General features: G+C 35.9%; 5 protein-coding genes across 7 annotated transcripts in view; 3 read left to right on the top strand and 2 right to left on the bottom strand.

Moving 5' to 3' along the window:
- Positions 1-811, top strand: part of LOC115960470 (transcription factor SPEECHLESS) — a 4203-nt gene extending 3392 nt beyond the window's left edge. Inside the window, exon 3 of the mRNA XM_031079399.1 lies at positions 413-811. Within this exon, the coding sequence (XP_030935259.1) occupies positions 413-487 (75 nt within the window). The 3' untranslated portion in view covers positions 488-811. The remainder of the gene's footprint in view (positions 1-412) is intronic.
- Positions 812-7472: 6661 nt separating this feature from the next.
- Positions 7473-11900, bottom strand: LOC115960625 (probable WRKY transcription factor 30). Its single transcript, XM_031079561.1, has 3 exons — positions 10950-11900; positions 10736-10864; positions 7473-8279 (listed from the first exon to the last, which is right to left on the bottom strand). The coding sequence occupies exons 1-3, from the start codon at positions 11270-11272 to the stop codon at positions 7634-7636; spliced, it is 1098 nt and encodes a 365-aa protein (XP_030935421.1). The 5' UTR covers positions 11273-11900; the 3' UTR covers positions 7473-7633.
- Positions 11901-40529: 28629 nt separating this feature from the next.
- LOC115959960 (RNA polymerase sigma factor sigE, chloroplastic/mitochondrial) lies at positions 40530-46116 on the top strand. 3 transcript variants are annotated; one of them, XM_031078644.1, is made up of 6 exons: positions 40530-40637; positions 41574-42329; positions 42477-42623; positions 43283-43519; positions 44118-44381; positions 45627-46116. In XM_031078644.1, the coding sequence occupies exons 2-6, from the start codon at positions 41628-41630 to the stop codon at positions 45828-45830; spliced, it is 1554 nt and encodes a 517-aa protein (XP_030934504.1). In that variant the 5' UTR covers positions 40530-40637; positions 41574-41627; the 3' UTR covers positions 45831-46116. The 3 variants fall into 3 exon arrangements, with proteins under 3 accessions (XP_030934504.1, XP_030934506.1, XP_030934505.1); XM_031078646.1 differs by lacking the exon at positions 40530-40637 and adding an exon at positions 41219-41481; XM_031078645.1 differs by lacking the exon at positions 40530-40637 and adding an exon at positions 41219-41485.
- Positions 46117-50305: 4189 nt separating this feature from the next.
- LOC115961213 (transcription factor TRY) lies at positions 50306-52814 on the bottom strand. The gene is made up of 3 exons (XM_031080230.1): positions 52763-52814; positions 52522-52609; positions 50306-50453 (listed from the first exon to the last, which is right to left on the bottom strand). Exons 1-3 carry the CDS (start codon positions 52809-52811, stop codon positions 50306-50308), a joined length of 285 nt encoding a protein of 94 aa, XP_030936090.1. The 5' UTR covers positions 52812-52814.
- A 7474-nt stretch (positions 52815-60288) lies between these two features.
- Positions 60289-61455, top strand: LOC115961212. Its single transcript, XM_031080229.1, has 2 exons — positions 60289-60791; positions 60888-61455. The coding sequence occupies exons 1-2, from the start codon at positions 60289-60291 to the stop codon at positions 61453-61455; spliced, it is 1071 nt and encodes a 356-aa protein (XP_030936089.1).
- Positions 61456-72089: the final 10634 nt, after the last annotated feature.

Genomic DNA, 72089 nt, shown 5'->3' with positions numbered 1-72089 from the left:
CAGTATACAAAAGTATTAGATCTGTTTAGATGTTGACATATACCAAATATTTGTTACGTCTCAATATCCAACGCATGTGCACTTCCGGAGTAAAAGAGCCACTGAAACACTGAACGAGGAAATTTGTGCAAGGCAATATATTCAGAGGAAATTGTGTGCATGGTTGATTTGCAGTTATTTCGAAGTCCATATCTGTTAAAACTGGCGTTTTCGTTGTACTGCACTGACCATTAAAGTTTAATGCACGTCTTGGAAACCACGAGATGTTGCAGAAAACTATGGTACCTTCAAGTTATTGTCCTCATATATTAATTTATTGAAGAATTGTTTTATGTACACACATTGCTTTGATTAGATTAAATTCATTAACAAAAACTGAAAGCTAATGATTGGGTATGTCTTTGATTAATAGATTGGAATTGAATGTCAACTCAGCGCCGAGGAACTCGCTCACCAAATTCAGCAAACATTCTGCCAAGTCCACTAAGATAATTTGATGAGTCTCAACCCTAACAAGACCATTGTCTCTCACTATCAGCTGAAGAAGTGCACTAATAAAGGGGAATGTGGGAAAGGCATTTACCGACATTCCTATTAACTACATTTGTAATTTTTAATCAGTCATGACCCTGTATTTTTTTTTTTTTTTTTTTTTTTTCTAAACGAGGCTGAACTTTATTAGTAATACTGGTCATTTTCTATGATAGAAAATGACCTGTATTACTATATTAGGTAGTGTAACCCTCTTGTAACTGAGTTCTCAATATTTTAGTCAATCTATGAATTTCAATTTTCATTTCCAAAGTTCTAATTAAATGTCCACAATGAGAGAGAGAGAGAGAGAGTTCAATTAAATGTCTTCATCTACCATCCGTGAAGCAACATCTAATACGTGCATGCATGTAATGTATACACAGCTTTGGAGATGAAAACTTCAAGGTGCATGAACATGTTTATATCTCATTATTGAAGAAACATTACTTTATAAAAAGAAAGAAAGAAAAACTTTGTGGTGTAATTGCTTTAAAAAGGGTGACTATTTTTATTGTTGCGTATTTTAACCATAGACAAATGTTCAATAATATGTTTTTCCCTATCCATAAAAGAAAAGGTTGATACTGACAAAATGTTTTCTATCAAAATCTTAAGGATAATGTTAAACTTATTTCTAGTTTTACTACAAAATGATTATAAATTAACATGAAATTGAATTTGATTGATATCACTTTAGTAACATTCATGATAAAAATATATGAATTTCTTTTTAATGGTTGGTGATAACATCAGTTTATTAGACTTATATAATAAGAGTCTTGTTAACGAGTACTCTTAGGACAATTGTTAATACTATTTTAGGAAAACTTTGTACACCATTTTCATGGAAAATATAAGAAGCCATAAAAAATTAATTATTTTTTCTTTTTTCGTAAAAAATTTTTAAAAAATATTTTTTAAACCAATGCCTTTAAGATATTCGTTAAACATTGAAGTATTAGACAATACATTTGGTAATTTATTTTGGCCATGATCAGCAAGACATTGTTACTATTGCTGAAAAATGTTGATCCAAGCTTTACCCTATTATTTGTAATATTCTAGAACTTGGTAAATCTTATTCCAGGTGTAAGTTTATAAATTAGCTGAATTAGGAGAAATTTCAATCGATTCTCCAAAAAAAAAAAAAGGAGAAATTTCAATTCTACAACTCAGATTACTGCTACACTTACTCTTAGACTCAAAAGTGATATTAGAAAATTTATTACATAGCCTTTATACTCTGATATTTCACCAATCATGAAAAAGTAATGTTAACATTCATTTATTATATTTTGAAATATATTAATCACATTCATTATTAAGTTAGTTTGTAAAGATTATACGGTAAGTTTCATAGTATCTTTAACATTTTCCTTTTATTTTTGAGAGAATTTTTCCTTGTGAGTTGTGACTTGGAATAATCTATATATCCCTAAATACTTGAACCATACAATTCCCTACAAGACATGCATGGCAAAAGTGGCAGCCGACCATTGGTTCCTCACCTCATTTATTATCTGCAATATTAGTTAATATCATGAAGAAGCCTACCCAATCAGATCTAGCACTAGATGTAACATAGGTTTTAAAAATTCTGAATGTTCCCCTAGTCTAATGTTAGATACGAGCCTAAAAAATAAAAATGTAAGTTTGCTAAGTATTTGAGTTATTAATTCCTTCCAACTTCAAAGAACCCTATCCTTTTGGCAGCATAGAGTTTGTTGGAACCGATCTTATCTTAGCTTTAAACATTGATATTAATAATACAAAGAATCGACCAGGGTTTATATATTTCCACAACTATAAATACTTTTTTCTTAAATTAAGACCTGATATTCCATAAAATATTATAAAATTATTCAATTGATTTTTTTAGTAATTTAATTGTTTTAGTGGGGAAGAAAGGATTTAAACCCTAATTATTCTATAAAGGAAACAATCAATGTCACAAACACATAATTGCTTCTTGAAATTAATTGAAATATCTTTTGTGTGCAAATGGTAAAATCAAAAGACACCTATGTCCAAGATTCAACTAAACTCAGATTTCATTATTATTTTTAGGGAAATGCGAGTGGATGCCCTTAGAACACTGGTTAACAATCCACTTAAAAAAATTTTTTATGGGAAAAAAAAAAAACAATTAATGTTTTGATAGTTTTTTTCATTTCCCATAAAAATTATGTCAAAATTTTTCTAAAATAGATTATTAACCATTACTCTAAGAGCACTCATTAGCATGACCCTTATTTTTATATGTTTACAAGAGTTGCACTCTTTTATATGCTAATGATTAGGTTTCGAAATTAATGCTAACACTAAGTCACACCCGTTAATGAAGTAACTACTTCAATAAAACTTGTGTAATAATATTGTGTTAATATCTGTACTCACATGAGGAGAAATACTTGATATTCAAATTGTCTTAATTAATGCTGTATTTAAACATACTCCAACAGGTTTTGACATTCTTATTGTCTGTCTGACCTATTTAATTTAGAGTAGGGTAACACTATCTCGTCAATAATTGTATGCCTTTTATTATGGCCTATTGTAATAGGTTTGGACATTCTTATTGTCTCTCTAACCTAAATTCATAGTGGGGATAGTCTACCCCAACTTTGTGTAATCTTGAGTTATGACATTCATGTATGTGTGTGGATTTTAATGCTTAACCTTTTTTTAGCTGCTGCCTTAACTAATTTTGTCTAGCTAGTACTAGTAGTAGTATTGTGATGAATCTAGGTATCTACAATATCGTAAGTTTTAGTTCCACAATGAAAACCCTAACTTTTGAAATAATGCAAGCAAAAATAGGATGGACCCGTGTTCTGGATCTTTAAGAGGTAATTAAAGCACAGTGGAATGAAAATGTATTTTGATTTTCACGAAGATTGATTGATTAAGAATCATAAAACCAATGGAGGATTACACAAGAAGAATATTCATCCACAAATTATGAAGTTATCATTGCTTAAATCGCTTTGTACGTAATGGTTGCAAACTAATAATGATAATATGATCCACTTTTAAATACCACTCTATTGACAAGGATGGGGCTACGACCTACGGTGAAATTGACATATTTGGGGAGTTGAAATTGAATGCCATGAAGATTATAATACCTTCACTTTTATGTATCCATATATGGGCTATGCTATTAACTTCCTTTTTCATGCCCTTCACCAACTCCTAGGTAAATAGGATTGTAGCTTATGGACATCTCGAAATTTAGCAAAAATAGACATAACTTCAATGGTGAAGTGGGCCAAGAGACTCAAATTTCCTACTACATCGAACATTGATGTGACGACCCTTCCCCCCCCTTGGAAGACAACCATCCTATTAGAAAAGAAGTTGCGTGTTTGAAAAAGTAAAAATGAAGGAACCAGTTTAAAACTAGATAAATTCAATTCGTTTCATACTTTCTCCATTTGGATGGACTAAGTCTGTACAAAATTAGAACTTTTGACATAAACCAACCCTCCTTGTAATCAACTAACACTTCATGGTGTTTTTAAAGGAGAGATCACATTATATTTAGTGCTATTTCGGTAAAACTTATATTTATGAACTTATTAAACTTAAACGATAAATTATATAAAAGTATCAAGAGATTTGTAACTCAATAACATAATTTTCCCTCATTTATTAGTTAGGAGAATCAGGATTCAAATTTTCATCTACTGTAATATAAAAAATAAAAATAAAACTTTAAACAATTAATAATTTAATTTTTTTTTTACATGTATAAACTAAAGGGAAAAATTTAGATACAATACTTAAGTTTTTTTCCCTAAGTCCTCTTAAAATTCAGTTATATGGCTATAATTAACTAAAAATACACTTTTATCTCATGAGAAAAAAACCACATGATTGAATATTACGAGAGGAACCTAAGATACAATACAAGTACCATACCTAAGTTTTGTCTTAAACTAAATAACCTAAATAAGGTGATAAAAAGTTATGGTGAATCATGAGAAAATTTCACTTACCTTTATGAAGTTTTCTATTTATTACACACTCCTTTCCTAAAATATAAATTATTTACATTGACCTCCCCTAAATGGTAGGAAAAATGTTTTAAAACATTCCACACAAAAAAATTTGAAAACCTTAAATTTCCTAATAGAGGGTTTGTGGATGAAAATTTAAGAGTAAAATAAAATAGGGAATTCAAGATTTCTAAAATCATTTTTTCAATTATCTAGAGAATATCAGTATAAATAGTTTGTATTTTTGAAGAGATGATGAGTTTTTTTTTTTTTTTTTTCCAAACTAGAGGGGAGGTGAGCGTAATAACCAAAAAAAAAAAAAATCCTTTAAGAAAGGGCAATGTAATTCTCCGAGTGAATAACAATATGATGTTTAGGTTCAATTGGGTTGTCTCTTCTCAAGTTAAATTTAAGGGTAAATTTGTCACCCCAGTTATAATAGATTTTGGTAATTCCCTTTTTTCTTTCTTTGTGCGAGTCTAGTCAGCACCAAATTAGGGTTATGTTCCCTTATAAATGCATACCTTGAAAAGGCCCACTAACTAATTTCAGAAGAGAATTTATTAACTCAATTCAAGTTTTGATTGAACTAGAATATTCTGATATGGGTAGGCATTCAATTCTATAAATAAATTTGGTGATGACTAGAGATTTTCCTACCATAACAAAAAGAACCAAAAAAAAAGTTGGTGGGGTTCTTAATGAGCAAGGTGGTAGGCCCAGTACTTAGCAAAAAATAATAATAATAATAAAGATGTGGTAGGCCCAGCTCGATATGGTGTCCTAGTTTAAGGTGGCATGGGTCCTAGCTTAGATGAGACTCGTGCTAGGTCCATTACTGAGTTTTCAATCATATAGTAGCAAAAGCCCAATCAATTTCTTTTGGGTCAACGGGTGGAGCCCCAATTAATCTTAAACGATGTTAAAAATGGATTGTATACATTCAATAAGTTTTTACAAAAACCTGGGCCTGGATCTACAAGCATTTGAAGTTCAAAACTTTGTCCCTTCGTTGGTAATGATTGCTGGATCTTTAATGGTTCAGAGCCCAGATTTGTACTTTAAAGAATCAATGAGACTTGAATCGAAGAAACTCCCACGTCCACGTGATTTTTTTGAAACTTTACCTAAAATAAATGTTTAGTATTAAAGAAAAATGTTAATGAATGCCTAAGGTTATTAGTTTAGGAATTATTTTTAGAAATATTTTTATGGGAAAATAATAAAGCAATTAATTTTATTGACAATTTTTTATATTTCTCATAATAGTAATGTAAAAACCTTTTTAATATAATTTATCAACAATTGTTCTAAAAATACCATTAACATGATCCTTAGTTAAATCTATCATGGATTGTTAAGAGCATGATAAGTAAGCAGTGCAGTAAGGAGCATACGGTTGTAAAAGAATTAATGGAGCAATCCCTGCGATAGTTTTCAAAGGCAAAAACAACACCTGCAATGAAGATAAATGACAATGTTGCAAAAAGATTCAAGCAGTTACAGGAAGTTACAAACACCTCTAGGAGATCTTTCCGTTGGTCGTAGGGCAGTGAAAAATTTATGCTCGTAAGTGTTTCCTTGTAACTTTTCTGAATCAATTTAATCATATTTACTAAAGTTTGATTCCATTTTGTATTAATGTGATAGTAGGCTTTGATCGGTTTAATGCGAACCTTTGCATTAGTTTACTTCAAATTAATTTGTTTGCAATCTAATTCACGGTCCATTTGGACAGAACTTATTTTGCTAAAATTAAAAACTGAAAACACTGTAACAAAATATTTTTTTAAATATGTGAATAGTACTGTGAGACCCATTTTTAATGAAAAAATTGCTAAAAAGTGTAATTTGTGGGATCTGTGAACAGTGCATGGGAGCACTGTTCACAGTTGACTTGTCAACAATTGCGGGCTTGAAAAGAAAAAAAAAAACGCTACAGTACAAACGTGGACATGGGATAATCTCTATCCAAACATATACTTAGAGTGTGTTTGGGAAGCGGGTTTTGCACTTCCCAAACACACATTTGCATTTTAGATTTTTTTTTTTTTTCCCAGCCGTAACTTTTTGACTTTTCTTCTATGAATAGTGCTCTCGTGCACTGTTCATGGGTCCCACAAACTACACTTTTCAGTAACTTTTTCATTAAAAATAAGTCCCACGATATTATTTACACATTTAAAAATTATTTTGTTACAGTATTTTTCAGTTTTCAATTTTCAGCTGTATCCAAACGAACCCTTACTCTTTTGAGATTCAATGGCACTGGAAACAACTGAGTACCCATTTGGTTACCGCTTTTTGGGCAACCAAAAAAATACACATTTGTGGTTTCAAACTAAATTTAGTATGTTTAGTAAAGTTATTGTTATCGTGCTTTTTTGGGCCCTATAATATGGTTTTTCTATGTTTGTGCATTGGATCAGGTGAGCAGCAATAACAAAACGCAATTTTAAAAAACTAAAAATTAGAAATGTTGAACCAAATGCACTCTTTTTAATTCAGATAATTAGTCTGATATAGATTATCAGTCTGATAGCAAAAGGCCATAAATTCAGATCATAAAGATGAATACCCTGAGTGCTATGTTGTATTTGTTAAAAAAAAAATGTAACCATTCAACAAGATCTTATTGAACCATTTAATCAGACTAATTATCTGAATTTAAATTGGGAAAAAATTACACATTAGACTATCAAAAGGATGTTACACGCTTTCCTATACTTTTATCCCCCATTATCTAAAGAATCAAAATTGCTACTAAGCAGAACATACAATCATTATCAGGTCAACATCTTTAAAGTACTTATTAAGCTTTTTGGAGCAAATATATCAATGTGTATTTTGCATTTTAAAACCAAAAAAAAAGTACTTGCAAACTGCAACCTATCTATGTTCACAACCCAAAATTCTTTAACCAACACCCCTAAAAAAAAAAAAAAAAAAAAAAAAAAAAAAAAAAAAAAACTTTTGCCCCACAACCCGCTTATTATGACAAATACGACACATATGTAAGATGCAAAAGTTCCTTCTCTTTCTAGGAGACCTCACCACTTGTATGTAGACAAGCTTCGCTCTTTTAGTGAAGCATGCAGTCAAGGAAAGAATCCGGAGCTCCCAAATGTGAAGTTGGGGTCAAAATCCTGATCAAATGGAAAATCCAAAGCAGCGGTTGGAGAGTTTTTAGTTGAAGTTGCAGCAGACTCAGAAGTCTGCAAATTCTGGTGCACTGATCCAAAGCTATTCACCCCAGTTGGAGACACAGTGAAATAGTTAGTTCCAGATGTTGCAGGAGACATGAATGAAGGAGAAAAACTTCCCTCAAAATTGTTATCGATCAGGGAGTTCGGGAACACTTGGTTTTCAACCTTGACGTTCGATGTAGAAGCAGCAGCAGGGAAACCAAACGAAGGAAATAATGGTTGCTGGTATTGGTGAGCATTGTCTAAGTTTTCAGTTTGGACTTTGAGGGCTTCCCTGAAGTTCAAGAGCATTTCTTGGGATAGTTGCTGAGCTTGCTGTGGTTGGAGGCTTTGAAGCTGAGGAGGGTTCACGCTGTTGATTGGTTCATGCTTCTCAGGTGATGCTGGAGCAGGAACTGTGTGGGTGGCTGAGGCTTGAGCACATGTGTGCCTTCCTCGGTATGTGACTTCAAACACATTTGGGTCTTCATCGGATCTTTGAACTTGCTTTGTAGCCAAACAACCTTGGACATTTCGATGTGTGCATCTATAGTAGCCTCTGCAAGTTGGAGCAATTTATTGTTCAGGTAAAACAAAAAAAAGTTGTATAAGGACAGAATAAGATTCACATCATTGCAAAATTTTATTGGTTTTTATTTTAAAATTGTAATGTCCCATGCGCTAAATCCTGAACCCACCACTAATGAGGACCCCATGAAGGAAGAGTTCCCTGAACACCACTCATCAGGACCACATGAAAGAATAGTTTCTTTACCACTTGGCCATATAATTAAGTGTAAAGGTTATAGTTTGTTTGCTTCCATGGCCACTTGGGGCACAGGTGTAAAGGTTGTAGTTGTTTGTTTGCTTCCCCGGCCACTTGGGCCACAGGTGTAAACGTTGCAGTTGTTTGTTTGCTTCCATAGCCACTTGGGCCACAAGTCTAATAGTAATAGGTTATAATTCTCCTACCTCTCTCATGTTGGTATTTCTTTAAGAAAATTCAACTTAAAAAAAAAAAAAAGTAATAGTACAATAGGGAAAAAGACAATTGAACATTAAATATCTCTATTAGAAATATAAAGAAATTCTAATTAATAGAGCTATAAGACTCTTAACAAAAAAAAAAAAAATCAACTTTTTAAAGGGGTTATGCTTCTTGTTTCCATATTGTTGATGGATTTAATAAATCTTTTTTTTTTTTTTTAAATGATGTTATCTAATATACGGTATTTTAAATAAAAACGTCTAGTTTAATTTAAATTCAAATAGAATAATGAAAAAAAAAAAAGTGTAGGCTTTCCAAATAATGGCAAATAAAAACTATTATCAATAACCTATTTATTAACTTTTCAAATAGGATCATATTTGGTAGATTTTAGTTAGTTCAATAGCTAATATTTCTTATCTTTAAATAAAAGATTTAATCGCAAATCTTGCAAATACAAACAAGAAATTCATTGATATTTACACATAATAGTAAAGAGTAATAATAATAGAGATGATGTTATAGGTTCAAGTCTTATCATATCTAAAAAAATAAAAATAAAAATAGTAATAATAAACAACATATATTCCAAAATGAAATAGAGAATGACCGGCCGCCAACTTTTTGAGAAGGGTATTAGTTATATGTTGCTTGACATCAAAGGGCAGCTATTTAATTTGGAGGGATGTGCCTTAATTATTAGGTGGTGTCACTAGATTAGAAACCTAAAACGAAGAGTAAGAGCTTAACAAATGAGCATGATATAATTCTTTAATTTATTGATGCAGCATGCCATATATATATTGATCGATGCATCCGATATAATATGCTAATAACAAGGAAACATGACATATAACTATATAATTAAGCATCAGTGCAATTACCATAAATGCTTTTAACATTTAACAATCTTGAATTGTCGGCAAGGGCTCAATGAGGATTTTTTAGGGGGCTAACTATAGTATCAAAACATATATATAAAAAGGAAGAGGTATCACAATATTTGGTCAAACTATTTTACTCTCACCGATGAGGCAACACAAAAATCTAAGGACCAATAATATAGTGGATTGAACTTGAAACCTTCAAATTTATATTACGTCTCAGACCAATGAATTCATTCTCTAAGTAATCTTGTGAGGGTAATACATAACTAAATTTAATATACACATACGGATACCTTTACATTTTATATCCATGCATGCGTGCATGCATATATGTGAGTGCATGCATGTTTAGAAAATTATAAGTGAAACGCTTCATACTTTCCATGACAAAAGATAAAAGTAACACCTCTAAAAAAAAAGTTCCTGATTCAATTTTTCTTCTTAAATTTTAATATTATCAGTTTTAATTAGAAATCATCCTTTCAACATTAAGCACTTTAAATATTTAAAAAAAAAATCAGGAATATGAATGGATATATTCTCTATGTAATATTCTTATGATTTTATGAAATAATTTATGCTTCCTTGAAAATTCCAACCACTTGAATATTTGAATTTAAGGGAGGAGCATATTTGGGGGTGCATGGAACACAAAACTTTTATTGATAATTATATTTTAAAAATAGATGAATAAATTTTTCAAAAACTTGTGGGGAACCATGCTCTTTTAGGCCTCTATCTTCCCCTTCTGCCTTGACAAATGTTGGCTAATAATAAGTCCAAGTACGCAATTCAGTTAAATCTTAACTGAGGCATGCAAACAACCATATGTTTAAGTGTATATCTATGACCTAAATTATTCAAAGCAATCATGAAATACTTGGCCAGAGAAAAAGTCAGGTTTACAGCCTTTGTTTTTTCTGCTTCTGGTAAGTCAGATAATACAGCACAAGGACAAGAAAAAGTGGTTTCTGTGCTTTTAGTTCCGTCTAAAGTTATATACTAATAATCTTGTTATAGTTCACATGGATATGAACTATGGACAATCTTGTTATTGTTCAAAAACCACACAAAGCTTGTTATCAACTTATTCAAAGTACTATATATTAACCAAAATAGAATTAAGGAAAAATGTTGTACCTGGGATATTTGGCTCCAAGAATGTCTTTCTGCCCATATTTCCTCCAACTAAAGCCATCATCAAGAGGTCCTTCAAGTCCCACCCCAGGGTTAACTCTTACTTGTCGTGTCCATCTTGGCAAGGTCTTTCTGAAACATTAAAGTCCAAATATTTATACCCCAAAATTTACACAAGACTAAAGTCAACTCCTCGTTATATAGCTTTTTTACTTACCTCTTTCTGGAGGCATCTCTTTGCTCCTGATCCTTGAGTTCTCGATCTGAATCCTCACTTCGTGGACTCCCCGTTAGAGAAGGTGGAGATTCGGACATTCGAATTGCACCTCCTATGGCTTGTGGCTCACTAACCGAGCTGCTCAAATTGAGCATTGAAAGTGCCTTTTCATAAGAAGATAAGATCTGTTCGACTAAGAATTCACGAGCCTCATGTGATGAAGATGGCACATTGAGATGGATTTGGAGCTGCCTAGCTAGCTCCAAGCCTTGTGCTAGCTCACTTATGAGATTCTTTTGCTCCCAGTCTCCCATGTTATCCATTTATAAACCACACAAAAATATAAGGATATAGACAATGTTTGAGCAAATACAGCCTATAGTGCTAATAAGCTGCTTTTGTTCAAATTGCTAGAAGTACTGGTTGCTTATATATGTTAGGAAGAAGAAGCATGAGAAACTGGAATAAATCAATCTTACGCCAAAAACGTGCTACTAGACAAAGAGCCAATATAATGAGGAAGCTAGAATATTGAGCATATGGAAGGTAAGCCAAAATATGAGTTTGTTTTTTGAGAATTTATGGTAAAAAAAGAGGCTGCTTTTGCTTAGCTGCAAAACTTGGGCACTGATTAAAAAAAGGTTTTTTTGTTTTTGTATACGGGTTTCTTGAAGAGATCCAAAATAATAGTTTAAGACAAACAGACAAAACAGAAACTGAAAGTGATAAAAGAATGCAATAAAGGCTGAAACTTTGAAGATGAACAAAGAAAGATGAAAGGCTGAGGAAGGAGGGAGTCTGGTATTTAAGGAATGTGCAAAATTTGAATGTATAAAAAGAGAGAGGAAGTTTGACCAAAGAAATGCCGAGTGGATTTTCCTCATTGAGACCGGTCTTTGGTCATAGGAATAGGAACAGTAATAGAAGTTCAAAGACGAGAGCTAAGTCCAATTGCTGACCATTTCTTCTCCTTCCTTCAAGTTCTTAAACTATATGCCAACTCTCTCTCTCTCTCTCTCTCTCTTACTTTTTGAATTGATGAAGGTCATAGAGGTCCAACCAAAGCCACAAAAAGACTAAAAAAATAGGAAAAGAAAGTCAGAGATGGAGCATGGGAAGAATCTTCAAACCTAGTTCCGCGTTACTACTACTAATAATAAATAGTAAAGGGAAATAAATACTCATTTTTTTTTTTTTTAAACTATTACGGCTTCTAAAAAGTGAGAAAAATATAAGACAAAAGTGGTGATGACATGAACGTGACGTTCACTTCAAACCTTTGCTTACGTTATAAAACACTTGTGACAAAAACAAAAGCGTATTTTGTGCCACACGTGTAAGCACTTCGAAGTGAGCAGCGATCACACGCAGTCTCCACTGAGTTATTACTCATAATTTGTCATATTAGAATCGTGCAGCCTCCATTGGGCGTGATTTCCGAGGACTGGAATATACAACAGAGTTCTTCCACAGTTTTTGTCAATAATTCTAATGTTGCATATCAAGTAATTATTTGTTTTATTTATTATTCATAATTTGTCATATTAGAATTGAGATATAATTAAAAGTGGTATTCATCGCAAGCAAATGTTAGTTGTCATATATTGAAATTTTTTATAAAAAAAAATTTTAAGTATCATTTACAAATTTTCTCGTATAGAATATCTTTAGAAGTCCATATTATTAGAATCATACGACACCTTACTCACATTAGACAAATATATTTAGGTTTATTATTTATTATGTAATGGTCTAAGAGGGCTAATTTAGTGTACAACTCATCTAAAGCTAACCCTAAACTCTACTACTCTATATAAACTTTTAGAATTATTTGTACATCATTACACATAATACAACTAAACCATTTAACTCTCATGTGTTTAATCTCTCTCTCTCTCTCTCTCCCTCTTTCATTTTATGCTTCTGCGTCACTACAATATTTCTCTCCTTCGATTTATATTAACATGGTATTAGAGTTAGTGATTCTTAGCCTTGAGGGGGAAAATTTTACATAAGGTTCTATCGTAGCTATAAAAAAATCCCACTTAGTTTTGTCCTTTTGCTCTGTTCTCTTTCCATTTAATTCTCTCATTTTTCTGTTTCTTTTTATTTTTTTATTTAATAAAAAAACCATTTAATTCTTTCTTTTACTTAAAAAATAATAAATTGAAACTTGGACTTAGATTCCATTGGTCTTCCCGTCATGGGTGAATAGAACATGTCTGTTGGCAAATCCATCTCTTCACAATTATAATATAACGTTAATGTATGGTATTGACATCAATCACACGGTTTTTAGCTTTATTTTACTCCATGTGCTTGTCCATTATCCATCTTAATTTTGACTTTACGGCTGTACATTGATAAGTTATATCTTAAGATTTTGTTATCTGTCTTAAGATCTTAACATTTTTTAATGGGTAGAAAACATGTTTTCTACCCATTAAAAAATGTTAAGATCTGCCCAGGTGAGCCGAACAAAAAATAATATACAACTATCCCTCATTTGTATATATTATAATCGAACAGTAACATAACATTAATACTACACAGTATGTTTTTGAAGATTGGTAATAATAATGTTTATGTTATAAGTGTTCTAATTGAAGTCTTTTGGTGTTATAAGTTGCATGTAACAAAAATGTGAAATGAATCCATTCTTAGTTGAAAATATCTATAGATAATGAGCGAGTTATCCTCAAACCCAACTTTTAGAAAGAAAAAAAAGAAAATATTTATATTATTTTTGGATTTATCACAAGCATCCTATTTCATGCTTATTTATTTATTTTTTTTATGAACAAAAAATTGGGTTGGGGCCTTATTTCATGCTTCTTATACCGTACTTTTGGGAATGTGTTATGTGTCATTTCAATTCAATATATATATTGGCAGCTTTGATGAGTGGGCTAGATTCCTTATTTAATTTAATGCTTCTTGTTTCTCAAAAAAAATGTAATGCTTCTTATGTTGTACTACTGTGAATGTGTATGTAATTCAAGTGATGAGTGGCCAGTCAATTATTTCGTGATTGAAACTCGCAACTTGTCCTAGTCATAAGTGAGTCACCAGAACTCCCTGTTTTGTAAAAAAATGATTTTTCAAATTCCTTATATACCCTACTATAAATAACTTTATACTTACAAAATGTAAAGAGTTTCCAGAGAGAACCCCAAAGAATAACAAAATTGATTCATCCACAACTTTATACATTTAACTCTTCAAATTCCTCTACTCTCACCCTCTCTATTGTTATACCCTCAAGAGGATTATTAACCAAATCCTTACCTCACCATACACATATCAATGAGAAGGATATTTGTACTTGGGAAGCAGTTCAAATAGGACCAATTCATTTGGTTAATGCAATGGGCTTATTGCAAGATCCAGAAAACTAGAGAAAACACGGTTAGATTAAGCTTGGAGGGTCTATTACTATTCATGTATCCCAACTGATTTTCTAGTGAATCATTTTACCGCTTGGAGGGCGGCAGATAAATTTTTCGCCAAATTCTTTGATTTCCTTTTCGTTAACACGTGCCGATATTATCTTTATGTTTGTATCTCTCTAATCCTTACTCTTGCCTTTTAATTGCTGCTGTAGATATGATTAATTATGATTTAGAGTAGTTTGTTTATTTTGGTATAGCTTGTACTTATCATTCCACACATATATTGTTTGGATATAAGTTTACGTTGGTTATTTTGAAATTGGGGGTCTAAACATTCACTAGTGTTTTATACACCAAGTGAACTTTCATAACAAAACTTTCAAAAAGACGTGTGAAACCTATCGGATTCAATTCAAGACTTTTAGTATGAAAATCAAGCAACTCAGGCTTTACTAAGACCATGAGGCATGAGCTAATGATTAAGGTGGATTTTTAGATTACGTACTGTTTTTCAAAAGGAAAATCAAACCAAAAGGGAGTACTATAGATCCGCCAACAAATCTTAAAGATTGTTTGTAGCATTCATACAAGAGCAAAAGCATGGAACTCATGCATGAACTAAAATACAAAGAACTTCAAGCAAGACTGGCGTATATAGGATCTTGTTCTTATCCTAACAACGTATGCAATACAGATGAATGTATTTTATATATGATGTAATTGTCTTCCTTAAAAATGCCATAGGCCTTCCCAACGAAATTGGACCTTTCTTCGATTTGGTCACCTTCCATGGAGGCAGGGGCTGTGGAAAAATTCAAATAATATTTCAAATAAATTGGACCTTTCTTCGATTTTATTTATTTTTGTCTTTTACCTTACTTTGTGGTTTATAAAAAATATGTTACTCAAACGTGTTTCCTGATTTTGGGATTGTAAACTAGTTTAGTTTGCAACATGGGTGAGGAGTAAAGAAATTAGTTTTCCTCCTTTTAAAAATACAAAGCAGCTGGCTTTTGTTAGAATTTTTTTTTCTTTCTAAATAAATACAAAGCAGATAGCTAGGCAGCTGGCTTAGTGTGAACCTGATAGTTAAATAGGCTTAAACATTTTTGAGAGATAGTTTCAATCTGTGATGTTTACTGCTGATGATTGCTCTTTATCTTTAGATTGAGACACAAATTGGTTTTTGTGTGTGTGTGTGTGTGTAAATTGGTGTAAGTGGCAATCTAAGCCCAAATTTCTTATTCTAGAACAATAAACTTTACTAGTTGAGTTAACTAAAACCTACTTCAATAACTTTAAACTAAAAACAAAAGGCTAATCTACACTCACATTTATATTATTGTTTACTATTATGTGAACTTTATAATTTGGTGATTTGGTCTGATATCTGCACAGACTTATTCTATCCTTACATATACAAAAGTTTATGTTGATTGCTCAAAGTTTGAAACTTTGGGGGCTTCAACAGATGGATGCACAAAATAAAATATTCCCTATCAGTATATAAAGAACTTTCTTTGTAAGTTACTCAAAAGAAATTTACATGCATACATCCACCACGAATATGCAATTGTTTCTTTTTTGCACGTGCGTGCATGTAGTTTATTTTAGGCAAAAACACATTCCTTCTTTTTGTTTTTGTTTTTGTCCCTATATTTTGGTCATTTTTCAATTTCATTCTCAAGTTTTACAACTTTTATTTTAGTTTTTATATTTTAAAACTTATTGGCATTTTGGTCCAAACTGTCATCTCACTAACAAAAAATACCCAAATGACTGATGATAATTAAGTTTTTAATATGAGATATTTTTTGTAAGTGAGATGATAGTAGAAACTAAAATGATAAGAAATTTAAAAATATAATTAAGGACCAGCTTTGAAAACTTGAGTGCTAAATTGAAAATTTGGTAAAAATTAATATAAAGACAAAAAGAAGAAGGTGTTTTTGCCTTTATTTTATAGTATTAATATGAGTTATAATTATATATGATTTGTTATTTTATATTTTATTTATTTTTTAATTCAAAAAATATTATATTAAATTAAAATAAACCATTAATTAACCAAATTTATATAATATTTGAAACTTTTGTATAAATAAATTATATTGTTACATATATTCCTATATATAAATATAATGATATTAATAATAATATGTTATAAAATATTAATAAACGAACAAATCTGGATATCCGCATTCCCAAATAGTTTTTTGACGAAACATATGCTTTCATTCAACGCAAAAGAGAACAAGAGTTCCTCTTCTAGGCATCGTAGGCAATATCATGAGGAAGAGTCTCATCATTACAACACAAGAAAATTAACAAAGCTAACACATATAGCAAGGGCACGTGCATGTTCATTTTTGGCAACCACGGCTAAGGATGTGAACACTTTGGCCCCAGTTGCATCTATGTTAAGTTTAATAGTACTTAGGGAGGGACATTGCCATTGAGAAGAATTAGTTTGCTTTTGGACCTCAACTAAATCCTCCAAAACTGTATGTTGCTTGAATATTCTAAATCATGACCTCAAATTTATTGTTATGGGCTATATATTATTCTGTTGAATTCTAAGGTTAAGGCAAATTGAAGACCCACTTGATGGTATTGATGATATCTGCTTTGTTGGAAATGTGGAGTCAATCATGTCTCAGCCCCAACAACTTCCAAACTATATATATATAGCTGTAGTCATTGAGTGCTGGAAGAAGATACGAATAAAAGTCATACTTGCTAGCTTCCCTAAAAAACTTTAAAAAAGTGCAACGTTTACCACCAAATTCTAGCCTCCTGAACTAGATTATCTCTTGTAGGAAGCAAACCTAACTCAACTCTCCATAAAAACATTCTTAATCTGTCCCGGATCTTCAATTGCCATAATTTCTGCTAGTCAATTAATGTCACTATTACTGCCATCTAGGGGCACCTAATTTAGTCTGAAAGCATACTTGACTAAGAATTGACCTCTTGACTACTCCTTGGTCCATATAAGTTTCTCATCTCTTAATTAGGCCAAGGGTTTGAGGTTCTTTTATGGCATGAATGGATTCAATAATTTCAATGTCAAATCATTCCAGCAACAGAGTTTCCTTCTAGTTATTTCTTCTTTGCCAAACGCATATAATTACACTAATTACCACAAAACGAAAAGTATAGTAGGCCTAGATTTTATTTTAACTAGACGTAAGCTCTTTATTTCATTAAGGACTCCTTTGAATTCATAATGATAAAACTCTAATGTACTTGAAATGTTGTAATATTTACAAGTGAGTTGTGTGATTACTGATTAGTTGATTATTGGATTCTATATTGAATAATAATAATAGGAGTGAGTGATTAATATAAAATAATAATTGGATCAAAACCCATTGAATTAAACTTTTGGGTTAACTAACATCTTTATATGTTATATTAAGACCTAGCTTCATTGAAGCCTTACTCCCCCAACAAGTGATATCAGAGTTGATGATTTGAATGAGCAATTATTTGTTAGTTAGTCTTACCAAATAGAACAAGGAAGACTTTCATGTCAGCTCCATTAATGATTAAGTAAAGATTCTATTAGTGATGATTCAAGGCAATTGTGCATCGTGGCAAATCCCACAATGACAAGAAAGACTCCCATGTTTACTCATTAGAAAAAATATTCTCCTAACTCGTGTTCAAGAGAGAGACTAATTAAAGTGCAAATATGTGAAATAAGAGATTTGTTGTAATATTCACATATGAGTCGTGTGGTTAATTAAGTAATGAAATTTACATTGGATTATAATGACAATAACAAGTGGATAATATAATATAATTACTAATTAATTTAAAACTAATTTACTTAAACTTTTGAGTTAAATAATGTCATTATTTGTTATTAATACATCAATTGAAGTATTATCTCCCCAAAGCAAACCGTAAGACATACAATTAGTCAATTACACTACAAAATTGATTACATTGTCTCAAATCTCAATTTCCATCCGGAGATATTTCCCTATGGTTTATAATTTTCTAATCCAGCACTAGAATAACTTTACTCTTTAAAAAACACTTGTAGTTGTATGTCTTTAATTATTTAAAAAAAAAAAAAAAATTCTGTCCTTTTTCGAACCCTTGTCTGAAACATTCAAAACTAGATTTTGGACCAATTCAATGTCCGTGATAAGCATTCGGGGAACATGTTTTATGAGGAAAAAGGTATCTAGTCTAATAAATGGTTTGAAAAGTGAAGCAATCCGTAATCACTTCGAAACGGGGAATTGCTGAGTAAGTCATCGAGTAGAAAGTTTTCGTTTGCCAGTAGCCGCAATATATATAGGGTTTTTTTTTTTTTTTTTTTTTTTTTTTTTTTTTTTTGAGAAATGGGTTTCTAGACTTTGCCTTTACGACCAAGATGCATGTGGACCAGAGGTTTCCAAAAAATAAAAACAAAAAATGTGGACCAGACTTTCTATGGAGAAAATGGGCAAATGACCCTTTCAAAAAAAAAAATTCTAGCATTTTACCCCCTTTTCTCAAACTAATTAGGGAAATATCCCTCTTTTGGAACTCAATTCTCTCAAAATCAAGTTATATAAAAAAAATAAAAAAAATAAAAAAAAATCCAAAGCCCTATAGTGGCGTTTTAAGGATATATAGTAGCGTTTTGTAACCCGATCTCCATAAAGTCGAGTTACATGCAATTTTTTTTTTCTTTTTTTTTACCTATAACTTGACTTCATGGAGATTAGATTACAAAACGCCACTATAAGTCCTTAAAACATTATAATAGGCTCCTTAAAAATGTCACTATAGGGCTTAACTCGATTTTGAGAAAATAGAGTTTCAAAAGATGGGCATTTCTCTAATTAATTTAGGAAATATGACAAAATGCTGAATTTTTTTTTTGAAAGGAGAAAAAGCCAATTTTTTCCGACTTTCTATTAATGTGACCTTTTCAATCTTTCCCTCAAATTGGATTTAGAGGGGAAATAACAGTTAATTTGATTAAATAGAAAATTCTTACTTAAAAATAATTTGTTTTTTGAAAAATGGCTTTTACAAAAGTGATTATGTTTTTCTCTGATTGATTGCAATTCTGAAAACAAGAAAAGAAACTATTTTCAATTATTTGGCTTGCATGGAGAATCATTCATATTTTTTCTCTAATTATGTTGTACTACTGTGGATGTGTAATTCAATTCAAGATTTTGTTTTATTCTTTTTGGCTAATTAAGTGATGAGTGGACTAAATTCCAATTAAGCATGACAAATAGAGGGTCAACAATCACAATAAAATCACTTGTATCAAAGTAACAAAACTTTCAGAGAGACGTGTGAAACCTATCGGATTCAATTCAAGACTTTTAGTATGAAAATCAAGCAACTCAAGCTTTACTAAGCCCATGTGGCATGAGGCGCTGATGATTAAGGTGGATTTTTAAGATTACGTACTGTTTTTGAATAGGAAAATTAAACCAAAAACGGAGTATAGATCCGCCTACAAAAGTTTGAAGCATTCATACAAGAGCAAAAGCATGGAACTCATGCATGAACTAAAATACAAAGAACCTCATGCAAGACTGGCATATATTGGATCTTGTCCTAACAACATATGCAATACAAATGAATGTATTTTATATACGATGTAATTGTCTTCCTTAAATGCCATGGGCCTTCCCAACGAAATTGGACCTTTCTTCGATTTGGTCACCTTCCATGGAGGCAGGGGCTGTGGAAAAATTCAAATAAATTGGACCTTTCTTCGATTTATTTATTTTTGTCTTTTACGTACGTTACTTTGTGTTTTATAAAAAATATGTTACTCAAACGTGTTTTCTGATTTTGGGATTGTAAACTAGTTTAGTTTGCAACATGGGTGAGGAGCAAAGAAATTAGTTTTCCTCCTTTTAAAAATACAAAGCTGCTGGCTTTTGTTGGTATTTTTTTCTCTCTAAATAAATACAAAGCAGATAGCTAGGCAGCTGGCTTAGTGTGAACCTGATAGTGATAGTTAAACAAGCTTAAACTTTTTTGAGAGATAGTTTCCGTCTGTGATGTTTGTTGCTGATGATTGTACTTTATCTTTAGATTAAGATACAAATTGGGTTAGTTTTTTTTTTTTTTTTTTTTTTTTGTAAATTGGTGTAGGCGGGGATCAAAGCCCAAATTTCTTATTCTAGGACAATAAATTTTACAAGTTGAGTTAACTGAAACCCACTTAAATAAGTTTAATCTAAAAATATAAGGCTAATCTACACTCACATTTATATTATTGTTTACTATTATGTGAACTTTATAATTTGGTCTGATATCTGCACGGACTTATTCTATCCTTACATATACAAAAGTTTATGTTGATTGCTCAAAGTTTGAAACTTTGGAGGCTTCAACAGATGGATGCACAAAATAAAATATTCCCTATCAGTATATAAAGAATTTTCCTTGTAAGTTACTCAAAAGAAATTTACATGCGTGCATCCACCATGAATATGCAATTGTTTCTTTTTCGCAGGTGCGTGCATGTAGTTTATTTTAGGCAAAAACACCTTCCTTCTTTTTTTTTTTTTTTTTTTTTTGTCCCTATATTTTGGTCATTTTTCAATTTCATCCTCAAGTTTTATGACTTTTATTTTAGTTTTTATATTTTAAAAATTATTGTCATTTTGGTCCATGATGTCATCTCACTAACCAAAAATGCCCAAATAACTGACGGTAATCAAGTTTTTAATATGAGATATTTTTTGTAAGTGAGATGATAGTAGAAACTAAAATGATAACAAATTTAAAAATATAATTAAGGACCAACTTTGAAAACTTGAGTGCTAAATTGAAAATTTGGTAAAAATTAATATAAGGACAAAAAAAAAAAAAAAAAAAAGGTGTTTTTGCCTTTTAAAGTATTCATATGAGTTATAATTATATATGATTTGTTATTTTATATTTTATTAATTGTTTAATTCAAAAAATATTATATTAAATTAAAATAATCCTCTTTCAAAAAAAAAAATAAACAATTAAACCATTAATTAACCAAATTTATATAATATTTGAAACTTTTGTATAAATAAATTATATTGTTACATATATTCCTATATATAAAATTAATGATATTAATAATAATATGATATAAAATATTAATAAATGAACAAATCTGGATATCCGCATTCCCAAACAGTTTTTTGACGAAACATATGCTTCAATTCAACGAAAAAGAGAACAGGAGTTCCTCTTCTAGGCATCGTAGGCAACATCATGAGGAAGAGTCTCATCATTACAACACAAGAAAATTAACAAAGCTAACACATTTAGCCAGGGCATGAGCCACATCATTGCCTTCCTTTTAAGCCACTTTCTTGGGAGATAACAACTTAGGGATACTTCAGTCAAAAATTAAAAAATAATAATAATAATAATAATACAACTTAGGGACACTCAAATTAAACTCAAAAGTTTGGGTCCGTTTTGTAAAAGAGTTTGAGTAATACTGTTTGTAATTTTTTGAAATAAGCATAGGTGAAAAAGTGTGTAAAAATGTATATAAAAATGTATGTAATATTGTTTAAAAACTAAAAATGAGTTGTTTTACAACTCTACCAAACGGAGCCTAAACTTTCAAATTTGAGTTCAACAATATTATAATAACCATTCAATTAAAGTCTCCCAAATGTGTTATCTACTCAACAATTAGCACTAAAATCAATAGTTCAAGAACAAGTGTTCATTAGTACATGCCACCAAGTAGAGCGAGGTAGACTCTAATGTTTGCTCCACACACATAAAGGGGAAATTTATTGTAATATTCATATATGAGTAGTGTGGTTGGTTAATAATTAAGCCTCACATTGGATACAAATAAAAGAAGAATGAGTGGTTAATATAATATAATTAGACTCATACATATAAGTTTAAGATTTTGTGTTAAATTGTGTCATATGAACTACTCAATTAGAGTCTCCACAACATTTGCAATGCTGAGAATAGTAGAGGCATACCAACAACCTTCTATATCAGCAATGTTGATTAGGTCAAAACAAACTTTTTGCATCACCTTCCACCATAATACTCAGGAAAATTTCCTTTTTTTGCTGATTGGAGAGCCCATACTATGACAACAATTTCTGTAGATTGCTAATCACATGATACAAGTGAATCCTAGAGCATACTTGAGAATAACACCACCAAAAAAAGAAAAGAAAAAGAAAAGAGAATAACACCACCGTGTTCATTTTTGGCAACCACGGCTAAGGAGGTGAACACTTTGGCCACAGTTGCATATGACATTGCCATTGAGAAGAATTAGTTTGCTTTTGGACCCCAACTAAATCCTCCAAAACTGTATGTTGCTTGAATCTAAATCATGACCTCAAATTTATTGTTATGGGCTATATTATTCTGTTGGATTCTAAGGTTAAGGCAAATTGAAGACCCAGTTGATGGTATTGATGATATCTGCTTTGTTGGAAATGTGGAGTCAATCATGTCTCAGCCCCACCAACTTCCAAACTATATATATAGCTCTAGCCATTGAGTGCTGGAAGAAGATATGAATAAAAGTCTCACTTGCTAGCTTCCTTAAAAAACTTTTAAGAAGTGCAACGTTTACCACCAAATTATAGCCTCTTGAACTAGATTATCTTTTGTCGGAAGCACACCTAACTCAACTCTCCATAAAAACATTTTTAATCTCTCTCAAATCTTCAATTGCCATTGATGAGGATAAAATCAGTTAGACAAGAGTGACGGGCCAAGCTTGACAAGGGTGACGAAATGAAACTGTACCGTCAGCATTTCTTCAAGACTGACGGAGTAATGAAGGAAGAGCACACATGAAACTAGGCATCCTGAAGCTGACGGAAGTAAAATTGGACAGACGGAGGTAAACTTGGGCAGACGGGGTTAACCTAAACTGACGGCGTCAGTCTACAGATTGATTGATCTGTACGTTTACGTATATAAGTAAAATAACTTGCTCCCCACGTTTCAAGGAACCTAAAGACTCCTATATGGAAAGAATCCCGTAAAATACGCCCAAGAAGACTCCTATAAGGAAAAGACTTCTACTCCAAGGAAGAGAGGTCAACCATCTACTACTATAAAAACCCAAGCACCCTCACAAACCCAAGGTACGCATAATTTACCCTCTCTAGCACTCTAGAGCAGTGAGAATAGTTCTAACTTGACCTTCGGAGGGTGTTTGGCCGGTACCACACCGGTACTCTCTGCTAGGTTATTCCCTTTTGTTGTGCAGGTGCCATTGGCGATCGTACGAGGAACGTGTGACTCACTGGTGGTATTATTTCCGACATCATCAGTTGGCGCCGTCTGTGGGAAACGTTGTAGCACAACTTCGCTTCCTAGACACAAGAGTTACATGGTAATCACTCGCTCAATGGTGACCATCAACGACGTTCAAGAAGAAGAAACCCCTATGACTGCTCTTGAGCGACAGGTCAGGACGCTCGCCACAGCCGTGGAGCGCCTCACCAAACAAAACCACGACCTAGAAGAGCAGCTGCGCCAGAAAAATGCGGCGGTCAATAACCAAGGAGCGGATCAAGAAGGAACCAGCGCTGAAAGGAGGAATCACGAAGGACCACAGGAGAGCAACGCCCCGAGCAGACCAGTGTGACGGGACACTAGCATCCCTTCCCTGACAGATACGGCTCCACCACCCGTCATCGCGGAGATGCAGGCGATTAAGGAACAGATGGAAGTGATGATGAATGCTCTCAAGGGGCGAGTGTCCAGTGATCTTGACGACCTTGTCAACCGGACTGACTCGCCATTTACGACAACCGTCAACTCCTTCCTCCTGCCGAGTAAGTTCCGCATGCCAAATATGGATAGTTACGACGGAGTCAAGGACCCTCTGGATCACCTAGAGACCTTCAAGACCCTGATGCACCTTCAGGGAGTAGCAGACGCAATTATGTGCAGGGCCTTTCCTACAACCCTAAAGGGCGCAGCACGGATTTGGTTCAGCCGGCTAGCACCCAACTCCATCAGCACCTTCAAGGAGCTAAGCGCTCAATTCACTACGCATTTTATTGGGGGACATCGGTACAAGAAGTCCACGGCTTGTTTAATGAATATCAAGCAGCGAGAGGAGGAGACGTTAAGGGCCTACATATCACGCTTCAACAAGGAAGCGCTCTCGATTGATGAAGCCGACGACAAGATACTGGTAGCAGCATTCACAAATGGGCTCAAGGGAGGCAAGTTTTTGTTCTCCCTATACAAAAACGACCCAAAGACCATGTCAGAGGTACTTTACAGGGCCACCAAGTACATGAACGCTGAAGACGCACTATTAGCCCGAGAAGATAGACCAAAGAAAAGAGAGAGACAAGAAGAACCCCGTCAGGACCAAGGGCGGAAGAAAGGCAGGATGGGAGACCGAAGGGAAGAGAGACGTCCAAAACCCATGGGCGGAAGATTCACAAGTTTCACCCCGTTAACCACTCCGACAGACCAAGTCCTAATGCAGATTAAGGACGAAGGGGCCCTGACGTTTCCAGGAAAGCTGAAGAGTGATCCCAACAAAAGATCCAGAGAGAAATATTGCCGCTTCCATCGTGACCATGGTCACGACACGGCCGATTGCTACGACTTGAAGCAGCAAATCGAAGCCCTTATCCGACAAGGAAAGCTGCAGAAGTTTGTCAGCAAGGAGAAAGCGGATTCCCCCGCGCAAGACCAACACCCCCGCCGGGACAATGAGCGACCAAGGCCTCCGATTGGAGATATAAGGATGATCGTAGGAGGAACGGCTGCCGCCGGGTCATCCAAGAAAGCCCGCAAGACCTATCTTCGGATGGTACAAAATGTTCAGCTGACGGGAGTCGTGCCGAAGATAGCGCGAAGAGAAGGTCCCGTAATCGGATTCTCAGAAGAAGACGCGCGACGCCTTCACCATCCATATGACGATGCGCTCGTCGTCAGCCTGCGTGTGGGAGACTACAACATGCACCGGGTGTTGGTCGATAATGGCAGTTCAGCAGATATTTTATACTACACGGCGTTCCAGCAGATGAGGATCGACAGGGAGCGATTGATCCCAACAAACGCCCCGCTTGTTGGCTTCGGCGGGAGCCGGGTATTCCCATTGGGCGCAGTCACGTTATCCGTCATTGTAGGCAATTACCCTCAACAGATAGACGGGAACGTGACGTTTTTGGTAGTCGATTGCTCATCAGCCTACAACGCTATCCTCGGGCGACCCACGCTTAACTCATGGAAGGCAGTAACTTCCACCTACCACCTAATGATAAAGTTCCCGACTAATTACGGAGTAGGCGAGCTGCGCGGGAGTCAGATGGCTGCACGTGAATGCTACATAGCCATGATGGAAATGGAGGATCAGGTTCAGGCTTTAAGCATAGAAGAGCGCCGGACGGTAACAGAGCCGATCGAGAAGTTGGAAGAGATACCCCTTGACAGTTCCGATCCTAGCCGAACGACCAAAATTGGAACGCTCGCTAACACCACGATCCGTCAGGAGCTCATAACCTTCCTCAGACGCAATCGAGACGTATTTGCGTGGGATCATGAAGATATGCCGGGAATAGATCCTTCAGTCATGGTGCATAGGTTGAACGTATCGCCCGCCTTTCCACCTATCAGACAGAAGAAGAGAGTGTTTGCCCCCGAGCGAGACCAAGCCATAGCAGAAGAAGTCAGAAAGCTACGGGAAGCAAGTTTTATTAGAGAAGTATACTATCCCGACTGGTTAGCAAATGTGGTGATGGTCAAGAAGGCGAGCGGGAAATGGCGGATGTGCGTGGACTTCATCGATCTCAATAAGGCCTGCCCCAAGGATAGCTACCCCCTCCCGAGGGTCGATATCCTAGTAGACTCTACGGCTCGACACCAGCTGCTGAGCTTCATGGACGCCTTCTCGGGGTACAACCAAATCCGAATGCATGAAGCCGATCAAGAGAAAACGTCGTTCGTAACCAGCCAAGGCCTCTTCTGTTACAAGGTGATGCCCTTCGGCCTGAAGAACGCAGGCGCAACGTACCAGAGACTCATGAACAAAATGTTCGCGCAGTAGATTGGGAGGAATGTCCAAGTCTATGTGGACGACATGTTGGTAAAGAGCCGAAGGGAGGAGGATCATCTGGGAGATCTCAAAGAAACATTCGACACACTTCGCTCCTACAATATGAAGCTCAATCCAGGAAAGTGTGCCTTTGGAGTAACGACAGGAAAATTCTTAGGATTCATGGTGTCTCAGAGGGGCATCGAAGCAAATCCGGACAAGATCCAGGCCATCCTGGATATGGCACCCCCAAGAAATGTGAAGGAGGTGCAAAGCCTCAACGGAAAGATAGCGGCACTAAACAGGTTCGTGTCAAGGGCCACGGACAAGTGTTTACCCTTCTTCCGAACATTGAAGAAATCCTTCGAGTGGACTGACGAATGCCAGCAAGCGTTCGAAGAATTGAAGGTTTACCTTTCTTCCCCACCATTACTAAGCCCGTCGCAGCCAGGAGAAGAGCTTTTTCTCTATCTAGCCGTCTCCCCCGCGGCAGTCAGCGCGGCCTTGATCAGAGAAGAAGAGAAAGTGCAAAAGCCCGTGTACTACGCAAGCCGAGCGCTTCATGGGGCCGAAGAAAGATACCCGCCCATGGAAAAACTTGCCTTTGCATTGATTACGGCAGCCCGCAAGCTCAAACCGTACTTCCAAGCCCATACAGTGAACGTCCTGACTGACAAGCCTTTAAGGCGAGCAATGAGCAGTCCCGAGGCCGCGGGACGATTGGCATTATGGGCTATAGAACTGAGCGAATTTGATATTCAGTACCGCCCACGGACTGCCATCAAGGGACAGGTCGTCGCCGACTTTATAGCTGAGTTCACTTATGATGAAGACAAGGGGGCAGCAGAGTCCCCTCAGTGGAGTATATATACGGACGGGTCATCCAACAGACAAGCCGCAGGGGCCGGCATTGTGCTATTATCGCCCGAAGGAGACACCATTGAATGCATGGTCCGTCTCGACTTCCCTGCCACCAACAATGAATCAGAGTATGAGGCTCTGATAGCAGGGCTCGACCTCGCCAAAGCGGCAGGAGCCGCGAGGGTAGTCATCTATTGCGATTCACAGGTCGTCACTAATCAAATAAATGAAGACTATGAGTGCAAGGGCGAAAAGATGAAGAAGTACCTTGCTGAAGTAAAGGCGAGAGTGGATGACCTAGAAGCTAAAGTTGTCCAAATTCCTAGAGAAGAAAACGAGCGAGCCGACCGCCTCGCGAAAGCCGCCTCAGCAGAACCAATGATCATCCCTGGTAATGTACTCTCCTTCATACAGCTTTCTCCGCTAATAGACCTCAGCAACATGCAGGAAATATGCTCCGACAGAAGCTGGACGACGCCGTTAGTTTCATACTTGAGAGACGGGGTCTTACCAGACGAAAAGGAAGCCGCAAGGAGACTTAAGGTCCAGGCAGCGAGGTTCGTCCTGATAAAAGACGTCCTTTACAAAAGAGGTTTCTCCCGACCATATTTAAGATGCTTGGGTATGGAAGAGGCAAACTACGTCATGAGAGAGGTGCATGAAGGAATCTGCGGAAACCACTCAGGGTCCAGATCGTTGGTACACAAGCTTGTGCGAGTAGGGTACTATTGGCCCACCATGCAGAAGGACACCGAAGCCTATGTCAGGGCCTGCGACAAGTGCCAAAGGTTCAGCAACATTATTAGGCAACCAACCGAAGAGCTGACCCCAATGACGGCCCCATGGCCGTTCGCACAGTAGGGCTTAGATATTATGGGACCCTTCCCTACAGCAGCACGACAGCTAAAGTTCCTGGTGGTAGGCATCGACTATTTCACAAAATGGGTGGAAGCTGAAGCTTTGGCCACAATCACGGAGAAAAACGTACGAAGCTTTGTTTGGAGATGTATCATATGTAGGTTTGGCATTCCTAGAGTCTTCGTCTCGGACAACGGATGGCAATTCGACAACGACCCCTTTCGAGATTTCTGCTCACAACTAGGAATAAAGAACCACTATTCCTCCCCCGCCCACCCTCAGGCTAATGGCCAAGTCGAAGTAACGAACCGATCCTTGCTCAAGATTATCAAGACTCGGCTCGAGGGGGCAAAGGGTATATGGCCCGATGAATTGCCAAGCATATTATGGGCTTACAGGACGACAGCAAGGACACCCACAGGAGAAACACCATTCCGACTGACGTATGGAGGCGAAGCGGTCATTCCAGCAGAAATTGGGCTCACAAGCTACAGGGTGCACAACCACGACGAAAACAAAAATGACGAGGCTATGCGACTACAGCTGGACCTAATAGACGAGATCAGGGCAATAGCAGAACAAAGGCTCGCTCGGTACCAGGACCGTATGGCTAAACATTACAACTCCCGGGTTCGGCACAGGGACTTCCAGGTTGGAGACCTTGTTCTTAGAAAGGTCATGGGCGCCACTAGGGACCCTACCCAAGGGAAACTTGGCCCCAATTGGGAAGGACCCTACAGAGTCACGTCGTGGCAAAGGAAAGGCACATACCATCTAGAGACGTTGGAAGGAAAGAAACTGCCGCACCCGTGGAACACCGAGCACCTACGAAAATACTACCAGTAGGAGCGACAGCATGAAGTTCAATTTTTTCTTATTTTATTTTCCATTCCAGCAAGACTTTAGTCTCACTCCTCAGAACTATCATTTACTTTAATCTTTTGCAACAATTCTTCTTTTTAGCCCAAGGGGCAGGATTTGGTTTTAATTACTTTTATTTGAATGCATGGCAATAAGAGGAGTTCTTTCAGAAATTACTGAAGTGTATTTTTTCTACGGTCTACTAAGTCCATAACATACGGACCAAAAAGATGTCAAAGACATCAAGACTTAAAAAGCTGACGGGCCAAAAAAGATGTCAGAGACATCAAGGCTAAGGCCGACGGTCCGAAAAATCTAAAATGCCAACGGTCCAAAAGATGAAACAATCATCATATGGACGAGGTCCTAAAAAACTAAGGACTAATGAAGGTGTTAAATACATCAAGGCTTAAAAAGCTGACGGGCCAAAAAAGATGTCAAAGAAATCAAGGCTAAGGCCGACGGTCCGAAAAATCTAAAAAGCCAACGGTCCAAAAGATGAAACAATCATCATATGGACGAGGTCCTAAAAAACTAAGGACTAATGAAGGTGTTAAATACATCAAGACTTAAAAAGCTGACGGGCCAAAAAAGATGTCAAAGACATCAAGGCTAAGGGACTAACGAAGGCTTAAAAAGCTGACGGGCCAAAAAAGGATGTTAAAAACATCAAGGCCCAAAAAACTGACGGGCCAAAAAGATGTCAAAAACATCGAAACTAAGGTCATGAAAATAACGGTAGGAAAAAGCTAAAGGATAAAAAGCTGACGACCATTAGATGAAGCAATCATCATATAGACGTAACCCTCAAACCAAGACATGCAATAATGAGTCATCAAAGTGACGGATTTAAGAGATTGACGACCTTAAAACAGTAACCAGCAGCAAGAGCTGTAAACCAACGGTCACCAAGCCGACGGAGCTTGGAGCCTAGGCACGACATCATGCCAACAGGGGTTTCCAACAGTACAAAATAGCTGACGCGATCCAAGTAGACGGGAATAATTACCAAAATTTCGTCTAAGGCCACCATCAACAAAGGGATATAAAAGCTACGGAAATTAAACACAACAATACACAAACAAAAGCCCGAAGGAAACAAAGGGAGCACTTAAAAATTGTTTGAAATTACAACTGTTCTCCAATACAACTATTTTATACATGGCCAAAAAAAACAAAATAAAAGCTAAGGGGCAGGAACGTCAGCATCCTTGCCGTCAGTTCGGTGGTCTTCAACATCCACAATCACGGCAGGAGAATCAGAAGCAGCAGGATTGGCAGCAGGCTGGGCTAGGACCACACTGTCGTCACGCCTCGGAGTAGGCTGACGGAGGCTGTCGTCTCCATCATCCATGGTGATCCCGGATAAATCCAACTCCGGGTAGGCCGACGCGACTTGCTGAAGGCAATCTTCAAACCCGGTGCCATAATATTCACCACACGAGTTAAAGAAGGACTGCGACACTTTGAAATCTCTAACCGCGTCAGCCCCAGCCGTCTACAGCTTTTCACCTAGAGCCGTCACCTCTTCCTGGAGTTTATCATTTTGACTGCTGACCTCCGTCAATTTCTCCTTAACTCCTGCAGCTCTTTGTTGAGGGTACGGACGGCATCCTTGTACTGAGCTTGCTGGTTCATCAGGTTCGTATTATGATTACGAACTCGAGTGACGACCCCCTCCTTCGCCGCACAACGATCTTGAAGGGCCTTGACACGCACCAAGGCCTAAGAAAACATATCCGTCAGTTGAAAAGTATACCAAAGCAAAGCAAAGCTTCCCCAAACAAAATTTTAGTAAACATACCCTGGTAAGGTCAAAAAGGGCTGACGCCCCTAGGTCCTCCGTCCCCACCTGGTCGCAAGGTTCAATATCCGTCGGTTTTATCAAGGACCCAACCTCCTCGACGGCGTAATCCTTGTGAGTCAGGAGACGGCAAGGGCCCTCGCTGACGGGACCGGTAGAGGTCATCACCCCCTTGCCCGCGCCATGACTAGGCTTAGGAAGGGACTTCTCCTTCAGGGGTTCGTCCCTAGGAGTGACGGCAGCTTTCTTTGAAGGACGGCTGTCATCACCGTCAGGTTTCCTCTTCATCACCTTAGCAACGACCTTTGGAGTTGACGAGGCCTCCCCTGCTGCCTCCTTATTTTTTCTCTCCTCCTTCTGACGGGCTGCGGCAGCCCTTATCCTTTGCTTCGCGGAGTCCATTTCTATAACACAAAGAACACCGTTGAGGCAGGTAACGGAGGAATAAAACTGACGGGATGAATAAAAGCTTACTCACGTCGGCGTGCAAATTCTTCCAACCTTCGAGCTTCCGCTGACGGATCTGGACCCCCACAGTATAAGTGAAGGGTGTCAAGGGTGATCAAATCCCTGCACTTACGTTCTTCCAAAGGAATTTCCAGAATCCGTTGGATGAACTCCTCCTGCTCGTCAGTTATGTGCGGACGGGTATAAGCTGAAAGAAATAAAAAGTGTTGTTAGCGTCGCCTCAAAAAACACACGAGCCTCATAGTTGACGGGATTAACCTGAATCCTTGACGAAGGCCCAGGTGTTGTCAAAGTAACCACGGGGCATCGTCGCCCACTCCTCCTGACGGCAAACCCAATCCGTCCCCTCAACAAAAAAAATACCGACTCTTCCAGTTCCTATTTGAGTCTGGCATATCCGACACTAGCCTTAGCCCTTTCTCACGGGCATTAAAGTGATACGTCCCCTTAGACGAGGCGATGTGGTGAGGCCTATAACAATAAAAGAATTCTCCTAATGTGAGCTAACGGTGTGCTTCGCTAAGACTGCCCCAAAGGATTTCAGCTCCTATAAAAGTCCTCCAGGCGTTTGGGGCGATCTGGGTGACGGATATTCCGAGGAAGTCAGCAAGTTGACGGTGTAGAGCCGTCAACGGTAACCTCAGACCCGCAGCAAACATGGCATCATACATGCCAACGTCAGCTGTCCTCCCGGAGTAACACCTCTCATCCTCTGTAGGGAGACGGAGGGGGATGTGGTCTGGGATTTGATAACGAACCCGTAACTCCCTAAAAACTTTACCACTCATCCCAGGCGAAAATTTATTGACGGCCCAATCCTCAGGAAGGATGAAGGGACGGCTATCTCCGGGACCCTCCGAGGTTCCTTCACTGGATCTCTCATCCCCGTCACTATCCTCTCCGTCAACATCCACTCCATCCCCGTCATTTCCATCCCCTCTTCCCTCATCCTTATCTCCCTCGGTAAAACTCTCATTGTCGTCAGGAGATTGGGCTGACGACCCTTTCTCTGACGGAAGGGAGAAGTCTGACTCGTCTCCAGAACCAAAGGTTTCGTCGTAGCCCACTCCTTCGCGGACTGACGACTCCTCACAAGACGCGTTACTTGACATCTGACTACCTACAAGTGACGGGTTTAAGCTAAGTACCTAGGCTGACGACCATACTAATGAGGAAAAATAAAAAAGGGAAAAGAAGAAGGAAGGGAAGAGAAGATAAAAACTTACCGGTATGGAGGCCTTCTGGACGACTCTAAAAAACAGCGACAGATAAGCCGACGGAAGTGAAGTTGACGAAAGAAGGGCGACGGTCTTTCTCTCCACAAGATCAGCAAGAATGAAATAGTGAAAAATGCGGGGAGGTGCTGTTTATATATAAAAAAAAAATGGCGGGAAAGACGAGGCGACGTCTCGTCGAATGCAGAGCCAGTAAGAGCAAGCCACCTGTCCAAGGCATTAAATGCACAAGACCTACGCAAACGATATCCCTATGAAACAAACTCCATAACCCGTCAGTGTAATGTCTGACGGAGGTATGGAGTAAGGGGCAAGTGATGAGGATAAAATCAGTTAGACAAGAGTGACGGGCCAAGCTTGACAAGGGTGACGAAATGAAACTGTACCGTCAGCATTTCTTCAAGACTGACGGAGTAATGAAGGAAGAGCACACATGAAACTGGGCATCCTGAAGCTGACGGAAGTAAAATTGGACAGACGGAGGTAAACTTGGGCAGACAGGGTTAACCTAAATTGACGGCGTCAGTCTACAGATTGATTGATCTGCACGTTTACGTATATAAGTAAAATAACTTGCTCCCCACGTTTCAAGGAACCTAAAGACTCCTATATGGAAAGAATCCCGTAAAATACGCCCAAGAAGACTCCTATAAGGAAAAGACTTCTACTCCAAGGAAGAGAGGTCAACCATCTACTACTATAAAAACACAAGCACCCTCACAAACCAAGGTACGCATAATTTACCCTCTCTAGCACTCTAGAGCAGTGAGAATAGTTCTAACTTGACCTTCGGAGGGTGTTTGGCCGGTACCACACCGGTACTCTCTGCTAGGTTATTCCCTTTTGTTGTGCAGGTGCCATTGGCGATCGTACGAGGAACGTGTGACTCACTGGTGGTATTATTTCCGGCATCATCAGCCATAATTTCTGCTAGTCAATTAATGTCACTATTACTGCCATCTAGGGGCACCTAATTTAGTCCGAAAGCATACTTGACTAAGAATTGACCTCTTGACTCCTTGGCCCATATAAGTTTCTCATCTCTTAATTAGGCCAAGGGATTGAGATTCCTTTTATGGCATGAATGAATTCAATAATTTCAATGTCAAATCATTCCAGCAACAGAGTTTCCTTCTAGTTATTTCTTCTTTGCCTCTCGCATATAATTACACTAATTACCACAAAACGAAAAGTATATATAGTAGGCCTAGATTTTATTTTAACTAGACGTAAGCTCTTTATTTCGTTAAGGACTCCTTTGAATTCATAATGATAAAACTCCAATGTACTAGAAATGTTGTAATATTTACATGTGAGTTGTGTGATTACTGATTAGTTGATTATTGGATTCTATATTGAATAATAATAATAAGAGTGAGTGATTAATATAAAATAATAATTGGATCAAAACCCATTGAATTAAACTTTTGGGTTAATTAACATCTTTATATGTTATATTAAGACCTTCATTGAAGCCTTATTCCCCCCAACAAGTGATATCAGAGTTGATGGTTTGAATGAGCAATTATTTGTTAGTCAGTCTTACCAAATAGAACAAGGAAGACTTTCATGTCAGCTCCATTAATGATTAAGTAAAGATTCTACTAGTGATGATTCAAGGCAATTGTGCATGGTGGCAACTCCCACAACGACAAGAAAGACTCCCATGTTCACTCATTAGAAAAAAAATTATCCTGATTCGTGTTAAAGAGAGAGACTAATTAAAGTGCAAAGATGTGAAATAAGAGATTTGATGTAATATTCACATATGAGTCGTGTAATTAATTAAGTAGTGAAATTTACATTGGATTATAATGACAATAACAAGTGGATAATATAATATAATTACTAATTAATTTAAAACTAATCTACTTGAACTGTTGAGTTAAATGATGTCATTATTTGTTATTAATACATCAATTGAAGTATTATCTCCCCAAAGCAAACCGTAAAACATACAATTAGTCAATTACACTACAAAATTAATTACATTGTCTCAAATCTCAATTTCCATCCGGAGATATTTCCCTATGGTTTATAATTTTCTAATCCAGCACTAGAATAACTTTACTCTTTAGAAAACACTTGTAGTTGTATGCATGTCTTTAGTTATTTTAAAATTTTGTTTTTTCTCCTTTTTCGAACCCTTGTCTGAAACATTCAAAACTAGATTTTGGACCAATTCAATGTTAATTATAAGCTCTCGGGGAACATGTTTTACGAGGAAAAAGGTATCTAGTCTAATAAATGGTTTGAAAAGTGAAGCAATCCGTAATCCCTTCGAGACGGGGAATTGCCGAGTAAGTCATCGAGTAGAAAGTCTTCGTTTGCCAGTAGCCGCAATATTGGGTATCTAGACTTCTTCTTTTTCTTTTCTTTTCTTTTTTTCTTTTTTTTGAGAAATGGGTTTCTAGAGTTTGCTTTAACGACCAAGATGCATGTGGACCAGAGGTTTCCAAAAAAATAAAATCAAAAAATGTGGACCAGACTTTCTACTAATGTGACTTTTTCAATCTTTCCCTCAAATTGGATTTAGAGGGGAAATAACAATTAATTTGTTTCAATAGAAAATGCTTACTTAAATATAATTTGTTTTTTGAAAAATGGCTTTTACAAAAGTTATTATGTTTTTCTCTGATTGATTGCAATTCTGAAAACAAGAAGAGAAACTATTTTCAATTATTTGGCTTGCATGGAAAATCATTCATATTTTTGTAATTTTAAGTAATCGTATGATCAAAAAAAAAAAAAATTTGATTCACAAATATAGACCTTAAATAGAAAATAGATTATATTTTAGGCCATGTGGGAGCTTCAAATGAGTATATATAACCTAAATTAGTAATTTACATGAAAAATTAAGTTGGAAAACAAATGGTTTGAGCAATAAGTAATTATTATGTATTCTTGAAACATGGTGAAGTGGTGCTCTCTCCTTTAACATTTATGGTTTATCATACTAATTAAATTCATGATCGAATCCATCATGAATATAAAAGAAAGAAGCACAACATCACTATAATTTAGGAGTACCTAATATTTTCCTTGAACAACAAAGGATATTTGGGAAAAAGTCAACTATTGCTCAATACCCATTAATGGTTAGTGAACAACTAGTTAAATGAGAGAGAGAGAGTTTTTTTGTGAAGGTTTAGTAGTTTGTTAAGTATATAACATCCCAAAAAAAAAAATGTATTCCACTCTGAAAAAATGGGAAATATTTTCCTCTGTTAGGCTTGTTTTCCTTTGATTTGCGATTTTCACCATATCAAACCACACAATATACTCAAAATATTTTTCTAAACTTTTTCTACTAAAACAAATAGAGCGAATGTGACTAAGATTACCAATGACTCATTGACATCCTTTGCCATCTCCAATGACAATGTTGAGCATTCAATCCCTCATCCCTGATAGAATGTATACAGAAATAAAAATGACTAAGCCAGTTAGACTTAGACTAATTGCAAAAACACCTTCTAAGTTTGAGATCATTTTGATTTTGTTCACTATGGTTTATAATTTTAGATTTTTTATCTCTAACATTATATGGTATTTTGATTTCAGTTTTTTCCGTCTATATCCATTGCTAAGGTAGTCATTAAATGACACCTCAGCTCAAACAAATAGTCTTAATGTACCAAAACTATGTTGCTTTGAACAGGATATGAAAGAAAGAAAAAATTATTTTCTGGATTTTTATCAGGTTTTTTATTTATTTATTTATTTATTATAAAGAATTATTATAGATAACTTCCAAAACTTCGACCACCCACCACCGGTAATGATCCATCCAAACCCTCAATTCAACAAAATCATGGTCGGGACTCAAATTTTAAAGCCACCCACAAACCAATCTCATAGTAAACAAACAAAATAACAGCTCAATCTAAAAAAATGAAATTAAAAAAAAAAAAAAAAAACTAATAGCTTAATTTGCAAAGATTTGTTTCTCTAGCTAGCTTTTCATTCAATATGAATCAAATCTAATAAGGAGAAAACCTAATACGTTTTCCAATGTGCGGATACGTTAGTAAAGATAGGAACTAGTAGTAACTTTACTTTTTTTGTTTTTGTTGAACCACCGCCTATGGTAGGTACCTTGTTAACCTTTGATAAGGCTAATATGTTTTATAATAGACTTATTAATTCTAATATATGAGTATATTCATTTCTAACCCAAAAAAAAAAAAAAAAGATTCTTCCTATACCTGTGCTTTGACTCTGACTTGATTCTAATAGATCGGGCTTGTTTTTTACACAATATTATTAGGCAACTTGGTTGAGCCAAATTAAATAATATGTGCATAAGATCTATCTGTATATATTAAGAGGATTCAGAAAGTTAGTTATTGTTTTTTTCCCGGTCAAAAATACTCCTAAATTAATTAACTAACAATTTAAAAATGGGGTTAAAATAGTAAATTGGTAAACGAAAGTTAGTTATTACTTTTTAAACTGTCAAAAATACCCCTATCTAAAACTTAAAAATAAGGTTAAAATAGTACATTAATAAACTCCTGCTTCTATTCAATAGCATAAAAAACTCCCCACGTGTTGTCAAAAAAAAAAAAAAAAAACAGTGATGTCAAAAAAATAAAGAAACGTGTACAATAAATCTTCCTCACTTTTCTCCTCAAAAAAAGAACTTCCCACTACTCACATTTGTAAGAAAATAACTACCCCTCCAATAAAATAAGCAAAAGTTATCCCACGTAAAAAAAAAAGTGATAAAAATTGTGTCAGTACGTTTGTAAGAAAACAACTACCCCTCCAATACAATAAGCAAAAACTATCCCCCCACGTTAAAAAAAAAAAAAAAAAAAAAGAAAAAAAAAAAAAAAAAGTGTCAGTTGAAATAATTTTCATCAGAACTTCTCATAAAAAAAAGAACTTCTCAGTTGAACCCACGTCTACTCCTATTATTCCGGTTTGAAATAGAATTTTTTTTGCACATCAACAAAAACTCTTCTCAATCATTACCATTCCTACTCCTAATTGAAATACAGTTTCTATCAGGTGGCTACATCTTTATATAAAAGGAGCCTGCGTATGGTTTAATTGAATATAGAAGAGAAAACACATGGATCACTTTATTTTTTATTAGTGCCGTGGAACTTTTCAAAATTTTGTCCTTCAACAAGAACGAACTAAGGAACCGGAGGCGACAAACTGAAGAAGATTTTACAAATGGTAAGATTTTTCTTTTGTTTAATTAATCAATTAATTTATTTTTCTTTGCTTAGTTTTGTGATTCGCTCTGCTCTCAAATTGAACTTTCACGCTTCTCTACAAGATTTAGGTAATTTGTTCGTTAAATACTTATTGCAATTCTCCACCGATTTAGATAAACTCACTAACCGTTACATCCAACGTAAGATTACAAAATTATTTCTAAATTAACATTGGTGCCTTTACATGTCTGAGTAGAAAGAATTATATTATTCAGGTTTAGCAAATTATATGACAACTGAAATTTTGTGTGATATAGGGTTTTTTTTTCTTTTTAGTCGTGTAGGTGTAAGGAATTTTTTTTTTTTTGCTAATACCAGCCGATGTGTTTATGAACAGTTAAAAGTCTTCAATTTTAGATAAGCTTTTTTTTTTTTTTTGTATTTTTAGAAATAAATTTTAGATAAGTTAAAATCTAAGATTTTTAAGTTTTTACTTATCTAAAATTTTAAAAGGAGTAACCGAGTAAGAACCATGTATTCTGGGTGACTTTTTAAAAAGTGATAATTGATTATCCTAACCAATTTTTATTAAGCCTTCAACGTGTAGGTGTAAGGATTTTTTTTTTTTTTTTGCTAATATCAGCAGATGTGTTTATGAACAGTTAAAACTCTTAAATTTTAGATAATTTTTTTTTTTTTTTAATGAGAAAGATATTTTAGATAAGCTAAAACTTAAGATTTTTAAGTTGTTACTTATCTAAAATTTTAAATTTTAGTTAAGGAGTAGCTGAGTAAGACAAATTTCTAAACAATTTTAAAAGTTTTATTTTATTAAAAAACTTTAGAAAAATAAAAGAAATTATAAGGATTAGAAGTTAAGACTAAGAGTACAGCTTGAATTGCCCAATTCAAATGGGAGAACGTGTGTGTGGTGGTGGTGGAAGTTTGTATTTGTGTAGAAGTTGAGTATTTTAAATTTTAAATAGTTAATGGATGTCTTTCCTATGTGAAAAAAAAAAAAAAAAAGTTTTTGCTATCTTTTTTATTTTTATTTTTTTGTTGCGAATCCATATAATATTTTTGTTATGTACCATCGGATTTTTATAAAGTACTACAAAATATGTCACTTTGGTTGTCTATTAATTCACTAATGGGAAGCATTGATTTTATTTTTAATCTAATTTGTATTAACTAGATATGAGTTCTGAAAATACACAAGCGCATCCTATAAATAATAAAGAACATGGAACAACAGGCATTGAGCACGGTCAAACTGATTTAGAGACAAATCAATTAAATTTAAATGAAGACCTTGTGCAAGTGGTAGGCATAAATCGGCTTACACATATTCGTCGTTTGGCTCGCAATATATCAATTGCGCAAAATGAAGCCCAACTTAGTAGTGGTGAGAATACAGCTAATCAGATTAATCTTTTTTTTTTTTAATTTTTATTTGAGGATGGCCTTTTTGAGATCTCATTGGTCCCACTCTATTAGAGTTAGAGTTATTCTAACCTTTATATATATATATATATACATACAATAATAATATTGTTACAGATGAACCAACTGAGCAAACACATTTTCAAATGTCTCGAAGAAATAGATTAACTACCATACGACGAGAGGCTCGAACTATTTCAAACCCTACTAATGTCATACGCCACTCTCATGGTAATGTTAATGTATCCAACCATTCCCAATCTTTATCTTGCATATATCATTACAATATTTTTAATATCAAGATAAACAATACTAGCCTCTGAGCACGCGCGTGAGGCTCTTCTATTTTTTGGGTAAGGGTTAATTTAGAACATTTATTATAATTTGGGATTACTACATTTTCCAATAACAAAAAAATCTAGGGGTGTGATTGGAAAATTATTTCTCCCCACATGATACTCATCACACCCCTAGTTTTTTTTTTTGTGATTGAAAAATGTAGTAATCCCAAATTATAATAAATGTTCTAAATTAACCCTTATCCAAAAAATAGAAGAGCCTCTGAGCACGCGCTCACGCGCGTGCTCAAAGGCTAGTATATATAATTGACCTTAAATAGAAAATGAATTATATTTAAGTCATGTGGGAACTTCAAATGAGAAAATATAACCTAAATTAGGAATTTACTTGAAAATTTACACAAATATTCACGCGCGTGCTCAGAGGCTAGTATATATAATTGACCTTAAATAGAAAATGAATTATATTTAAGTCATGTGGGAACTTCAAATGAGAAAATATAACCTAAATTAGGAATTTACTTGAAAATTTACACAAATATTTTTTCTTATAATTTCACTTTCCTATCATTCCAAACAAACAAACAAACAAAACCTAAATTTAAATTCATCTTTTGATGAGACGAACTTTCACTAAAAATATGAAACTCGTCTAGAGATGAGTTCAGAAATATGCTATTTCTTAAAATAACTCTCGAATATTAATATTTTACTAAATATAAATTTTTTAAAAAAAATTTTCTTATAGGAAAAATTAAGTAAGGATCCTCAGAGGTCCTCAAGTTCTATGGCGTTCGACTGTTGTATTAATTTTATGTATTTCATATGGCTGTTGTTAAGCAACGTAGAGATTAGCCAGACCATCACAATAAGTGGGTCCCATAAACTAGAAACAGCCAATAACATCTGCCCACGCTTCACTAACATCATACATAATTCCCAAAATATCCTCACCTCCACTCCGAATTCGCCACGTAGGAACATTCCCAATGATAATTTCTCTGCTCCTAGACTAGTCCACGTTAACCCCCCACCTTTAAATGCCCGAACTATCATCAACGTGTTCGCTTTTAGAACCGTCCGATTCCCGAGACCCCGAATCTCCACCGTCGATTTATCAAGAGTTACAAATTTTTGTGGACACCGTAATTCACGTATTTTGACGAGTTTCGTACATAAAAACTCACAAAAATTCCTTAGTTAGAGATTCCAGAGTATTCAACAAACCTGTGTCAAACTCTGCAACTTGGATCAGACAGTATCATCAGTATCAGGTAGTTCAGATTCTACATTGAATTCTTGTTTTGTTTTTTGTTTTTTGTTTTTTTTTTTTTTGGTCAGTTTCAATTCTTTTATGGGAAAAGTTTGTAATGTGTTGTACTTTGTGTGTATCTTACTTTACTTCAGAATCTTGATAGTTGATATCTTATACTATGATATAGTTTTAGTACTGAATTATTTAATGATTTTTAAGACGTTAAAGTGTTAGTAATGCAACGATTAGATTAAGGTTTGCCTATTTAAGATTATATATATGTTAGTGTGATATACTGTATTGGATTTGGATAAGTGTGTGTTATGCAGACAAGTGCTTAGTCCCATTTTGGGGGTTTACTAGATTGAATTGAGATATATAACTCACTACAAGGAGCCCAATTGTAAATTGATTAGTATTTTTGGGTAGATAGCTTGGTTATTTGATGAGTGTGATCATTGAGTTCTAACAATTGTTTGATTATGCTGATTGTTAATTGATTAGCATCAAATACTGTATTGAACTGTTTAGACTTGTTAATTTTGAAGTTCATATCAATCATAACATGAATTTAATTCTTATAATTAAAACATGCTTTATATCTGGAAGGATTAAAATTTGAGAATGACTCCATCTGAATCAACCTATTTTGGTTGTGTCATAAGGTGACCCCTCAAATAGGAGGAGCATTAGTTGGTGCAAGCTTCACAATTGGATTTGCAATTTTGCAGATGTACCTAGGACTGCAATGATGAGTCTTAGAGCTATATGGAGGAAAAATTGGCAGTTGGGTCACAGAACTGATATCATGAATTTTATGCAAATTACACAATTATGTAGAGGAAATTGTGCTTGCTTAAATTGTTGGTATTGATAACAATAATCTTTGCCATTCATTGAAAAACTAAGTTTCAGGACTGAAATGAACTGAGAATACATATTTCTTTTGTTGTAGGAGGATTTGGGAAGCTGTCATTCATCTTTTGAAACTTTGCTTGAGCAACTTGGCATGGGAGTTGTGACTGTTTCTAGCTCAGCTTCTCGAACTCCATTAGGACTGGTTGCAAAATTCTCAGGTCAACGCTCTACGTTGAAAAGACCCTTGATAGTAGCATTCAAAGTAGATAAACCCAATAGCACAGCATCAGGTGCACCTCAGGCGCAAATCCCTCTGCCCATAGAAATTCATAAGGATCACAAAAAGAGACTAGTAAAAGCTAATAAACCTTTGAGAAGAGTAAAAGCTGTCCTTACAGATGAAGCTTCTCCGTGTACCTTGGAAGTGGATTACAATGAAGCCGCCGCCCAACTTGAAAACATATACAAGCTTAGCCCAACAACGGATACTTCTGATGTGGAAAATGTAGATGGCACAAGAAAAAGCCGAGGAAGGAGGAGGAAGAATATTGAAGGTGATTCAAAAGCAGAAAATAGAACTGGTAATAGTGTTATCAAGAACCGAATAAAGAAGGTTCAGAGATTGGGTCTTGAGAAAAGGATTGCATTGAAAAAGAACAAAGAAAATGAAGTGGTTCCTCTATTACGGAAGAGAAAAGTTATTAAGAATGAAAATGTGAGGATTGAGAAGCTTGTAAGGGAGTACTCAGCTTCTACTGATTTGGTCGGTTTGGACTGGAGAAAGATGAAGATACCTCCAGTTCTTCCTTCTTCAGAGCATGCTTGGTTGTTCAAGTTGATGCAACCAATGAAGGTAAGGCTTCAAATTCCTATTTGGAAAAAGAAAATTTCCCCCCTTTTTGTTGTGTTTCAATTTCAACCATTAGTTGTATCTTTTTTTGAAATGAAATTGAGTGATCTTGGCTGCTAAGTAGCCTAAGTTATGTTTTTTGAAATTTAGGCACTCCTTGAAGTAAAAGATAATTTGCAAAAAGACTTGGGAAGAGAACCAACAGAAGGCGAATTAGCTGAAGCAACAAATATGAACGTGGTTCAAGTACGAAAACACATGGAGGTTGGTCGAGCTGCAAGAAATAAGCTTATTAAGGCAAGTTTATTTATTTACTTTCAGCTCATTTTGGTTATGCAGAACAATACTACTAAAAGTTTCTTTGAACTTTTTCTCAAAAAAAAAAAAAAAAAAAAGGGTTTCTTTGAACTAAGGTGGCCCTTTGATGTTGTGTAAAAAAGTATGTTTAACATGTTCATTGTGTAGTAAGATGCAAATAATATGTTGAGGTTCATATTTTTCTTGGGCAACAAAAATCATCTTCATTTAAGCAAAATTCACATTTATAGAGACTTAAAATTGAGACAGTTATGTCTGAAATTGGTCTCCTCCTAGGGTCAGTGTGAATGTGTGATCAATAATTTGTGGTGTATATAGAATGTTCCATGAGTAGCCCTTATAACATTTTACTTCTGATCCAAGTGAACTTAACTACAGGTGTATTTTAATTTCTTTGCGATGATATGTCAAATAATTTTATGTGTATTAAAATCTTTGACCTGTTACATTTTGATTTGTCTATGTTACTTTTGACTTTCTAAATCTTTTGATCAAGATATGAGGCTGAAATTGAGTAGATTTTGTTAAGCAAAGAAAAACTTTGGCTACTTTCAAGCTTAATTAGCAAGAAATGTCCCAAATGTATTGATTCTATTAAGGATCTGCGTACTAACAGATAATGCTTATATCTGTTGCAGCACAATCTCCGTCTCATTTTGTTTGTAATAAAAAAATATTTTCAAGAATTTGCAAATGGACCAAAATTTCAAGACCTTTGTCAGGCGGGAGTGAAGGGACTCATTACAGGAATTGATCGTTTTCAACCAAAAAGGAAATTCCGGCTCTCAACTTATACTCTCTTTTGGATCAGGCATGCCATTATACGCTCCATGACACTCTCAAGCTTTACTCGTGTTTCATTTGGCCTTGAATCAGTAATGCTTTCTTCCTCTCTGGCTCTCTATTCTTCTCTTTGTTTGTAGTAGCACTTTGTTTTCTGAGTTCCTGTAAGCAGGAGTGTGGACTGGATGGAAAAAATTCTTCATTTGAAAGTCAAATGTTATTACAAGTAATATGAAAATTTAAAATTAAGGAGGTGGTATATTAGAAAACATGGCAAGTATGAAATTCTAAGCAATCATTTGTGGGCTAATGCCTTAAGCAACAAAGTAGTCATGACATAGTGGGATAACTAATATAAGAAGTAAGTAAAAAATGCATGTGTTGAAAATGTTTTATTGACGAAGATAGCTTATTTTAAATGACATGACATGATATTCATCTTTATATTTGAGAATAATTAAATGCTCACCATGAAACAGACCCTCTATATTTCAAAACAAATGGAGAGGATCCTTTTCCTCTGCTTTGCCATTTATTACCCCCCCCCAAAAAAAAAAAAAATCTATTTTTAGAATTATATAGGATATATTGCAGTTGGGTTAGCCAGAGCTCAATTAATCCATCACATATATGATGGAAGCTTTAAATGAATAAGGAGCTGTTGTAACTTTTATGCTTATGTTTATGCAGGTTAGATTGGAAATCCAGAGAGCCAAACTTGAGTTGTTGTTTGAGCTTCATAGATTACCAACAAAGGAAGAGATAATAAAAAAAGTGGGGATCTCGCCCGAGAGGTATCATGAAGTTCTGAAGGCCTCAAAACCTGTTTTGTCTCTACATTCAAGGCATGCAACCACACAAGAGGAGTACATAAATGGGATCCCGGATGTTGACGGTGTTGGAGCTGATAACTGGAAGCAACCTGCTCTTCAAAGGCTTGCTCTTGACGATGTGGTAATCACTAATCCTCTCCAACCTTTCCTCTTGCACTGCATAGCTTACTCTCTGCAAATTTAACAAGACCACTTAATGTTTTCCAACAGTAATATTTTTGTTTGGAATGAAGATGGAATATAATTTGATTTGATGATCTGTCATTGAATTAAATAAAGGTAAGTCTCTTGTATTTCGGACTAAATTTTTTAGTTCAGTTTCATGAAAACATGAAACCAAATTTTCTTTGTGCCTCTATTGCACTATGCTTAATTAAAGAGTACTTTTTTCCTAATCAGAGATGGAATTAAGGTGTTCAAACCATTCATTTGGATCATGTCTTAGCCATCTTTGCTATGGATTTAGTACAGTCAATCAAACTGGGGTTATGAGGACACTACTTCTAAGGGAACTTCTGCTTTTAAATTAAAACTTGCTCAAGATTAGAGCTAGGGGGATTGCTTTTAAAAGATACAATGCCCTCTTTGCATTTAGAGATGTTCTGTTAGTTTTTAGATCGCCAAATTTCATGAAAATGTAATAATTATTGAGTATGTATTGTGTTGCTCAATGATTAAGATCAAAGTGTGAAGATGCAACTCCAAGAAGATATTCTGTCAAGGTTTAGAGACTGTAGCTGTGCACCCTATAGAGAGAAAACCTAAACTTAATCTATTCAACCCATGAATTCAGAAAGTCAATATTTACAATGGTTTTGTTGCCATATTGGTGAACAAGACTGAAACCATAGAGAGTGGTTCATGTACAATGAGTTCAGACATTATGAAATTGTTGCGGGCGCAGTATTAAGTTCAACAACTGGATAGTATCTAAGGTCCAGTGAGTTGAACTAGATTTGTAACCTCTCCTCATATAGTGGATTACCTTATTTGGGGTAGGCTACCCTTGGAGTGTTTTTCCTTTGGAGTTGTTCTCCATTGGTTTTTCACTTCATTACCAAATATGTGCCTTTATTGTCTCTTGATATACTTTTCAGATTTGGTACTTCTTGTGATTGTGATTAACTTATCATAATTGTAATCACTAAATTGGCATAATTGGTAAATAGCTATTGTGTTCTGTCATATACAAAATGCCTTGTAATCTTGCTGATATGATTGTTTGTAGAAGTAGTTCTTTTTTTCTTTTTCAGCTAGATTGTAGAAGCAGTTTTTAGAATTATTGTTATCATCTTCCTTTTTTCAATGAGTTGTATTCACATTGAATCAGAACCTAAAACTTAACTTTTTTGAAAAATTTCTCCAGCTTGATTCCTTGAAGCCCAAGGAGAGCTTGGTTATCAGACAGAGATATGGACTTGATGGTAAAGGTGATAGAACATTGGGAGAGATTGCTGGCAACTTAAATATTTCAAGAGAAATGGTTCGGAAGCATGAAGTTAAGGCTTTCATGAAGCTTAAGCATCCAGCTCGAGTGGATTATCTTCGCCAACATATAAGCATAAACTGATCAACATCATATGTTTCTCTAGTATATAACTTTCCTTCTAAATGATTTCTGATTACCAAGTCCTACTGCAGACTAATGATCTGTATTATAGTCTTTTTACTGCCCAAACATTGTCTCCTCCCCCCACCGAAAAGAAAAACAAAACATAGATGAACATAGAAGTCCAATACCATGTAATTAAGTTTTAAAACTCAATATTGTAAAGGGGTGAAACTCAGATACAGTTACTTAAATGCAGTAAATTAGATTCTCCAATGAAATTCAAATACATGGTTGCATTGATTAATGGTGCACAAAAATGTTTTCTTTCTTCAATGCAATTAAAAAAAAAAAAAAACATTTTGCTGCAAATAGCGACATATGCTTGACATGCTGTATTTTTCTCTTGTAATATATCAATAGGATTATATTATATTTTACACAGTTACAAAAAAATTTCAGCTTTAACATACGACTCTATTGTATTACTGTTATGTTTGTGATGGGCTGGTGAATATATTTTATACAGATACAAATATTTTCAGCTTTTCGAAACATACTTCTCTATAGTGTTTTGTTATCTTTGTGATGGGCTGGTGATTTTGAAACGTAGTATTTGGTATTGGCTTCTTCATTAATTGAGCACATGTAGACTTCATGATGTACTACTTGTACTCGTAATCAATACAAAAAATTCCAACTTTTGCAGTATTTGAAAAAGATCATAGTAGGTATAGTCTTACCCCCTAATATTTTGGAGAAGCCGATTTCCAAACATGGACCCATGACTTGTTACTTTTGGTGAAAAACATTTGTCATCCCATCTATTCCAACTATCAATTCAACAATTTATTTATAAATCCTAGTTGAGTGCACACACGATTCTCAATTTTTAATAATCTTGTAAACGTCATGCTGGGCTAGCAATGTAATTAGGAAAATTTAATACCAGCCCTGAAAAGGTAGTATTTGTTGGGCACAACAGTATTAACGTGAAGTAACACAATAAAATAAATAAATAAATCAATAATAGCCCTTCAATTATGAATTCAAAAACTTATTTACAAATCCAAGCTAAGGAAATAATGGATTCATAATTTTCACATTGTTCTGAATGTCAAGTAGCTAGGAAAAACCATTAACAGTAGCTACAATTTAGTCTGATATGAATTAAGAAAATTCAATAAATAAATTTAATCAATCCTAAAAACTATTCTAACCCAAATTCGTTAGCTAAAAACACAATACACAAAGAAAATAAACCACACATAAAAAAAAAAAAAAATACATATATATATATTTACCTGAAAAATCATTTAATCTAACGACACAAATGTAACTAACTCTAAACAATTCCATTATAATAAAATGAATTATAGTGTGTTTTCTTAAAACTAACATTGCAACAAATACAAGAATATCCATGACTGATGACTCGCTACAAATATAAGAATATCACCTTTAGGAATAAATACAATTTCATCATCATATTCATGAGAATCATGACTTGCTAAAATCGGCATTGCAACGATATCTTTATTTTGAATATTACAATTCTCCATTGTCACAACACCCAAAAAACTTCTCCTTGAGAAACCCCAAATTTTCTTTCTTTTGTGTTGGGCTGTTAAAAAGACAAAATGGATCGGAATGGATGGAATAGAACCGATTAAGACCAAAGAGGATCGAATAAGACTGAACAAGACCAAACAGGACCGAAAAAGACTGAAAAGGACTGAATAAGACGGAATGGACAGAAAAGGACCTAATAAGAGCATAGAGGACCAAATAAGACCGAATGGACCGAAAAGGACTGAATATGAACCAAGTGGACTGAACGGACCGAAAAAGACCGAATAGAACTGATTAAGACCTAATAAGACAGAATAGGACCGAACATGAACCAGTGGACCGAATAGGACCGAACATGAACGAATAGACTGAACAGGGCCGAATAAGACAGAATAGGACAGAATAGGACCAAACAGGACCGAATAAGAGCGAAGAAGACTGAACATGAGTGAATGCACCAAACAGAGACAAAAAAGACTGAAGAAGACCAAAAAAGATCGAATAAGATCAACTGAACAGAACCAATTAATTAGAACGAATAGAACAGAACAGAAATTATATATATATATATATATATATATATATTTTTTTTTTAACTCCGCGGTTTCTATTATTATCTCTTTTTCTTTCAGCTGGCTTAACTTCTCTCTCACTCACAGCCATGCTTTTGTGTGTGATTCTTGGCTAAAAAGAGGCAAAATAAATAAATAAAAACTAAAGTTTTTTTGCTCTCATTCACACACCACACTCTCTACCAAATACATATAAACAAACATTCCGCATTCCCTTATATATTAATCCTCATAAACACAAATTAACTCAAGTTCCAAAATTCTCCTTGATTTTTGTGTTCCACCAAAATCCTTTTTCCCCTCCCTCTTTGTTTCAAGTGTTGAAAAACTATATGCATCTCATACATATCAAGCACAACTGAATTAAACTAGGATCTATTTTTAATTATGTATATATGACATGAATGGATGAATATGAAATTTGTTAACCAGAAAACATGTACCTTGATACTTCAAACCTGAAAAAACAAAGAACGAATTTTGCGAAAGCTTTATGAATTGTACCACCTTAATCTTCACCTCAACAACTATGCTTATGGTCAAGAAAGTAGGCTATTCCTTTGTTGAGAAAACCCATGAAAGCTTGAGAGGACGACAAAAATATGGGTTTTCTCTCTTTTCTTTTGTGTAGTTGACACCCAGGTAGAATTTTTCTCTAAACAAAATTTTCTACATAAAATACTTTGCACTATTGTGTGTGTGGCCAACGCTCTAACGAGGGTTTATATGCATTGCTTGAGATGGAACCATAGGGAAAAATAAAATTTTGCTCTAATAGGCATTTTGGCTCTGTTGTTATTTCTTAACTATCCCAAAATAAGCAGTAATTATATTTTATTTTGCTTTAAAAATATAATTACACTTTAAGATTTATTTAATTAAACAACACATCCCTTGACTGCTTAAAAGTTTCCTTTAACCCCTCCATGAAATCTTCATAGTGAAATAAATTCAAATGGTTATTATCACTTCATTAATACTATATCTTAAGTTCTTGTGTTCCCAATTTAATCTTTTGATTGTTCTTATATTCTTGGAATCTAATTTTATAGAATATAAATTTTTAGGAACTCCTTTCTAAGATGATTGTGCCTCAGACTCTAAATAATTAATCCTCATCTAATTTATCTCCAAAGGATATTCTTTGTCTCTTATTGAGATTATGGTTACATTTCGTATAATACTATCTCCGCAATGCTACATGTGATATTGACCATACAAGGTCTCATTCCTATATACATCAAAGCAACATACACTTCATGTTTGAGTCCTCCTCTTACTCAAGATTAAGGGTTAAAAGATAGGGCTATTTAAAAATGCTGGTGGACCAAACTAACTGATCAAATAGACCATTCTAATTAGTTTTGGTCAGTTTTTTGCTAGTTCTAATCTGTACTAGTTTTAGAAATTGAAAATTTTTATCTTTTGATGCGGTTTTGACGTTGTTAAAAATATAACAACAAAACAAACTATTCCATTATAGTTACCGGCCCTTTCTAGTATTATCAGTATATAAGGCTCCATTTTTTTATTTTTTTATGGACATGAAATATAACATTACTTTAATGACAAGAAAATTAAAAAGGCAATCATAAAATTTTTCAAAATTTATCATTTGTTGTGGTGACAAGTTAGGGTTTTTTTTTTTTTTTTTTTTTTTTTTTTTTTTTTTTTTTTTTTTTCAAAATAGAGAGAAAAGTGGCAAGTTGGTATTGGTGCAATATCATTTTTATATGATTCCAATTTTTATATCATTGTTATTGTTTTCTAATTACAATATGATGAGGTGATCAACATGTTATAAAACAAATTATGTGAATAGAATTATTGAGATGCAAATAGATAATCAAGTCACAATAAAAATTTCAGAAAAAGTTCTAAATATTTTTAATTTTTAACATCTCGGGTAAGAATGACACAAAGTAGCGAGATTTGAAAATGTTGAAAAATTCAAAATATATTGTGTTCAACCCCATCAGATTATAGTCATGAAAATTGTAAAAATCAGATGAATGAAACAACATTTGGAGCTCAAATCGAGATAAGATTTGACCTAGAACGGTGGCAGCAATGACAACAAAATACGCTGCTATATGCTTTTTGAAATTGGTGCCCGATCTACTTCACTGCAAAACCTTGAATATGACAAATTTTTTAAACTTACCCTTATACATAGCTTTCCTATATTTGTCTCACCTGTAACATTGGTCAATGAAATGTGGGAGGGTGGAGCTAGAGATTGCTTATTTATTCATTACTATGAGGTTTGCAAAAATTTAGAATTCTAATCAAAATTAAAAGACAAAAACAATGAAAGAAAGAAAGAACTTTAATTTCTGTAGCAATTTAAAGTCAATGACCAAAGACTTTATAATTCTCTTTCTTATGCACTTTTCTTTTACCAGCGACCCCTTCACGTTCATAACTACCTCTCATTATCCAAAATCTCTCTACTTCTACAGCATTTCGGCCCGGAATCCGGCCAGCTATTAAATCCCACCTGAAAGGAATCTTTATGTGTTAATATTTAACATTACTAGTAAGCATTGACAAGTATGTGAAATATCAAGATCTTTGTGATTGTGTATTATTTGGTTCTTTCTATTTTGGGTTCCGATTCTCCTCATCAATTTTTGTCAGAATATGAACATTGTACTCAAAGGTAAGAATATGAACATTGTACATAAGAAAAAAAAAAAAAAAAAAAAAAAAAAAAAAAAAACCAGTATATATATACACTAGTTAGGTACATATTATAAGAGCAGGTAAAGCCACCACTTAGGCATCTCCTCCATCATGTCTATAAGAAGTTTTCTTAGTCTAGGCTAGGTTGAATTGAAGATGGGAACTAATAATGTAGGTTGAACTATGTATACAGTATAGTCTCCTTGGTGTGCGAATGATATCTGAAACATATACACGGTGTGTTATTTGATTCTCTTGGTATTCCCCTTTTTTATTGCAGGAACATGTCCTAGATTTTGAGCATTCATGTCTTATATACGACTGACAATGATCAAAATTGAGATGATTAAACAAAAGGGTGTGCCCTCTCTCATTCCCACGTGATAGAATTAATATATATATTGCGAAAATGGACAATTTTAGTGTGAAAATAATAATAATTCCCTTAAAACAAGTAGTTTTGGATCTTTGGTTTCTTATTTTCTCGTTAGAGTTGACTAAAACAAAATCAATATGCTAAGAATACCAACCACAATAAGAGATTTGTAAATCAAACAATACAAAGAAGAAGGACAAAGTAACTATATACATTTAGAGAACAACCTATAATTAATTCTTATTTTTGCACCAAAAGACACACAGAAATAGCAATAACAATAAATTTGAGGCATTGGATTTATATGTCATTGGAAAATTCTGTGCTGCAGAAGCAACTACTAAGCCTTCTTGGGGTTCCACATTTAGTAGTCAAAAGTCACATGTTAGCATGTTACTTCTACTCAGTACAAAACACTTCTTTTATATATAGACTGACTCATGCCCATGTAATACAGTATTAAATTGTACAAGAAAAAATTATTGGCCATGCATGGAATGGATCTTGCCTCTTGGTCTATGGTTAAAGACACTAGAGTTTTTGTTCAACGAAGATTTTTAGAAAGAAGACAATAAAAAAAGAAGAAGAAGAAGATGTTTTTACTAATATGTCAAAATTTACTAGCCACTCAATTTTCTGTCTGCAAGTTGTCTATTATGGTTATTGGTTTTAGCCCAAAAATGAAAAGTTTGTATTTTATGGGACCCAATTCGATGGTTAACGGCGAACCATATCTCCTCAATTTAAATGCCATACAGTGTGAAAGAGATATGACAGACATGGTGCTTATTATCACTAATCCAGTTAGGCCCAAAATAGAAAGTTTTTAGGCCCGTTTGGTAAATGTGTTTAAAAACTGAAAATTATTGTTTAAAAACATTTGTGAAAATAAGTGTAAGTGAAAAAGTGTGTCAAAATATATGTAATGTTGTTTAAAAACTGAAAATTGTTGTTTGAAACACAAATCAAAAATATTGTTTAAAAACTGAAAATTGTTGTTTGAACCTGGGCATTATCCTTGTACTTCTGTACTTCAATATTACTAATGATGTTAATTCACACACACACACACACACACACAGGAAAATTGATAAAAGTACAATTTTTTTTTTTTTTGAGAAAGTTAAAAGTAATATTTTGATATGAACAATAAAAAGAACTTTGAAATTATTTTTGAGACACAGGAAAATTGATAAAAGTACAATTTTTTTTTTTTTGAGAAAGTTAAAAGTAATATTTTGATATGAACAATAAAAAGAACTTTGAAATTATTTTTGAGAAAGATAAAAGTACAATTTGTACTTAGAAAAAAGCAATATTTTCAAAACTATATATGAACAAATTAATAAGTTAAAAAAAACTAGAAGTAAAAACATCGTAAAATAGCTATATACTAGCTTAGCAATTGTTAAGGATATAAAACTTATTGCTTTAACCACTAGGATTTTATATGAACAATAACAAGAACTTTGAAATGGCTCTAATGATAGTTTTGTGGTGAACTTACCTCTGTCCAACAAGTCTATACATTCTATAGACGAGATCTTCTTCTTGTTCAGTCATGCATATAACCTCCCATTTAGTACTACTAACCTCTGCCACAGATAAACAAAACAATTAAGGTTTAAAAGGTTTAATCGAAAAGATCAAAAAAAAAAAAAAAAAAAAAAAAAAAGAGTCCCATTACAGAAAACGTATATAAAATGCATAAGAATTGGAAAAAGGAAGAGGGGGATTGGGACACTGGCCTTCAGATTCAAAAGCGGTGATTTTAGCTTGTTTTTGGCCTTGGTCCATGGTTTCTATTAAGAGCGAGGAAGAGAGTTTGAATGGAAAAGAATAAGGGTTGAGAGAATGAAAGAAATCTAGTAAATTGCCTAGAGGAAGTAAAAGATATGATAGAGTCTAAAGTATACGTGTCTAAAAGTACAAAAGAAGGGAGATAATCCAGAAGATGTCTGGGCTTGTCGACTTGTAGGCTTGCCTTGTAGAATTGTAGTTGATAATGAGGTGGAGCGATGAAACCAAACCTTCTAAAATATGTAGAGTAGAATAAAAAAGGATACAAATATCAGCTGGATAAGCTTTGAAGAAAACTATTATTATATGATCAAACTTAATGGTATTCAAGCTGTAAAATAACCAATGCGCACTATGACATAATAGTCACTTCACAAGTTTAATTGTGGCATGTTAACTTGTAGGCTTGCCTTGTAGAATAGTAGTTGATAAAGATACGGAGGGATGAAACTAAACCTTCTAAAATATGTAGAATAGAATAAAAAAAAGATACAAATATCAGCTAGATAAGTTTTGAAAAAGCTATTATTATATGATGAAATTTAAAGGTATTCAAGTTATAAAGTAACCAACACGCACCTTGGCATGATGATCACTTTACAAATATAAGTGTTTATGAGAGCTGTTCATGAATTGCACACATTGCAAAAGGGAGAGTTTTTATTATTATCTTGTCGTGACCTACTTGTGACCTAGTCGCATTCGCGACTTGCTAGAGGACAGAATTTTAGCTCCTTAGACTTATCCTAACCCACCTCATTTTGTACCAACCCTAACATATTCCAATTTGTTACTGTGCTCATGCCTTTGAGGGAGAAAACTCATTCATTCCTTGAGAGAATCCTTAGTTTTTCTTTCTCTTTCCCTCTCACCATGTTCATACGTTGAGAGGTGATTTCCCAAACACTCCTTATTGCCATTTGTTAGGTTTTAGATCCCTGTAAACTAGATTTTTTAACCTAATTAATTAACCAAGTGAATACTTAGGTTTATTATTCAGATCTAGGTTAAAACAATAACGTCATTCTTAGGGTACATTTTTTTTTTTTTGTCTAATATTATTTAAATAACATCTATTTATTTTTCAAACATCACAAACAAATTATTGGGCATACCTATATATATTTTACTATTACTATGCTAGCCCACGACTATTCTTCTTTCCATCACAAAATTGGGCTACAAATGTAAAACACTATAAGACCCAATATTTTTGTAAACCCTAAATTATTTATTGAGAAAGCTAAAATCTCATTCCTTCTAAAGCCCAAGAATTTTCATGCTTAGCAAATATTTGAAAAAAGCCAATAATTCAAATACATGGCAAAACAATTTTTGTAAGTTTTTAGACCCCTTAAAACACAAGTTGTTTAACCTAGTTATTTAGCCTAGTGATTACTTAGATAAATTATTCATATCTAAGTTAACACACTCAAATCATATCATGTAAATAATGCGGAAATATAAAGAACACACTGTAAGAGGCAAAATTTTTAAGCCAATTATAAAATGCCACATCAAAGTTTAGTGGCAAATTCTAAATTAATGTCATTAAATTAGAAGATGACATTTGTCATCCAAATTGGCATCACATTTGCATATCAAAATTTGCCACGTGTCCTTTTGCCCACAAGATAAAGATAAATTTCATATTCAAAATTTATGGGTAATTATCTTTATTAAAATAATAAATAAATAAAATAAAGATAAATTTTATATTCAAAATTGGTAGATAATTATCTTTATTAAATAAATTAAATAGAGATAATTATTTATCTTTGTTGATTATTATCTTTATCAAAATATGATTTTTATCAAAATAGATAAATAAAGATAATTATCTCTAAGAAGAATTTGGGCCAATCAAAAGTCTGCTACATACTTTCAAGCATATCAATTCATAGTGGAGTTTATCCTCTGAAATCACTATAAATAAATGACATCCTCTCTCATTTTCAACACCAAGTTTTCAAGAGGCCTAAGCTCTGGAGAAATTCTGTCTCAAGAAATTTTGAAGAATCTTTGAAGAACTTGAAGAACATTCGAAGAACTTGAAGAACATTCGAAGAGCTTGAAGAACTTGAAGGACAATAAATATCTAATAAGCTCGAAGTTAGAGATTTATTGTGAAGACCGATCAATCCATCTTCCAATCAAAATCAAGAAGATTCTTGTTCGAGTCAAATTCAATGAAGATAAAATCAGAGGGTATTCTTTTGTAAAAGAATCAAAATAGAGATTGTACTCATTATACATCAATACAAATTTATATTTGCAAACCTATTTCTTTTCAATTGTTTGATTTTCTACAATTGAGAAAAATTTGTGTTTACACACACGATATGATAATCTAGGAAAACCAAACCAATAAAAAACCTGGAAAGGATTTAACCTATCTATCCTCAAGGTAAAAACAGATCCACTATGAAAGAATTGAAGTTTGTACAATAAGACTTAGACCACTAACATCCTATTGTTACCTCGAGTAGAAAACTTACTACCACAACCACGTGATAGCTCCGAGTCCACGGGCTACTTCTTTCTTTGATCCATTACAACCATAAGTACTCCCACTTGTGACTTTGAGACTCCACTCAAAGGTTTTAGATCTTCTTTAAGTTCTTTATGCAGTAACTGAAGCACCAAGTTCTTGACATGAATCTTGATCTTGATAACCCTAAGTGTGTATGAAGGCAAACACCTCTAGATCTTACAAGAGACTCAACACACAGCACATCAAAGACTTCTAAAACATAGCTAGGGTTTTTCTTTTTATACTTGGAGTAAAACATAAAACCCTACACGTCAAATCAGACTTGGGCTAAATTGGAAAATTCTATAGAAAAATTAAATTACACGAGGTTCGATCGATCGAGTCTAATTTTGATCGATCGAGCCTTGCAAATTTAGACCAATAAATCTTGTAATTACTCAATTCCAACTTTACAAATAAACACACTTTGAGCAAGCCTAAACCTAGACTCTATGTTTTGATCATAGTTTGCCAACATAATACATAATGAAGTTCTAATATATTTATCTCCTAAAGTCTTAGAACCTAACAATTTTATCAATGGAACTCAAGTCATGATTCAAATTCATGGCAATACCATTTTATCAATTGGATTCAACCCCATGATCAAAGCCCATGATTTAAACCCATGGCAAATTATTCATCAGAAGCCCAATTTTCATTGGCAACATCAAAAGCCCAGTTCTTGCTGGTAACATCAAAAAGCCCAGTTCTCATTGGCAACATCAAAAAAACCCAGTTCTCATTGGCAATATCAAAAAGCTCAGTTCTCACTAGCAATATCAAAACTCAATTTTCATTGGCAACATCAAAAGTCCAGTTCTTACTGGTAATATCAAAAGTCCAATTTGCATTGGCACTATTTTATCAAAAGCCCAAGATTATTAACGCTTGGCAAAAATATTATGTTATAATTATTTCATTTAAAAGATGAACAATTTTTCTTAAACTTTACTATGGCATTCATCTCAAAAAACCAGGGCAATCATTTTATAAAAGCTCATGGAAAGTTATCTTGAAGATTATGATATTTATCTCATAACATATTTTACATCACAATACCCATAATATTTATCTTCAAAGCTCATGATAACTGATGGTGTCACAAATCATCCAAATCCATAACTCGTCCATATGTCTCGTCTAACTAAAGAAGCTACAATAGGCGAAGAGAAAATTGCAAGCGTTCTGGCGAACCTCGTCCATATATGGACGAGCAATACCTCATGGAATCTACTCATCATTTACGCAGGGCAAGCCTTCCAAGATGGTCTCGTCCATCTTTCACTAAAGATGGACGAGCTCATCGTGGAAGTCTCGTCCATCTTTACTAAGGATGGACGAGTTCACCGGCCCGTCCAACCCAGGTAACTTCCACAGCGGTTATGGAAGTTACCCCAATTCTCTGGACTCCTCGACATTGGGAACGGTTACTAAACAGATAACCGTTCCACACATACTATATAAGGCTTCTTCGATGAAGGGTAAGGGGATTCAGACAATTTCATTTTGAGAGAATACTTCTTCCTTACAGAGAGTTAAAAAGTAACTAACTTGAACATCGGAGGATTTTTGGCCGGTCGCCACCGGTCCCCTCTGATTCTGTGTTCTTTGTATTACAGGAGATAGCCCAAAGATCATCGCTCGAGTCTTGTCAACCCACTGATATCCAAGGAATTATCAGTTGGCGCCATCTGTGGGGAGAGATTGTTTCACAGTTTACTTCTCCGTGACAAAGGGTTGATGGTTCGAACTAGATCAAGGGCTAATAGCCCAGGCCGTCAAGGGAGCAGCAACCCACATCGCGATCGCCAGTCTGCACCGGTCATGCAGGAGTCATTTGTCCAACATGCGCAATCTATGGCAGACGCTATGGCGGAATTGACTCGCCAAAACCAAGAATTACGAATGGAGATTAATAGAAGGAGGCAAACACATGAAGAACGTGAAGGAGGACAAACACAGAGTCATGGCGGTAGAGAGAATACTGAAATTGGAAGTCAGTTTAGAGGCACCACTTCACGAACGGTACCTCACCTGAAGGAAGAAATGGACCAAATGAAGAGAGTTATGGAGGAAATGAAGGAGAATATGAGAAGGGAGAATTCGATAGAAGATTTGGTTCACAGGACTGATTCTCCCTTTACGGCTTCCATCAACGGTCACCCCCTACCATCAAAGTTCAAGTTGCCTTCTCTGGATTCATATGATGGAACATATGACCCGTTTGATCACATAGCCACTTTCAAGACCACCATGCATCTTCAAGGGGTACCTGATGAGATAATGTGTAGAGCCTTCCCTACCACCCTTAAGGGTTCAGCGCGAGTTTGGTTTAGCAAAATACCCCCAAATTCGGTGAGTTCTTTTGAAGAGTTGAGTAAATTGTTTGTTAACAATTTCATTGGGGGACAAAGGCACAAGCGTTCCTCGTCCAGTTTGTTGACAATAAAACAGGGAGAGAACGAGAGCCTTCGGTCATTTATCACCCGTTTCAACAGAGAAGCTCTCAGTGTGGATGAAGCAGATGATAAGCTTCTTCTGGCAGCCTTCCATAACGGGGTGAATTCGGATCTGTTTATACACAAGCTCTATGAAAAAGAGCCCCAGTCCATGGCCGAACTCGTCCATTCGGCTCAGAATTTTATGAATGCAGAAGATGCGATCATTGCTAAGAAGAGGAAGAGGTCTGAGAGAATGGATGCAAATCCCAATCGCCATCACGAGCAAGGTACTCGTCCAAAGAAGGGACGGACGGAGGAAAGGAGAGACCGAGAAAGTAAGAAGCCAGGCCCTTCAGTACGGAACCAGCAATATACCCCTTTAAACGCCCCACTTGAGTAAGCCCTTATACAAATCAAGGATGATCCTTCCCTGAAATGGCCGAAGAAAATGAAGGGCGATCCCAACAAGCGCAACAGGAACAAGTATTGTCGCTTCCATAGGGATCATGGTCATGACACAGACGAGTGTTTTGACTTAAAGGAACAAATTGAAAATCTCATAAGGCAAGGGAAGTTGAGGGGTTTCCTTGGACGAGACCAGAGGGACGAGAAACAGAAGGGAAAGATGGAAGAATCATCACGACCACCACTCGGGGAGATAAGAGTCATTATTGGGGGAAGTTCAACTGGCCAGTCGTCCAAGTCCAAGAAAGCATATTTGAAGGTAGTACAGAGCGTCCAACTTTCTGGACAATCTTCGAGAGCAAGGTCCACGGACGAGCGGGCAATCACTTTCACGGACGAGGATGCTGACCGAATTCATCACCCCCATGATGATGCTCTTGTCATCTCCTTACTAATTACAAACTACACAACCAGAAGAGTGCTTGTGGACAATGGAAGCTCAGCAGACATTTTATATTATCCAGCTTTTCAGCAGATGAGATTAGGACGAGACCAGCTCCGTCCAGTGAACTCCCTCTAGTAGGTTTTGGTGGGATGAAGGTGCAACCAGTGGGTACTATTTCCTTATCCGTGGTAGTGGGGGCATATCCACGACAAATCACCAAGGATGTGAACTTCCTTGTGGTAGATTGTCCATCCTTCTACAATGCCATAATTGGGAGACCAACTTTGAATAGTTGGAAAGCCGTTACTTCTACTTACCACTTATCAGTCAAGTTTCTAACAGAACACGGGGTAGGATAGGTACAAGGTGACCAACTGGCAGTAAGAGAATGTTACTTGGCCATGTTGGCCATGGATGAAAAAGTTCAAGCAATGAATATTGAAGAAAAGAAGGTTGTAGCAGAGCCTACTGAAGCATTGGAAGATATTTCCTTGGATGAGGATAAACCTGAGAGGTGTACCAGGGTTGGAGCAGATTTAGAAGAGAAGATTAAAAAGGACCTCGTCCAATTTTTGAAGAAAAACATCGATGTGTTTGCGTGGAGTCACGAGGATATGCTGGGTATAGACCCTAGTGTCATTACCCACCGTTTGAATGTATGTCCTTCCTCCAAGCCTGTACGGCAAAAGAAGAGGGTGTTTGCCCCTTAGAGAGATGGTGCAATCAAGGACGAGGTGCAAAAGCTGATGGTAGCGAAGTTCATTCGGGAAGTGTACTACCCGGATTGGTTGGCCAATGTAGTAATGGTCAAAAAAGCAAATGGCAAGTGGAGAATGTGCGTGGACTTCACTGATCTGAACAAGGCTTGCCCCAAAGATAGTTATCCGCTACCGCACATTGACCAGTTAGTAGACTCAACTGCAGGCCACAAATTGCTTAGCTTCATGGATGCCTTTTCAGGATACAATCAGATAAGAATGGACGAGGCTGACCAAGAGAATACATCTTTTGTCACCAGTCAAGGCTTATTCTGCTATAAGGTGATGCCATTTGGTTTAAAGAACACAGGGGCGACATATCAGAGGTTGGTCAACCACATGTTTCGTCCGCAAATTGGGCGGAATGTGGAAGTCTATGTAGATGACATGCTAGTGAAAAGTCAGAACGAAGGAAGGCATCTAGACGACCTGCAGGAGACATTTGACACATTGAGGCAGTATCACATGAAGCTGAATCCTAGCAAATGTGCCTTTGGAGTATCATCAAGAAAATTCCTTGGCTTTATGGTCTCCTACAGGGGAATTGAAGCAAATCCAAATAAAATTCAAGCAATATTGGACATGAAGCCACCGCAAAATACCAAGGAAATCCAATCCCTCACTGGACGAGTTGCTGCGCTTAACAGGTTTGTCTCTAAAGCTACTGATAAATGTTTGCCATTTTTTAAGGTTCTTCGAAGATTTGAAGGCATACCTTACCATGGCACCGCTGCTGAGTCCATCAGTGGAGGGAGAAGAATTATATTTATACTTAGCGGTAACCCTGCATGCCGTGAGCTCAGCATTGATAAGAGAGGAAGATAAAGTGTAAAGACCTGTGTACTATACAAGCAAGGCATTGAAAGGAGCGGAAGGAAGGTATCCACAAATGGAGAAATTAGCCTTCGCATTGATCACCGCTTCAAGGAAGCTGAGGCATTATTTCCAAGCACATGTCATTAATGTCATGACAGATCATCCGCTCAAGAAGGCAATGAATAGACTGGAAGCTGCAGGACGATTAATCCAGTGGGCTGTGGAGCTAAGTAAGTTCGATATCAGGTATCAACCAAGGCATGCCATAAAAGCTCAAGCCCTAGCCGATTTTATTGCGGAGTTTACCCCAAGTCATAATGAGACAGAAAACAATAAGAGATGGATCGTCCACGTGGATGGTTCGTCTACACGGCATGCAGGAGGAATTGGTGTGGTCCTGCAATCCCCAGAGGGAGATAAACTGAAGCATAAAGTCCGTCTACAGTACCAAGCGACTAACAATGAAGTCGAATATGAAGCCCTCCTCAAAGGGCTAGAATTGGTAAAGTTTGTAGAAGCCAAGTCCATATGTATCATGGGGGATTCCCAACTGATCATGGGGCAAGTGAATGGGATGTATGAAGCGAAGGAAGAACGAATGAAGAAATACCTTGGTAGGGTGATGCGCCTTGTAAAAAGATTTGAAAAAGCTGACTTCATTCAAATCCCAAGGGAGGAGAACATGAAAGCTGATACTATAGCAAAAGAAGCCTCAGCAGATGAATCATTAGAGAAGTCAGATGAAGTTCAATATATGCCAAGTATAGATGTCCAGGAAGTACAACAGGTGGATAACAGAGAAAATTGGATGACTCCCATTATATCATACTTGAAAGACGGACGACTACCAGAAGAGAAGGACGAGGCCAGAAAGGTGAGGGTGAGATCAGCTAGATACGTCCTTATGAATGAAGTGCTATACAAGAGAGGTTTCTCTCAACCTTACCTTAGATGCTTAGCTCTGGACGAAGCAAACTACGTATTGAGAGAAGTTCATGAAGGGGCATGTGGCAATCACTCAGGAGCCAGATCACTTGTCCACAAGGTTGTCCGTGCAGGGTATTACTGGCCGAACATGCAAGCTGATGCTAAAGTATACGTTAAGGTCTACGACCAATACCAGCGATTTAGCAACGTCCCCAGGCAACCATCGGAATACCTCACCCCAATGGTGGCACCGTGGCCCTTCGCACAATGGGGACTGGACATTTTGGGTCCCTTCCCTTTGGGAATAAGGTAGATGAAGTTTTTAGTGGTGGACATCGATTACTTCACCAAATGGGTGGAGGCAGAACCGTTGGAAAATATCACATAACAGAATGTGAAAAACTTTGTGTGGAAGAACATTGTATGCAGATTTGGAGTGCCGAAGGTATTGGTGTCTGACAACGGACGACAATTTGACAATGCACTCCTCAAGGACTTTTGCTTACACTTTGGAATTCAGAACCATTACTCCTCGCCTGCACACCCCCAAGCCAACGGCCAAGCTGAAGTTGCAAACCGATCTCTGTTGAAAATCATCAGGACTCGGCTTGAGGGGGCAAAAGGAGTATGGCCAGATGAATTACCAGGAGTTTTATGGGCATACAGGACCACAGTAAGGACCCCTACAGGGGAGACTCCTTTCAAGCTAGCCTATGGAAGCGATGCAGTCATACCTGCAGAAGTACATATGGCTAATCATAGGGTAATGATGTATCAAGACAAGGATAATGAGGACCAGCTTCGTCTGAACCTCGATCTAATAGACAAGGTAAGGGCAAACGCAGAACACAGGGCAGCAAAGTATAAGAACCTCATGGCTAGGCAGTATGATGCGATGGTGAAGCCTAGGCGTTTCAACATAGGAGATCTCGTCCTGAGAAAGGTCTCTTTGTTAACCAAAAACCCAGCACATGGGAAGTTGGGCCCAAACTGGGAAGGACCCTATAGAGTTATCAACTGTAAAAGGCAAGGATCCTACTACCTGGAGGCCCTGGACGGGAGAAAGTTGGAACATCCTTGAAATGTGGAGCACCTGAGGAGGTAATACCAGTAAGAGCGAACCTATGGACGAGACTGGGTCTTATCTGTCTACTAACGTATTACTACGTATGATGCTGTTTGTGTTTGATACTACTATGTTTGGTGTTGCTTGTGTGTGAAGTTTGAAACTACGATCTTATTACTTATTATGGTTGTGTTATGGTTATGGACGAAGTCATGAAGTATGTATTTATTAAATAAAAAGGCATCAGTGTGCATGTGCCTTATCTGTAAACAATATTTATGTTATGTACAAAATGTTGTGTGAATTCTCCATGATATTGTCGTCCAAGTCAATCCTCAAGAGGGTTGAAAGATCCAAGACGAACAAAATCTCTGGACGCAGAGATGTAACGTCTAAATTTTCTTGAATAAAGTAAGGAAAAAACCACATCCACACTCGTCCAAATCATGGACGAGGCGGAGCCAACTGAAACAATCCAAACTCTGGACGAGAGAAAAAGTTGGGCAAAATAAGATGGTATGTAAAATTAGTTTGTAAGTCTTAAGACGAATCAAGCTAATTAAAAATACTACCTGCTAAGACGAGTTAGACTACATGAAAAATATGTATTCACGATATGGACGAGCTAAAGCTGGAGTTAAAATAGTTTAGCAGCATTTGTCCATGCAAAGGAAATGAAATCACTTGTCCATGCAAAGAAAATAAAACTTCATTCAAAGGGTGGACATCCTACGTCCAAAAACCCTTGATTAGTTTGAAAAGTTGAAATGGTTTACTTAAAATACCCGTCCTAAAACCATGGACGAGTATAATGTATTCTTGTTACATAAAGAAGGTCCAAAAACAAAGGACCAAATATAAAAAACCAAGCAAAAAAGAAAACAAAGGCCACTAAGCTTAAAAGTCTCGTCCTAAGAAGGGGGAGCATTCACAGCAGGCTCGTCCTGAGGAGGCTGAGTACTAGCATCGTCTTCCACGTTGACGTCATCAGAGCCGGTCTGGAGAAGAGAGCTTGTGGCAGCAGCAAGGTTAAGCTTGATTGCGCTAAAGTCAACTTCAGGGAAGTTCTCAATAGCGTCCATTCTGAAATCTTCAAAACCAGCTGCATAATTGCGATCCAAAGTGTCTGTATACACTTTGGACGACTTGAACTCAGCCACAACGTCCTCTTTTGCCTTGGAGAGACGAGCATTCAATTCGTCGTTCATCTTCTGCAAGTGATCAATGCGCGTATCCTTCTCCAATGCATCAGTCCTTAGCTCCTCAATCAGCTTGTTACGTTCTTTGACCTCGTCCTTAGCTTTTTCAGCAGCCCCAGCCCATTTTTTACAGTCAGCATTCACCTGCTGAATCCTCGTCTCCAACAAGACTCTTGTCTTGTCCAGCTCTGTTGCCTGTCTAGACACTGCTATAAACTTTGACATGGCCTATGAATAGACAAAGCAACATAGAATGATTAAATGAGGAAAAGTTGCTAACCGAACAAGGACGAGAGATACTGACATACCTTGAAGAGGTCATGGACGCCTGAATGCTCAAATTCCTTTAAGCCCATGTTATAGCACATGTTTATATCCTCGTCCTAGACGCCTATCTGGAAACGTTCCCAAGCCAGGTTTTCGTTCTCAACAACGTTCGTAGAAGGCTGGGATGAGCCAGGCGTAGTAGTAGACTTAGCCAAAGGAGTTCTGGGCGGAGTCTTGGACGGAGTGGACTCAACTGGAGTGGACGAGTCCACATCGACTATCTAGACGGCAGGCTGAGACTAAGGAGGTTTGGACTTGACCACCTTGGACGAGCCTTGCTTAACCCTTTTGTCTCTACGACTGGGGAGCCCTTCTAAGTCAATGTTCTTTGGCAAGAACTTCCTTTTGTCCCCAGCCGTTGGACGTGTCTGACCCTCAAGACGATCCTGGGCCTGACCCTCAGGACGTTTCCCCTCTCATGCAATTTCCTTCCCTTTGTTCTCTTTCATTGTTGACATTCCTAAGACGAGATGAACAAATCAGGAATGTATACATAAAAAAGAAAAAGAAAAGGAGGTTTAGCTAAAAACTTACTTTTTCGCACAGTAACTTCGTGGGCGATAGCTTCGTCTGAAGGCTCAGGACCTAAACCCCACTTGGCTAGACGTCTAAGCGTGACAAGAGAACGAAAGCTCCTGTCTGTATGAAGACGAGCCCTGTGGACACGGTCACGGTGAAATTTGCTCAAGGATGGACGTTTGGCAACTACAACACAATGAACAAACAAAGGTTAGAGATTGTAAATATACCAAATAGAAGAAAGAATAAAAATAAACAAGGGGAAGGGACGTACCTTCTGGACGAAGGTTCCCTAGGTCCCCAGTGTAAGGGGGAAAGGGATCCCTGCCAAAGTCCACAGGGCTCCCTGCCCAGAAACCTGAAACAAAAATGAACTCCATCTTCCACTTCCTATCGGACGAAGCTAGGGACTTGATTAACCTACAATCATTCCCTCTAGCAGTAAACTGATAAAAACCCTCAGATTGACTTATAGCAGAAGGTTTACAACAATAAAGGAACTCGTCCACTGTAAGAGGACGGTCCCCACCAAAAACTTCCCTCCACAAAATTTGCATGGAGATAATTAATCTCCATGCATTAGGATTGAATTGACAAACACCTAAACCTAACTTGACTAATAACTCTCTAGTGAAGGCATTTAAAGGAAACCTAAGACCACCTAGGAAGTAAGATTCATAGACGCCTATTCCAAAACGGGGTTCACAACACCACTCTCCACGGATGGGTAGCTTGGGGTTAAACTCGTCTGGGATTTGATACCAAGATTTAAGACTATTTAACCTTTGTTCGTCCGTCTTAGAATGGACGCCTATAGCGCAACTAAAGACGGTTTCTACCTCGTCCGTAGGATTGGACGGAGAACCAGCTCGAGAGCCAGAAGCTCTCCTAAGCTGTTCTTGGACGACCTCAATAGGGAACCCAGGGGCCCCAGAAGAGTAATTCTCGTCCGTGCTTCCTCCACTCTCATCACTAGCGTTGCTAGAACTAGACCTATCACTAGTGTCCTCACAGTACTCGTCTATAGCCTTATTACGGCTATCAGTAGACGAGGAAGCAACAGACATATCTAACAAGAAACTTAAAACCTAAAGACGAGGAGAAGAAGAGTACCTGGCACTAGACGGAAGAAGACTCTAGACGCAGAGGAACTCCTAGACGAGGCTTTAGACGATGGATGTCAAGGAAGAAAATCTCTGGTATGAGGAGGGTTAAGGGAGGCATTCCACTATTTATAGGATGCTGACCTGGGTAATCGAAACGACCCAACCAATACGAAAGCGACACGTGGCATCTACCTCGAAAAAATAAATCGACGGAATCAGTCGCCAATAAAAAAATGACACGTGGTGCAGTAATTATTAACCAATTATATACGTCCAAGGACGTCCAACCCTTTGGACGACTCACATGGACGAGGGGGCAACTGATGGTGTCACAAATCATCCAAATCCATAACTCGTCCATATGTCTCATCCAACGAAAGAAACTACAATAGGCGAAGAGAAAATTGCAAGCGTTCTAGCGAACCTCGTCCATATATGGACGAGCAATACCTCATGGAATCTACTCATCATTTACGCAGGGCAAGCCTTCCAAGATGGTCTCGTCCATCTTTACTAAGGATGGACGAGTTCACCGGCCCGTCCAACCCAGGTAACTTCCACAGCGGTTATGGAAGTTACCCCAATTCTCCGGACTCCTCGACATTGGGAACGGTTACTAAACAGATAACCGTTCCACACATACTATATAAGGCTTCTTTGATGAAGGGTAAGGGGATTCAGACAATTTCATTTTGAGAGAATATTTCTTCCTTACAGAGAGTTAAAAAGTAACTAACTTGATCATCGGAGGATTTTTGGCCGGTCGCCACCGGTCCCCTCTGATTCTGTGTTCTTTGTATTACAGGAGATAGCCCAAAGATCATCGCTCGAGTCTTGTTAACCCACTGATATCCAAGGAATTATCAGTAACTATTCAATCCCACAAGCTCACCATTTAAATTATGATGTGATTATTAAAAATTATAAACATTACTTATGATATGGAGTTCATCATTTTCAAAAATAGTAAATGTTGTTTGCAAAGGCATTTTGAAACTTATCTTATTATTTCAAATATTACAACTCATTGCCCAAAGACCCATTACAAATATCTACGAAAACCCAAAATATTTACTAATAATAAAAGTTCATGAGGGATGAAAACCCATGGCAACATGTGTTGTTGATGTCCATTTTGTAGGATGAACACAACCCAACCCAAAGGGACCAGCCCACATGAGCAAGCCCAATCCAAAGAACTCCAACAAGAGGCAGAGGACTGAAAATAGACAACCAACCCTTGTTCATCCTTGACCAAGGTACAGCTAAAGGCCTCTACAAGAGAACCAAGTCTTTGAGGATGAACTAGGGGCTGTCCCATCAACTTTCTATCACCCTCTACCTGACATGGACAGTGCCCTAAGGTTGTGATATCAGCTGAAGTCAAATGGGTGATGGAACTTCATCATTTTCCTCAAGACTATATCTCCAGCGAAAGGGGAGCTGAAACCAAGTTATCCAAATCTCAACAAATCAATGTTATAAATGTCAAAAATGTTCAAGACATGGTTCATGTGCCAAGCCCATAAATCCTAAAGGGAAAAAATTGGGAACATGTGGTTTGAATGGCATAAAGAGATTTCCAACAGAACCCTCAGAAGTGGGCTTAAACTTTGACACCTGGCTTGTGGTGTTGAATCCTACTTCTTGGGATCCAAATCTCAGTTGCAGCACTAGGATTCCTCCTTGATACTTGCCTTAATCCTATTGGTTAAACTTAGCTTTAGAAAATCTTGACATTTAATGCAAAACACCCCAAAAACCCACCATGTGTCATATAACCCAAAGAAGCAAAGCAGCCCCAAAGGCAAATCTCGCACTTCTGGCCAAATCCTAGGATAATTAAGCCTAATACTCTGCCCCCTGATTAGTCCTACGTTTTTGGACTTTTGTTAATTAATGCTTCCCTAAACTCCACTATAAAAGCATAAGCACACCAACCCACAGACACACACCGACTCCCTCTAAAACTTCTGATTTGCTTTCCATTTTGCTTGTGTTTTAGCTCTCCTTAAGCTCACTACTCATTCCCCTTAGCCCATACTCACTTAGCCTCAGATATTCCCTTCCTTTTCTACATATTCACAGCCCATAAATACCTCTTAATCAACCACAAACAACCATTTGCTCACTAAAGCCTTAAACTTAGCTTTAACTCCATCACACCACCACAAGCCTAAATACCAACTCACTCAAAAATAGCCCACACCATCCCATTCATGCCTTATGTATATATATCCCCCAAAATCTTAGTTTAACACTTGCTACACTGAGCTAGAATCTCTCTCTCCCTTCACACCATGCCAATTAACCCCTTTCTTCTTCCCATGGAACCTTTAATTTTTACTTTTTGTTTTACTATTAAAGGATATAATGTATTTGTAACAATGGAATTCTTCCCTCATATTGATGTAATGATGGCTGAATGTACAATAAATTCCCCTGATCAGGACATACAAGGACATCTAGAAGTGAACACCTTCTTAAATCTATTTAATAATTGAACTGCTAGACTTAAGTCCTTTATTTCTTGCTTGGATAGGCTTATCACCACACCGAAAGCCTTTGGGCGTCATCTCAAGAGCCCATCGTTGAGTTTTGGCTTAACTTCCCCATATTTTATTTAGAGGCATCAATTTCCCTCTCAACAGTCATATCACGTAAAGTAATGGAAAATATAAAAAACACAATGATATGATCATTCAGGAAAACGAAACCGGTAAAAAACCTAGAGAGGATTTAACCTAGCTATTCTCAAGGTAAAAAGCAAATTCACTATGAAAAAATTGAAGTTTGTACAATAGAACTTTCACACCTGCTCATTGGGGTCGCTGGTTAATATATCTTACTACCACAACCCCATGATAGCCCAAGTCCACAAACTATTTCTTTCCTAGGCCATTGCAACACAAGCACCCACACTTATGACTTTAAGACTCACTTAAAGGTTTATCAACACAAACTCTCCTATTTGTGACTCCAAGACCACCCTTAAAGGTTTATTAGCAATTGTTGATCTTCATGCAGCAACTTTTGATCTACTGGTTCTAAAGATATGAGAGTGATATCCGGTACTGTCTTTGATAGAGAAAAACACAAAACCTTTTAGATCTCACAAGAGCACCTTCAAAGTCCTAATAAAACGTGCCTAAGGTTTCCTTTATATACTAGAAGAAGTAGATCTAAAACCCTAATCCTTTTTTAGCTTGAACTATTGTTGGGCTGAACTTAAAATTCTACAGACCCATATTTCAATCGATCGAGCCTGTCTCTCGATCGGTCGAATCAGGCAAATTATAAAATCTTCTTTCTACAGATTACTTGTTCTTGAATCTTAAATTGAATCACCTTGAGCATTGTTTAATAATACCTATAGACTCTAAGATCTATATCTAGACAAGTTTGTACTCACGGTTTGCCAATTGTTCTAAACTTTTAGAACCTAACAATCTCCCCCCTTTGGCAATTCATGACAAAACTTACATATAATATGAAATGCTCAAATACAAGAACAACCCAATACAATAAAATGCCCAACAACATCACAAATCCCAATCTAAGACTCCTAACTTAGAAGTTGCGATAAGAGGTCTTAATCAAAATATACCTGTCTTTCCTGAAACACTTAAAAAAAACAGATCAATGCATGTGTGGAAAGAAAGACATATAAACAATATTAATCAATAAAAAAAAAAGTAAATTCTAACTCTCCCCCCAAGTTAGATACATCAAAATGTTTTTATCTTCTGCCCCTTTCAAAAACAATTTTATCTCCCCCTAAACAAAACATTTTAAAAACATTTTAAAACAGGATTCCTACATTTCATCTATTTCTCCCCCTTTTTGTCGTGAATTGACAAAGACAATTAAAACAAAGAGTAAGTAGTAAACATACGCAACAAAGGATAAGAGAAAATAGAGAATCAAGGGAATACAAAACAATTTAGCACAATAGAAAATAGAGGCAACTCCCCCTATAAACAACAAATGTTAAAAACAAATTTCTCCCCCTATAAACAAAACAAGTTTTAGGAAAAATAGTTTAGAGGTAAATTGAGGAAGTGGAGGACAAAAAAATACACAAACCAAACTTAAAAACTAAGTTGAGGATACACATAAAGAAAAATATTCTCTCTTTCAATAAATGCAAACTTGACACTATGTGACTCATAAACAGTTGCGCAAGTAGAGAAAATATTTGCACATTGATTATCCATCATATATCTTAAGAAAAATATTTTCTACAGTTCACACATAAAAAATAACATATACTAAAATGTACAATGGACTCAAAAATTAATCAATCAATTTTTAAATCAAGTTGAGTACCCAATTTAGCAAAGTGTATGCATGTTATGTATGAAAACAATGAGAGATATGACTGCAAAACTGCAAGATGGATACAAAAAATAATAATAATAATAATGCAATGCACGTGAATCCTAAACACCATTGATGCATGAAAAAAAAATTGGTCAAATACTTAAAAACTGAAAAATTTTCGGTTTCGATCGGTCTAGAATTGATTAAGTATCAATCGAGAGAGGTAGAACCTAGATTTGAAAAATCTGGAAATTTTCGATTGATCGAAAATCAGATTCGATCAATCGATAGTTTTAAAAATCAGAATCGATTGATCAAAAATCAATCAAACAGCAATCGAGCCAAGTAGAAAGTCATGTTTTGAAAACATAAAATTTTCGACTGATCGAAAAACACATTCGATCAATCAAAACTCAGAATTTTTGAAAAAACTAGAAATTTTTCTGCATAATCAGTTTTGAAAAGATTTTTCATGACATGTAATTGTAGACATCCTATTTCGTTCCTCAACTATAATGCATACCTTTTGTGCATGCGTCCCCCCAATGATAAACTAATTGAATGATGTGCATAACTCTCTAATCTCTCTCTCATTTGACACGTTTTTATTTTATTTTTCAACTCCTTTATTTATTCATTCATGGTTTTTACTGTCAATCTTTATTTTAAGTTCATTTGAAGCAACCATTTTTAATCCATGCATGCTTGACTTTTTCCCCTTTTCCACAAAATCCTTAGTTTTTGAAAGTTCTATCCAAAAAGGTCAAGTTTTGTCTCTCAAGCTCCTTTTGTTAATTTAACTTAAAAACAATTGCATTTTATTTCAAATATATTGGCAAACACAGCTTTAGTGGTCAAAAAGAAAAGGACACAAACAAAACATAATGGGGAGACGTACATATTTTTGGTACAGTGGACAGACACCTCCCACACTAAGTAGGTCCAGCGTGCCCTCCTCTGCACAATTTTTGTCTTAGTTGTCATTCCACTGTTCCAACGAGGCAGAACAGTGTGTGCAAACAAAAACAAATAGTAGGGGTGTGGATTTTGAATTTTGAAAATAGAGAGTGGAGACCATATAAGGAAGGGAAATAACAAGAGGGGGGGGGGCGGGGAGAAAGAAGAAAAAAAAAAAAGAAGAAAGGAGAGAGAATAGAGAAAAATAAAAGAAAGAAAAACAGGGAGACCATTTTGTTTTCCACTGGATTCCAAAACTAGGATGGACCCATCTATTTCTCATCTCCAAAAATCATTTTCATTACACCTCTTTGCATTCTAATTTTCAAAAAAGCTTTCAAAAAACACATAAAAAGAAGAAAGAAAGAAAAAAAAAACATTGAGAGATTGAAATTTCTTGGGAGAAAACTTGGTCTTGAGGGGGGACAAATCCCGCTTTGTACACAGCTAGTTCAGCACCTCTCTATCAAACATCACCGGTGGAGTGTCGCATGGTGGGAGGACCATCCATCAGAGAATGCCATTGTCATCACCGTTCATCTCAGTGGAGTCACCATCAAACTCGTCCAAGGGTGCTGGGTATGTTTTCAACCTTCCCACTTTTTATTGGATTCATATCTCATGCAATACCTAGGGTATTGCATGGGGTGCAATAGTTCTAATATCAACCATTGATTTAAACCAATGGTTGTAAAGGGTTGCCACATCATCAATCCGTGTCTTATTATTTTTTGGCTTAAATACACTTTTAGTCCCTACATTTTGATTTTTTTCCATTTTAGTCCCTACATTTTATTTTTACCAATTTTAGTCCCTAAACCAATTAGCACATGTCATATCAGTCATTGCCGTTAGCCAACTAACAGAAACAGCTGACGTGGTTGACGTGGATATTAAAATATTATTAAAAATATAATTTGACATTTTTTAAATGCCAAAATTTTTTTAAAAAAATTAATTACTCAATTTTAATTAAAAAAATAAAAACAAAAAAATTATTTTCTTTAAAACAAAAATTTTACTTTCTTTTAATTAAAATGAATTTTTTTTTATTCCAACCTTTTTTTTTCAAAAGAACATATTCATGTTCTTTATGTTCTTCCCGTATATGATTCATATTCTTACCAAATTAATCCTTATTTTCTTTTCCTTTCTTGTACTTTCTTTATAACCAAACACATCAAAACAAAATAAATTAATTAAATGTCTTTCTTGTCTTTTTTTTTTCTTTTCATTATTTTTTTCAGAAGAACAAGTTCATGTTCTTTGTGTTCATCCCTATAATCAATCTCCAGCAAAAAACAAACTCTAAACCTAGATCCTAACCAAACCCCAAACCCATATCCCCAGTAAAGCAAACCTTAGCCTTCAAACCCATAAGTTTTCTTAGCAAACAAACACAAAAAAAAAAACCCACTGGAAAATAAAAACACCATATCACCACCACCGA

Source organism: Quercus lobata, chromosome 9 (assembly GCF_001633185.2).
Source record: "Quercus lobata isolate SW786 chromosome 9, ValleyOak3.0 Primary Assembly, whole genome shotgun sequence".
Lineage (NCBI taxonomy): Eukaryota > Viridiplantae > Streptophyta > Magnoliopsida > Fagales > Fagaceae > Quercus > Quercus lobata.
The sequence above is the reverse complement of the archived record's forward strand: the minus strand, read 5'-3'. Positions and strand labels throughout refer to the sequence as shown.

What these genes read in the sequence shown, in the direction of transcription:
- LOC115960625 (XM_031079561.1), bottom strand. Translation starts at nt 11,272, where the DNA reads ATGGATAACATGGGAGACTGGGAGCAAAAGAATCTCATAAGTGAGCTA. An exon ending in AGAGATGCCTCCAGAAAGAG is followed by an intron (nt 10,865 to 10,949) that starts GTAAGTAAAAAA and finishes TTAATGTTTCAG; the next exon opens with AAAGACCTTGCCAAGATGGA. An exon ending in CTTGGAGCCAAATATCCCAG is followed by an intron (nt 8,280 to 10,735) that starts GTACAACATTTT and finishes TCCAACTTGCAG; the next exon opens with AGGCTACTATAGATGCACAC.
- LOC115959960 (XM_031078644.1), top strand. Translation starts at nt 41,628, where the DNA reads ATGGGAGTTGTGACTGTTTCTAGCTCAGCTTCTCGAACTCCATTAGGA. An exon ending in CAAGAAATAAGCTTATTAAG is followed by an intron (nt 42,624 to 43,282) that starts GCAAGTTTATTT and finishes TATCTGTTGCAG; the next exon opens with CACAATCTCCGTCTCATTTT. An exon ending in TTTCATTTGGCCTTGAATCA is followed by an intron (nt 43,520 to 44,117) that starts GTAATGCTTTCT and finishes ATGTTTATGCAG; the next exon opens with GTTAGATTGGAAATCCAGAG.
- LOC115961213 (XM_031080230.1), bottom strand. Translation starts at nt 52,811, where the DNA reads ATGGACCAAGGCCAAAAACAAGCTAAAATCACCGCTTTTGAATCTGAA. An exon ending in CACCGCTTTTGAATCTGAAG is followed by an intron (nt 52,610 to 52,762) that starts GCCAGTGTCCCA and finishes TATCTGTGGCAG; the next exon opens with AGGTTAGTAGTACTAAATGG. An exon ending in TATAGACTTGTTGGACAGAG is followed by an intron (nt 50,454 to 52,521) that starts GTAAGTTCACCA and finishes GATTCCTTTCAG; the next exon opens with GTGGGATTTAATAGCTGGCC.
- LOC115961212 (XM_031080229.1), top strand. Translation starts at nt 60,289, where the DNA reads ATGGAGAAATTAGCCTTCGCATTGATCACCGCTTCAAGGAAGCTGAGG. An exon ending in ATGGGGCAAGTGAATGGGAT is followed by an intron (nt 60,792 to 60,887) that starts GTATGAAGCGAA and finishes TCAAATCCCAAG; the next exon opens with GGAGGAGAACATGAAAGCTG.